Source organism: Rhizophagus irregularis, chromosome 1 (genome assembly GCF_026210795.1).
Source record: "Rhizophagus irregularis chromosome 1, complete sequence".
Classification (NCBI taxonomy): Eukaryota; Fungi; Glomeromycota; class Glomeromycetes; order Glomerales; family Glomeraceae; genus Rhizophagus; species Rhizophagus irregularis.
The window spans coordinates 6,835,764-6,907,852 of NC_089429.1; the positions used below are offsets into that span (position 1 = coordinate 6,835,764).

General features: G+C 26.6%; 7 protein-coding genes across 7 annotated transcripts, besides 2 other annotated features; 3 read left to right on the plus strand and 4 right to left on the minus strand.

The window, feature by feature from the left end:
• Positions 1–8,147: 8,147 nt before the first annotated feature.
• On the plus strand, positions 8,148–9,707 carry OCT59_001396 (uncharacterized protein; the record flags this gene model as incomplete). The annotated part of the gene is made up of 1 exon (XM_025325255.1): positions 8,148–9,707. The coding sequence occupies one exon, from the start codon at positions 8,148–8,150 to the stop codon at positions 9,705–9,707; it is 1,560 nt and encodes a 519-aa protein (XP_025182122.1).
• Positions 9,708–14,988: 5,281 nt separating this feature from the next.
• OCT59_001397 (uncharacterized protein) lies at positions 14,989–15,720 on the minus strand (the record flags this gene model as incomplete). Its single annotated transcript, XM_066139537.1, has 4 exons — positions 14,989–15,042; positions 15,113–15,165; positions 15,260–15,279; positions 15,614–15,720. 4 exons carry the CDS (start codon positions 15,718–15,720, stop codon positions 14,989–14,991), a joined length of 234 nt encoding a protein of 77 aa, XP_065988935.1.
• A 422-nt stretch (positions 15,721–16,142) lies between these two features.
• OCT59_001398 (uncharacterized protein) lies at positions 16,143–16,685 on the minus strand (the record flags this gene model as incomplete). The annotated part of the gene is made up of 4 exons (XM_066139538.1): positions 16,143–16,241; positions 16,331–16,343; positions 16,487–16,544; positions 16,613–16,685. The coding sequence occupies 4 exons, from the start codon at positions 16,683–16,685 to the stop codon at positions 16,143–16,145; spliced, it is 243 nt and encodes an 80-aa protein (XP_065988936.1).
• Positions 16,686–17,126: 441 nt separating this feature from the next.
• OCT59_001399 (uncharacterized protein) lies at positions 17,127–17,470 on the minus strand (the record flags this gene model as incomplete). Its single annotated transcript, XM_066139539.1, has 3 exons — positions 17,127–17,135; positions 17,199–17,255; positions 17,327–17,470. The coding sequence occupies 3 exons, from the start codon at positions 17,468–17,470 to the stop codon at positions 17,127–17,129; spliced, it is 210 nt and encodes a 69-aa protein (XP_065988937.1).
• Positions 17,471–19,208: 1,738 nt separating this feature from the next.
• Positions 19,209–19,286: a sequence feature (Short protein (OCT59_001400, UZO00146.1) was converted to a misc_feature.).
• A 1,851-nt stretch (positions 19,287–21,137) lies between these two features.
• Positions 21,138–21,140: a sequence feature (Short protein (OCT59_001400, UZO00146.1) was converted to a misc_feature.).
• A 1,140-nt stretch (positions 21,141–22,280) lies between these two features.
• On the minus strand, positions 22,281–23,014 carry OCT59_001401 (uncharacterized protein; the record flags this gene model as incomplete). The annotated part of the gene is made up of 3 exons (XM_066139540.1): positions 22,281–22,520; positions 22,598–22,672; positions 22,793–23,014. The coding sequence occupies 3 exons, from the start codon at positions 23,012–23,014 to the stop codon at positions 22,281–22,283; spliced, it is 537 nt and encodes a 178-aa protein (XP_065988938.1).
• A 6,232-nt stretch (positions 23,015–29,246) lies between these two features.
• Positions 29,247–32,134, plus strand: OCT59_001402 (uncharacterized protein). Its single transcript, XM_066139541.1, has 3 exons — positions 29,247–29,506; positions 29,617–30,068; positions 30,172–32,134. Exon 2 carries the CDS (start codon positions 29,677–29,679, stop codon positions 29,917–29,919), a length of 243 nt encoding a protein of 80 aa, XP_065988939.1. The 5' UTR covers positions 29,247–29,506; positions 29,617–29,676; the 3' UTR covers positions 29,920–30,068; positions 30,172–32,134.
• Positions 32,135–66,460: 34,326 nt separating this feature from the next.
• OCT59_001403 (uncharacterized protein) lies at positions 66,461–67,342 on the plus strand (the record flags this gene model as incomplete). The annotated part of the gene is made up of 1 exon (XM_025315773.2): positions 66,461–67,342. One exon carries the CDS (start codon positions 66,461–66,463, stop codon positions 67,340–67,342), a length of 882 nt encoding a protein of 293 aa, XP_025182116.2.
• Positions 67,343–72,089: the final 4,747 nt, after the last annotated feature.

Here is a 72,089-nt window from a genome sequence, read left to right on the forward strand (position 1 = left end):
GTTGGTAATTCGTCTTCTTACATTAATAATAATGCAGTAATATTTAAACGATGATTAACTATCCCTGTAAAAATAGTTGATCTATTTTCTATTTTTTATATTCCATCTTTTTTCGTAAAAGGCATGTCAATGGATATCCATGAAAGGCTCATTTTTACGGAGTGTAACGGATAAAATATTTTATAGAGTATAACGTATATAATATTCATCAAGAATTGTGTTTTGAAGTTGATGCCGATTACAATATTTGTGGCTAAATTTTCCTTGTGGCTTACTGCATTTATGATCAAGAATTTGCGTAGTAACTTTGAATTATTTACGCGAATCAGCATTCAAGATGCCGATTACAATATTTGTGGCTAAATTTTCTTTGTGGCATAATGTATTATGATGATCAAGAATTGCATTTTTAAGTTAACACATTAAGATGCCGATTAAAATTTCCTTGTGGCTTACTGCATTATGATGATCAAGAATTCCTTTTTTAAGTTAGCATTACATAAAGATGCCGATTAAATATTTGTGGCTAAATTTTCCTTGTGGCTTACTGCATTTATGATCAAGAATTTGCGTAGTAACTTTTGAATTACTGACACGATCGAATCAGCATCAAGAATCCTGAAATGTTATGGATACTTCATATTATTTAGGGATAATATTTATTTAGGGATAATATTATTAATTAATTCATTTTTAATGTAATTTTGATTAAATTTATTCGCTAGTGTAAGTCAATACTCAGATTAATAATCATGATTATTCATGAAAATAGGATGATACACTTGATATCTGATATTAAATTTATAAACAGAACAATATTGATGATAAAATTAATACCGTTTGTTTGTTCTAAATCTCGTTTTATTATTCCATTTTCTATTAAACTATTTAAAATATATATACGCAAAATAATGATAATAACTGTGCATAACAGATAAACTTTCTTATTATAGAGCCAGTATGGTACGCATGGTGGTACGGTACGCTACTATATTTTGGAAATTTTATCAGCTATACCGATAATAATACAGTACAAGTTATATGTATAACAAGTATGGTATGGTATGGAATTTGTTTCGAATTATATGAAGAATTGAAGAATTCAATTAATTTACGAGCACGTATGAAATGTGTGACAATTTTAGATGATGATATGGATATCATGGGACAATTACTAGGTAGTAGGTACCTTAATTAATCAGAAAATTGCGTGCAAATTTGTGCGCAATTTTCAATATTGTTTAATTATTTATATACATGAAATTGCACTAATTAATCTATTTTTTTTTTTTTGATTTTTGCGTAGAAAACATCATGAAATTTATGTTAAAAAATTATTTTCTTACAGAAGTTGTTTTTTTAAGTAGTTGACTTATAGGCAAATTTTTGCATTTGTAAAATTAACAAAATTTATAAAGTTTCAGAACGTTAAATGTGTCGCATTTATCATCTATGTATTCTAGAATTTTGAAATTTACATATATTATGTATTACATTCCGCTCTACAACATTTACTAAGCTTACAAAAAAGGTTTAGAAGGCAGATTTTAACTTTACATATAGATAATAATTACCGATACTCAATTTATCTAAAAAAACTTGCGTACAAATTTATACGCAATTTTCAACATTGTTCATTCATTTATTTACATGAAATTACACTATTTAACCTAATTTTTTTTTTGATTCTTGCATAAAAAACATCATGAAATTTATGTTAAAAATATTATTTCTTACAGAAGTTATTTTTTTTAAGTAGTTGACTTATACAAGTTTTTGCATTAGTAAAAATTGGAAAATTATATTTTATGAAAGTTAAACGCGTCGCATTCATTATCTATGTATACTAGAATCTTAATTTTTATATATATTATGTATTTTACTTCGCTCTACAACTTTTACTAAATTTTCAAAGAAGGTTTAGAAGGCTAATTTTGACTTTACATATAGATGAAATTTTGCTAATAGTTAATTATTTATTTACATGAAATTACACTAAATAACCTGCCCTTTTTTTTTTATTTTTACTTAGAAAACATTTATAATTTTATAAAAAAAAATATTACTTTTTGTTTTAAAATTACTTTTTGTTTTAAAAAAAAATTTTTATAGAAAATTTTTTATATTACTAAATTACATAAGAATTTTTTAAGATTTTTAAAAATAAAAATAAGTATGCATTTATTGTAAAGCTGTAAAAATTACATATTACATGTAAATTTATCTATTCTACAACTTTGTTTAATAGTAAAAAGCATGTTTAGAATATCAATTTTGATTTTTATATATAGTATATTATTTTAATATCAGATATATGAAATTGTGAATTTTTTTTTGACACCATATACAGATCACGCTATATAGTTAATGATATCAGGTGATCTTCATTTTAATAGTGATATTCCTTGTGATTGGTTGTTCTGCTAATTGTACTATCCTGGAAAGGAAGGAAAATTTTACTAATTTGGTTAGCTCTTATGCGCTAAGTATAGGGTACGTTTTTTATATTATTGATATTGATATTGATATTGATATTGAATTGAAATTGAATTGAAATTGAATTGATATTGATATTGATATTGATATTGATATTGAGTTGATATTGAGTTCAATATTACGAACAATGGTTGTTTATATAAAAAAAAAAAAATTGATCATGATCTGCAGCATGATCAAAATCCAAGAGCTAACCATATATTGACATCAAGGAATTATGAATTGACTGGCCAAATATCTAAGAGTTAACTATATATTAACATCAAGGAAATATTTATTATTCGTATACATTGTTCAGGAGGCTAATTTTTGTGATTATAATAGGAATTGAAGGTCAATATATATATATATATATATAAAATAGGGAAAATGTAATTGGCGACCCGGTAACCCCTGATTATGTAATAAATTTATATTTTTTATTGGCTACACAAACATGATCATCGTGTCATCTGATAAATGTTTATTTGTTTATTAGATAACGATAATTTTTTTTTCCTTTTTTTTTATTGCAGTGCTATTTCGGCTTGAAAATGACTTTTTTTAAGGCAATTTTTTTTTTGTTTTTTTTCGTTATTTTATTGTATTTAATGACTCTTTACTTTATTATTAACGCTAACTTTATTTTTTTCTTTAGATAATGGGATGGCTTCTTTTTATTTAATGTATGTCTTTCTTTATTACTTTTTATATCTTTCTGTTTTTATTACTTTTTCATTTTATTTGAAATAATACTAACCAGTCATTTCTTTGTTCCTTTTTTTATGGGTGGTGTTTTTGATTATTTTTTCTTCACTTTTTTTCGTCTTTCTATCGTTCTTTTCACTTCTTTTTTACCCTTTATTATTTTATTTCTTTCTCCTTTTTACTTCTTTTTTATTCTTCATCATCCTTTTATTTCTTTTATTTTTCATTATTATTTTCGCTTTCTTTTCTTTTCCTATCACCCTTTACACTTCCTTCTCACTTCCCGTTTGTTTACCATCATCTTTCTTACTTCTTTTTTATCTCCTATCATCCTTTTTACTTTCTTTTCACTTCATTTTTGTTCACCATCATCTTTCTCACTTCTTTTTCGTCTTCTATCATCCTTTTTTACTCCCTTCCTACTTCATTTTCGATCACCATCATCTTTCTCACTTCCTTTTCATCTCCTATCACCCTTTTACTTCCTTCTCACTTCATTCTTTCTCACTTCCTTTTCATCTCCTATCATCCTTTTTACTTCCTTCTCACTTCATTTTCGTTCACTATTATCTTTTTCACTTTCTTTTCATCTTCTAACACCCTTTTACTTCCTTCTCACTTCATTTTCGTTCACTATCATCTTTCTCACTTCCTTTTCATCTCCTATCATCCTTTTTACTTCTTTCTCACTTCATTTTCGTTCACTATCATCTTTCTCACTTTCTTTTCATCTTCTAACACCCTTTTCACTTCTTTTACATTTCCCTTTCACTTCCCTTTCATCCTTATCATCTTATTACACTTTCTTTTGTCATTATTATCCTTTTTACACTTTTTTTCATTTCTTTTCTTTTCATCCCACGTCATTTCTTTTTGTTTCCTTTTTTCTTTCATAATTATTAACGTTATATCTTCTATTTCCTTTTTTTGCTTATTTATTAGCATTTTTTTCATTTTATCATTGTAATTTTTCTTTTTTTTTTATCACTAGTATTTACCATTATTGTTAGTTTTTATTTCTCTAATCAATAAAATATAATCCACTAAATGTATAATTTTATAGTTTTAATATTGTATTTAACAAATAAAATTTTACTGTAAATAAAATATTCTTTAAAAATTAACTGATCAAAAATGAATCAGCCAATTAAAATTTTATTAAGTCATGTGATAGAGTCGCCATGGTGTAGTGTTTCGATCCGGGTAGAAACCGTTACCCGGATAAATTAAAAAAATTATCCGGTTTTTATCCGGATTATCCGCCTCGGATAAAAATCCGGATATATCCGGATAGAAACCGAAATCCGGATAGAATTAATATTAATTTTTTTTATAGATTGGGAAATTCATGGCATATATTAAATAAAATTCATGGTATAAGTTTAATTAAGTTCCATAGTAACAAATTTGATTAAATTGGTGGCGTTTATTTAATTAAATCGTAGATCTTAAATTAAGGTTAGAAACTCTAATTTCGGCCGGCACTATGAATTTTGCCCAAATTATGCTGTAGGTTTGATTTTCCGAAATTTTTTAGAAAATGTGAACTTTTTTTTTGTCCGTGATCATCAAGATTGTTGCATGCTTTTAGTGCACAAAATGGCTTAATATCAATAAGTCAAAATAATAAACCGAATTTTAGAATTGAAACTTAAGAAATGAATAATAATCACGATTGATTGACTCTAAAAATCAATTCTTATTTTGGGAATTGATTTCAATCCTTCACTGAATAAAAATTTAGAAAGAAAACTAATTTAAACATTTAAGAAAAACTTTTTTTTATTTTCATTATCCGGATTCCGGGTCAAAACCGGATATTTTTTAACCGGATATTTATCCGGGTAAAAACCGCGATTATCCGGATATCCGAAAAATAAAATTATCCGGGTTCAACCGGTTGGACCCGAATACGGATCGAAACACTACCATGGTGACAGGTCGCCAAATAATGTTACCCAAATATATATATCCGAATTAAAAATAAATATATTTGAATTTTATTAAAATATATATATATATATCCAAATTTTATTAATATATCCGAATTTTATTTTGTTAAAAAAAATACATATACCCGAATTTATTAAATTTATTTATTAAAAAAATATTATACAAATTTATTTTAAAAAAAAACATTATATAAATTTATTTATTAAAAAAAAACATTATATAAATTTATTTATTAAAAAAAAACATTATATAAATTTATTTATTAAAGAACAAAAGCATTATATATTAAAAAAAAAATTATTTATTAAAAAACATTATACGAGTTTATTTATTTAAAAAGCATTATATGATACAAATTTAGTAATTATTAAAAAACATTATATGAATTTAATTATCAAAAAAAAGTTATATGAATTTACTTATTAAAATATATATTACATAAATTGATTTATTAAAAAAAATTATATATATTACACAAATAAAAAAAAAATGTGGACATAGAATCGTCCAAATTTGATTCGTGTGAAATAAATTTTATTGAATAATTTTATTTTGAATATAAATATAAATTATAATATACGTTTTATATAAAATTTTTAAAAAGTTTACTACAGCATGGTTAGAAACTGAAAAAAATTTTTTAAAAAAAATTGTTAAATGTTTTTTATAAATTAAAAAATTCAAGCCAATTACAAGATTATTAAATCAAAATGCAAAAAAACAATAAATTAAATTTTTTTAGATGAAAAAAAAATAAAATAAATTATTTATTTATTTCAAATAAAAATTAAATTATATACTGTATTTATTACCAATATTATTGTTTCTGCAAATAAGTGTTAAAATTTATGGTATATATCCTACTCTTAGTAAGGGCCGGTCACCGGCCCTAGGGTATGACTCTAGTTTTTTTTTAAAAAAAAAAAAAAAAAATGATCATTACTAAATTTGAACCCATCACTAGTAAATTCATGATTGGCCGTCAGATTTTTTTTTATTGATCTTAGCTTTTGACATATAAAAATTTTTTACTACCTCAATTATTAATAAGTTGATTTTTTTAATAATAAAATTATATTTTTAAAAATTGCAGGCAAATTTAGGCGCAAAACATTCTAAGGGATAATATGAAATGATGGATGTATAAGTTAACCTAGTACACATTTCTTGGCCGACCAATAAAAAATGATAAAAATAAAAAAAAACTCAAAAAAAGTTTTTGTTTCAATCACTTAAATCAAATGCTATCACAATACACTAATTTTTATTGGAAACATTGCAATTTAAAGAATTTTTATTAAACATATTGAAATAAATTATATTATTATTAATAAATAAAAATTATAATTTTACGCATCTAGCTCGCAAGTGTAACATTTTTTAAAATAACTGTTTATTTATTTATAAAATATTATAAATAAAACTACTATATAAAAAGAATCCACCGCATCTTGTACCTAATAAGAACAAATTTTAAATTAAATATACCGTAATTTCGGATATAATTTAAGTTGTTTACTATAAAAGATAATTTCGGATTTCGGATTTCAGCGAGACTCGGCTTTACTGCTATCTATAATCATAATCATAATGAAAGATGCGATTTAAATATGAAAGTAATATAATTAATGCATAATAGCTACACTAAAAATAATAATAATAAAAAAGATATGTTACTAAATGACATCCAATAAATATATCAAAATTAGGCACCATATTTATGAAACACGGAGAACTGAACTAAGAGAACTATAAAAATTACAAATATATGATCCCTATTCTAAAAATTGTAAGAAATAATAATTCGTCCAAGTGTATTGTTGTGTTAATATTTCTAAAAAAAGAGGCCAGCTGCTAATTCTAGAACGCCAACATGCATTGGAATTTCCAATCCAAATATAATACTATATATATATATATATTTTAATAGCATAATTATCCATTTAGGTAAAATATTGAAAGTTCTCATGACACCTTTGTATATAGAAACTCATTGTGAGATCATACGACAGGTCTCTTTTGTATGTTTCACATGTTTATTCAAAGAAGTTTTGTAATATACTTTTAATAAAAAATTTTTAATTGGTTTCATTATTCCCATTCCATTTACAGGTTCATTATCCATAAGAAATGCATATAATATTACTTTATAATATTATTTTATAAATCAGATTGTTCTGTTTACATTCTTTTTGAAAATTCTTTATTAGCTTTTTACTACGCCCTGTATATCTAAGATCTGCAAACTTTAAAATTGCTATTATGTTCTACTTTTGGTCAATCATTTCATTTTTTTTTTATTAGATTTTATTTTAAAATTATTCGATTTATTTGTGAAAAATTATATATTATTTTGTTCTAAAAAAGAATTCTGATTCGAGAATTTAAAATACTGTCGGTATACAGTATATAGTGTATCACAAAAACATTCAAAACAATGAAATCACCAAAGGATTCCATGACGCAGTTACCCTACTTTTTATTAATTAAATGATTTTACATCATAATGCTATACATAAAAAAGTACAATTTATTAATAATTTTAAAATGTGTTGCATTTTCGGAAATGCCGACGCATATTGACGTATCGGAATTGATCATATTGATGCCGTCTTTTATTCATATGAATTTAAAAAAAAAAATAAAAAGTTAAACCAAATTAAGCATAATATTTAAAAAAGGGGGGTTAAAAATTTTTTTTAAAAAGAAATTTTGGAGACAAATTATTCATGATCCAAAAACCTTCGAATATTTTATTATAAAAAGTTCTTTGTAAATACGGAATATTAATATATATTATATTTAATGTCAATTTGCTATAATTGGCATTCTTTTATCTAAAACATGTTACACACAATTAATTGGTATGAATCGACATATCCGGAATAGTTCACTTCGAAAATAGATATATATTTACCTGATTTCAGCATGATGATAAAAAAAATTTCAATACTTCCCCTTCTCACTCCCTTCTCACTCCCTTCTCATTCTCATTTTTAAAAATTAAAAATATGTCATGTTCAAAAATACTTTCAGGAGATTTACCTGAATTAACCTATGAAATTATAAAATATTTTCGAAATGATTACTCAACTTTATATTCATGTATTTTAGTTAATAGATCATGGTGTCGTTTAGCGATTCCATTATTATGGGAAAACCCATTTTCAATTCATATCAAAAATTATAATTTTATTAAAATTTACATTCATAATTTAAATGATGATTTTAAGATAAAATTAAATGAATGTAAAATTATTAATAATAATTCATTACATTCGAATACACTGTTCAATTATCCTAGTTTTTTAAAATATTTGAATATAAACAATTTTGTTCACTCTGTTGACAAATGTTATGGAAATCAATTATATTCAGAATCTATAAAATTTAAAAAATTGATTTGTATGTCACTGTTCGGGAAATTTATTGAAAATGAAGTAAATTTACATACTCTTGAAATTGATTATTACACAACAGCTATTGTTAATGATATTATTAATGATATTGTTAATGATATTGTTGAATTTATTTTAAAAAATCCAAACTTCATTCTCAATATTAGAAATTTAAAACTTTATATTACCATTGATTACACGAAAAAATATTTTTCAATTATTGAAGATCGTGTATTACAAATAGTTAATTTGCATCAAAATCTTAAAAAAATTTTAGTATATAATAATTCATCTTTATTACAATCATTATTATATTATAATTGTTCAAATACCTTAAATACAATTATATTCTCTGAAATCGATTTTAATTTTTTAAACTATGACATATTTGAACAATTAAATGTTTTAGAATCTATTCATATCATTTATTGTTTTTTGAATAATAATTTTTTTTATCAAATTATTAATTTATCTAAACAATTTAAATTAAAATCTTTGTTTATGAAAGAGATACCACAAATTGATTCAATAGAATTATTATTACAAAGATCTGGTCATTATTTAAGAAATTTCGGGTATGAATTTGGATTTGGCTATGATAATATGTCATTAAGAGATCAATTATTTGAATTAATTACAAAATATTGTAAAAATATTAAATATCTTTATTTATGCCATGATGATGACGAGAATATTTATCCAGTAATCAATTTTATTGAAAATATGAAACATCTTGATTATCTTACTATCAAATTATTAAGTTTAGCTAGTTTAGCTATTCATTTTAATAGTGAATTTGATCATTTGAATGTTAAAATTTTATTACAAAATTTAGGACAATTTCTTCCCCCTAAATTAGAATATTTATGTTTAAATATTAGTCATGTTAAAGTAAATGATTTCGAAGTATTTCTAAAAAATTCTCAAGATACTTTTATTAATAAATTATTAATTCGCAATTATGACGGCCAAGATATCTTACCCTGTATAAAAGAATTTGTCATGAAAAAGAAAAGGGTTAAGTATCTATCTATTCAAGATTTTTTCTCGTTTGATGGGCATATTGAATACTTACAAGATAAAGTGAAGGAATTTAGGTCGTATAATATTAAAGTACAAAGTTACAATAGTTTAGTGATTGACATATATGATTATATGAGGGAAATTGATTAATTATTATTTAGTAACAAGTAAATAAGATACAAGTTACAAATAATGTGCAAAGAAAAATTCTGCTATCAAATATTGTCTTGCACAAAATATTTTTTTTAAATTAATAGATAGCAATTTATAGTATAGCGATGGTATTTGAAATATTCTATTATTATGTGTGATAAATTTTTGTTTATGTAATGATTTTATATAATAAACGTTGAGTAAAATAGAAAAAAATCATTTTAAAGACCATGAAAATTCAAGCTAATTGGTTTGTATTGCTTATGGTGTATATCTCTTCCTCAAATAATAAATTTTGTTGAAAACATTGTTTTAGAAAAATTGATATAATTAAAATCCAGAAATAATATGCGTAATAAACGTGATCGTGAATAAATTTGTGTCCCCAAAAAAAGGCAAATTGGTTAGAGATTTTGTTATTTACATCTTTTTTTTTTTATTATTATTAAAAAAATTTTCTCTCTTTTTCACAAATAAAAATGCAAAATTTTCAACCATAAAATTAATTTCTTATATTTATTATTTGTATTAAAAAACATGCATGAGTAATTGGAAAACTCAAATAACAAAATTGTTATTATTTTAAAGGAATATTTTATTCAAAGAAATATAGAATATATAGTATCCAGTTAACAATTCATTCGTAGCAGACATCGATCATTATCACACAATATAAATGCCGTTATTAAAAAATTCTACATAATAATATACGCTCAAATTTTACAAACAACTTACTAGTACTGTAGCAACTTTTTAAATTTTAATAAAAGCTGATATTAATTTCACGAAATTATTCACTAAATATGTTACTAATAAAAACCTGTATTATGAATTGGATCACTGTATTATTTTTACCACATATTATATATTTAATATAAAGAACATTTGTGCAAAGTTTTAAGTTTCGCCCATGCATATTTATCTTCGTCCATCAATTTTTGTCTGATGATTGAATGAATTATCACACACAAAGTTAGTATTAAATCACATAATTAAAATTATATGATAGTGTTTAGCTTGGATTTCCATTATATTTTTGCTACATATTATTTGTGGGAATTAAATGATCGGTAAATGATCGGCAAGGGGATCATAGTACACTTTAGAATTAATTGATTGATCTTTTCATCTCATTTATGCTAAGGTGGCTTTGTGATATGGCTTTGAAATACAGTAGATTTTACAAAAGATTGGTAGAACTAGATCAAAATTACAAAAATATATTAATATTTTATGAGGAAAATTCATTAAGATGAAGCCACCAGTCTAAGCCAGAAGGCTTTAATGATTCAAGTAATTGAACTTATTAAAAAAATACTATTATTATTTATGAATGAATTTATGTTTTAATATTATCAAATGTTTGGTTAATTATTATTATTTTAAAGAGAATAATTTTATTAATTTGACAGTAATAATCGGCGCTTAAGTGCTACTGCAGCAGTAAGCGCGTCTCCTAATCTGTGAGTTCCCAATCCGAAAGGACAAAAAAAAAATTATTTTTAAAAATAGAATGATAGATCGGCGCTCACCGTAGTACCGCAGTAATAGGAGCGCCATCTGATCCACGAGTTTCCGATCCTAAGGATGAAAAGAAAAAATTTTTTTTTTCAAAACATCATTAGTAATTAGTTATATTATCTTTTGTTTTATTTTTCAAGATACATTCGCTACTGTTGGACAACAACATTTTAGAATTGTTGCTAACATAGCATTCTCTATTTCGAAATAAATAAAAAAATTGAAAATTAGTACTTACCGTGGTACTACAACGGTAAGCACGTGAGTTCCCGATAAAAAAACCAGAAAAAAATTTTTTGAACGGAAAATCGGCACTCACCGTAGTATATACCACATTAGTAAGCGCGTGAGTTTCCGATCCTGAAGCAAATTAGCGTTTACATTTCACCAAAGTTTTTGTCGAATCTGATCCAAGGTTTCTTTAAAAAAAAAAAAATTTTTTTGTCATATTTCTGATCCCAAAAGATAAACATATCATATATAAAAAATAAAATCCAGTGCTTATCATAATATCATATCACCAAGAAAAATTAAATATAATTTCTTTTAACACCAAATCTGTCATGAATTAATAATATCCTAAAATTCCAGAAGGGGATGAGTGGCCGTGAGCGAAACGTTAGATAATGAGCTGGCTGGCTGGCAGAACGAACGTAACGTTAACGTTAACATTAATTTTATCAATTCAAAAATTTTGTTGATACAGAAATTTGGACAATTATTATGTAGTCATATTAGACCAGGCAATTTTTAAAATTATTATTATATTACTATTCATTTAATAAATATATCGTTCTAGTATATGATATTCCCAAATTTTTTTTTTTTGAATTTTAAGATTTTGAGAAATATGGATTATCATAATATACTGTACATAATATAGTAAAACCCTATATCCATTATTTCTGTAAAAATGAGCCTTTCCTGGAGCCATTCACGGAAAATGTAAATAAATTCTGTGATATAAGATTGTTAGCTCTGGAAATAGGCATCGGGGCTTTTTCGCCGAAATTTATTTTTCCGAACCCATTTCGCCGAAGCTACGGAACGTTTCGCCTAAGGGATATTTCGCCGAAATACCATTTCACAGAATTCCAATTTATCGAATGGACATTTCGCCGAAATACCATTTCACAGAATTCCAATTTATCGAATGGACATTTCGCCGAAAAATTATTTATTTCCATTTAGTTACTTTATTGTTTTTTATACTAAATACATAAAGAAATCTTTTCATTGCGCAATGAATATTTTATAAAAATGTTAATCGCTACCAAGATCGACTAGATCTATAATTTTCTGATAGCTTTATTCTTCTCATTGTCATTATTCCACTAACTGAATCATATGCCTTTGTATCTTCTAAAATAGTTTGAACTATTTTAATCAGTTTGAAACAACTCTTTCCTGCCAAAGCACATTATGATTGATTACATTGATAAATAATTTTGTGTGTATTCACTTATTTTTGTTCTTAAAAAGAATATATAATATAGCATTTAATATACGAAAAAATTTCGTTCTAAAATGGAAGTATTATCCTGATTATTACTATTTACTTTTCGATTGTAGGTTCAGAAATAATCTATATAAAAAGTCCATTAGCTATACATCTTGGAACAACTTGTCATGTCTTTATAACGTTTATTCATGATCACTTCTATCCGTAGTATTTACACAGAAAGTATTCCTTGTCACCTCTATTATGGAGCTCTACTCTATTATTAGCATGCTTAAATTCTGTTCAGTTAATTAAACTATAAAGTTGTGTAATTCTCTATTTCTATAGATTATTATATAACTAATAAAAAAAAATGTATTATATTATATACAGTTGGGTACCTAAAAATCATTGTTCCAGTTGATCTTTATAATTTCGTGTCCAAGTACGAATCGATATTTCAGTAATCCTAACTTCCGATTTATTTATATTTGTTTTTGTTTATGCCCACCTGTTCAATATCACTCCGAAAACCACAAGGGTATATGGAAATCGGATTTTACCATTAATCATTAGTCTCAGGTTATTGACGATATCTCGCTGGTGCACCATCAACTAATTAAAATAAAATTTGTGTAAAGTATCATATAAAAGTCTATTATTAGAGATTTTTTTGAAATGCCAGTTATGAATTAAATACTGGGTGTTTTAGATTAATTCATTAACTTGATATTAATTTATGTTAGATTAGGAATATGCGGGATTTTACTGACCGATATTTTTATTAGACATCCAATATTGAAATCAGTATTAGTGCATCAATTCCTATTGGTCACCGCAGTATTCCTAATGACCGAACTATAACTCAGTTATTGGATGGGGATATCGGTCTTCGACCGATATCTCTATTTCCCCATCCAATAACTATTTATTATAAATTACATATGGTTTCTCAGAAAGTAATTTATCCGCGCACACCTTAAAATAGAAGCCATTAAATTTCTGAAACTTAAAAATTCGATTTCATGCATTTATATTGTTAGTCTTTGTGCAATACTAAAAGATTAAAGAAATACACAAGAATAAAAAACAACATACATCTCACTTTTTTAAAAATACTAAAGAAAAAAATTTTTTTTTTATTGAGAAATATCTAAAAAAAAAAGCTGGAAAAGCTTGAATTATTTGTTTTTTTTTAAAGGGTGTTCTCGCAGAATTTGAAATGAAAACAATAAGAATCTATGGTTTTTTTTTTTAATTACTAACGCGTTTATTAATTATTAATTAGTAAAAACACCTAGAAGACATTTAAATTATTTTAAATTATCCTCTATAACTAATCGATCTATACTAATTTTAACTATAAACTAAATTCTAATTAAAAAGTTTAGCCTTTGTACCCATTTTTTTGTAATAGCTTTACCACTTTCTGTTACTTCCTGATCCAACGTTACTAAACTTATTCTTTTTTCTATCTTTTTTTCATTTTGTTTATTATTTACTGTTTTTTCCAATTTTTTCTTTTTCTTTTCTCCACCTTTATCGTCTATTCCTCTTTTCGTTTCTCCTTATCTCCTTTCTTCAATCCTTTAATCTTTTCTATTTCTGCTATTTCCTCACATCTTTAGATCCAAATTTGTTCTTTAATTTTCCCATAGCGGAAACTCCATAAACTCTCAATCAAACATTGGTAGTCTTTCTTCTTTGATATATCGTTATATTTATTATTATATACTCCCTCAACAATTCCCATACTCGATTACATCTCCCTAAAATCTCTGATGGCCCTTTCAAAATTTCCATAAATCTAATATTAATATCTTGAGTTCTTCTTTTTTCCCTCCTGATATTAATATATCTTCGTATTCTCGTAACGATTCATCGAATAAGAATCTATAGTTATGGACGTGTGAATTTAATAGAAATTAGTATAAGTTATAATGATCGGTAAAAAAATCTCTAACTTTTATATGACGGTTGAGTTGATGTACACCCGATATCTCGTGAATTGTAATATAAAAATACTTTCACCTAAAAATTTTAGTATATAAAATCAATCAAAATTATCATATTTTTATATTAAATGAAAAATTGTGAAACTTACCGGTTAACCAACAAAGTCATGATGATAGATCCTTGTCAATGTGATGATATGCTGCTTCCGCACCAGCTAATGATTCTTACATTTAATGTACGTATAGAAAATCTCCCTTTGACCATGTTTAAACATCAAGGACATTTGGTTCAGATCTTTCATTATCGACTCGATTAAACAATATCAACTCTTTGTTGATAAGTTATCGTGATCTTTCAAAATTATGATTCATGAGGTTCCAGATTCGTAATTTCTTCAATCTCCTCGATCAATCGCTTTGAGACATGTTAATCAATTCAAGTTTATAAAATTCGTCGAATTTTATGCAATGACAGAAAAAATAACCCAAGAAATCGATAATCGACCTTCTTTATATGACTTCCAACACAAGATGTCTTCTGTTGAAGTATATTTTTATATATTCATAACTAGGTATAAGTGCATTCAATAGTTTCCCGAAGACTAACAATGCCAAAGCTTTTGCATAATTACCTTCAAAGCGCAATATTAGACTTTTTATTTACCGCCGGCATTATTTACATTATCCAGTTTGGTATGACCTTACTTGTCTTAATTCCGTCAGTTTTCTCTAGTTCCTTGCTTTGTTGGTATTTGATATCATCCAATATTCTTTAACTACATTGCTTTAAGTGAATTAATTATATTTAGATCACATTCTGAAGGTGTTGATATTGTTGATATTAGATCAACTTTTAGAGAACCAAAGCTCGCGTATTCAATCAAACATTAAATATAAAGTTATTACACGAGGTTCTTAGAGACATCCCCTAGAGGTGCAGATGTTATTAACTAAGTTAATATGCTAAATCTTCCTGGAATTGGAACGAGGGCAATTGATTAACTACTTCATAAATAATTGATAATTGGCTCAAATATATCAGTGCATATTCTTTGAGAATTTCAATCTTTCCCGCTTCAGAAGACTTTGACATCTTTTACACATTCAGCCAAATCATATACATGTTTCTTAAAGAGTGCTATACAAATTCATTTGACATAATTTTTAAAATTCAGCTTGAAACTGATCATTGTATATTTCTCTACTGAATAAAGTGAGAGCTTGGAACGTTCTATTACTGTAATATTTTAATATTTGACGGTATTTGTTGCTGGCAACACCACCATTTTTACATTACTATTTACAATTATAACTAAATGATGTTAAACGATGGCCAAATTAAGTTCTGGTGCATATTCATTTCTTCTGTAAATTTCACCCATTGTCATTATTATATACAGATTTCACTTCAATTTCAACTTTTGTTGGTGTCCATAGAAGGATCAAAAATGTTGTCGCCAGCAGCATTACAAGATTTTGTCTAGTATTTTATATAATCCTAGAACATAAGTAAAATTAAGTTTCATATCTCAATGAAATACGTTCAATTTGCGTATTACTATTTGGTATATTTGGTTTTTTGTTGAATAAAAATTCCGTATGATGAAGAAATAGCTAAAGACATTATCATTAAAATTTTCGTTGTTAGAGGATGTTTCACTAAAGGTGACTTGAGTAAAGAGCTTTACTTGGGGAAGTCTTACTGGGGCTTCGCCACTTAAAGTTTTTTAACAGCCGGTTAGATTTCAGAGAATAATCAGATCCCGGCACGCGTTTCGGAAGTTTTAGCCGTTGGTTTACGCGTTTTTGTAGCCCTTAAAATATAATTTTTTTCATCTAAGGAAGAACGAGATTCTTACCAACACACTTTTTGTTGATCTAGTTTTTGTTCTTCGTATGAATCAGAATCTAATATCACTACGTTTGAGGCGTGGCGTCTTTAAGGATCGTTGGTTAGCTTGCTTACGCGTTTTTGTAACTTTTACCAGATTCAGATGGATCGAATATAATTTGAATCTGACATATTTGTAATTTATAAGTTTGATAATTGTCGTACATGGTTTGAAATTTTTTTTTTTTTTTGAAAGAAAAATACTGGGTAGGAACTAATGTGTAAAAAATCACTATTTGATAAAATTATAATTAGTAAATAAATAATGTAAAACGAATAAAAAAATTAACCATTATGATTGAAACAAATTCAACAACACATGTTAAATTAAAATGCATTAATATAATGGACTCACATCTTCTTCATTATTTGATTTCATCATGCCCTCGTCAAATCAATCACAATGTATTTGTGATAACGTATGTTTACTTACATCAAAAAATTCTGCTATATTTCTTTCTGGTTTTAGGAGAATCCCAATTAGGTACCTAATTAAAAAAAAATTAATAGAAAAAAAAAGATAAAATAAAATTAAATATTATTTAATCACTTACTTTCGTAAAGGGAAAAAGGAACATTTGATTCAAAAAAATTTATACATGGAGAAATCATTCAAACTAAGAAAAAATCATTAATAAGATAAATGTTAATATAGAAATCTCATCCTACAAAATTCATACTTTGAGATTTCCAGAAAAATTATTTTGGTAACATTGTTCTGTATCTTTCTTCCTTGTCTAATCATAACCAACATTTAAGTACTAAAAAAGACTCAATTTATAATGTTCTGAAATACAAGAACCAGTACTTGAGTTTTTCTTTTAAAAAAGTAAAACCTAACATAGTTGAATCCTCTGAATTCTTTGAATTCTATGGCAGAATATAATACTTTTGCGAAGTAAAATAAAATTAACGTGTTTTCTCTTGTGAATAAAATTTTTTCAAGTTCCATAGATTGATCAACGTGATCTACCAGTAATCAGGAATATCCGCGTCGGTAGTAGGATGATATTCTTGATTTTTATATATAGCATAGATAATTAGTTATAGAGATACATTGTCTTTAGGACGTGCGCTTCTAGGTATTTCTCGTTATGCTATTAGGTTTATACATGTATATAAATAAAGAAATGCGCTACTAAATTTTATTAGTTGTAACATATTTTATCATTTATATCTTAAAAAGTTTTCACGCGATATATTATTTACAAAATTATCATCATAAGTTTGGTTTCATCACACATTTATTTTAAAAAGAATTAATTAGACTTCAAAGTAGATCTCTCTCTTCTCCCTCTTTCTTTCCCTTTCTCCTTCCCTCTCTCTTTTTGCCTAATTTTATAATAATATAATTATTGACCTATTGATAAATCTATTAAATTAATTAATATGATTCAATCATCTTTAACAATTTATCCTTCCAATTTCTTCCTTTTCTACTTTTTCTATCCATTTTCCATCTGATCCTTTCCCGTCAATACATTTAATTTAAATTTCTTCGTTTTTTTTAACTAGCAATTTTACAATTATGATAAGCCAAATATAATTGGCAATAATAGCTGCGTTATTAAATCATGAAAAGAAACCTTGATGTAATACTGATAATCCGCTATACCTAGTCTCCGGAGTTACCTTTGCGTAAATAATTATCAACCCAATTTTGCTTATCAAAATTTCTAAATGTAAAATCATAAGGTAAAGATAACAGACTTTCTACTTGTATTGATGAATAGACATTTTCCTGTAGATTCACATGCACAAGTATTTTATATATTGCTCCTGTGATTTTAATGTACGTTCGAGCGTCTCACATCTCTTCCGAAATTTTTATAGACCCAGCTTTTAACAACCAAATTGAGCGGAATTATAATCTCCAAAGAACTATTATCGACCAAAGGGATACTACAAAACTCTTGAAAAACTTTGGGCTAAAGGCACGGGCAGAATTTGACACCAAACACACTTTGATCTGTAACTTCATTAACTTCGTTTCTTTCCACATCACATGATCAAGAAATAGAGAACATCCTATTATACACTACCAAATAGCCCATATACTTTTCCGTCTCTTTTGACGAGGTAAAAAAAAATACATCAAATAATCGTTATGCGCCAAACACTCTTGATATCAACTTCTTCAATAAAGAACTCTCCAACTGCTCCAGTTAACGAGTCTACTCTTCTCGAACATGAAGTTGCCCAACTTCACTTTTACAACAAACTATTGCTCCCGCTCCTACAGTACTACCACAGCTACTCCTGATATTTCTCTTACTGCGTCTATTCATGCACCTGCACAAGGTGAACTTAATATTCCTTTACAATAACCATGCAAGCATAATAGTATGAATTCTTTATCAACTATATCTTGCAATATCAGCTTATGCAAAAAATTTTTGATAGACTTGACAAACTTCAGATTTTACTACTTTAATGAGTTCGTCCACATCCGTTGATTGAATTCGTAAATTCTCCATTGTTTGAAATTGTCATAATCTGACTTGTTCAATCGAGGTTCATCTCATGACAATAAAGATTAACGCTTGGGTTTTAAGCATTGATATCATTGCAAATGCAAACAATGGGTACTATCGTTTTCTTGATCAATTGAATTGGTTTAGCGACGTGCAGACAAACGGACTTCGCCACGTGATCCAATATGTGATAAACATATATAGTCGTGTAAAACATTAGTTTTTCAGTAACAGTAACCCTTGTAGTTCAATCGTCCAACTGTCGCTAAAATGAATACCTTCCTCGCGTACAATCTAATTAACAATTATAAAAAAAAAATAGTTCGAGTTAATGCAAAATAAAAAAGATCGAACAAAATTACAACAGTACCTCTCTTTTTAATAATTCGTCCTCCAAACGCTCTACAATACGAAACTTTATGTTGCTGGGTGGTGTGAATTCCCTAAACCACTCAAATCCTGGTGGGTTAATTTCAACTTTTATAACGTTGGATCTCCATTGTGGGTAAGCTCCAAAATTACTAGTGTATTCCAAATTTTATTCTGCAGCTGGGAATATTCCGCGGTTCGGCTACACACACGATCTTTAGGTATCAGAAAAATGCCTAAAATAATTACAAGAGTAACTACTCTCGTAAGAAACAAAAGAATAGTTGATTCTAAAGTATTATTACTGGGGTCCCTGACACCTTCTCTTAGATCATGCCATCTCCTTGGTCTTCCAGTCTGTGCTGGAAATATCTCTCTCTTTACAAATCATCCTCGGAGTAATCATCGCACTCATTCCTAACTAGTTCATCCTTCTTTCGTATCTTCTATTATCTGTTTGGACAATCTCTTAAAACCAGCAGGCATACCATTGATTTCGTCCGTAAATATGTGTTCAGCCATCTGATCATTTCTCTTAAATTTGAACCATCATCTCATTCGCTAAGCCATCTTTCCGAGATTCTGGTTTACCATGAAATAAATGAAATAACCAAGATTTTGGCGATATTTTTCTGTCCACAATTGTGCTGTATTAGATGAGGCAGGTGAAGCAAGGGCTTCACCTCTTAAAGTTTTTTAACAGTCGGTTAGTTTTCGGAGAATAATCGGATTCCGGCACGTGAGGAAGTTTTGCCGTCGGTTCGTTTTTGTAGCCTTTACAGTATAATTCTCTTCATCTAAGGAAGAGTGAGATTCTCACTAATACACTTGAAGAATCTTTTGTTGATCGAATTTTTGTTCTTCGTATGAATCAGAATATAATACCACTTCGTTTGGGGCGACATTAAGGATCGTTGGTTTAGCTTGCTTACGCGTTTTGTAACTTTTACCAGATTAAGATGGAGGTTTTGCCTCGAATATAATTGAATCTGACATCTTTGTAATTTATATGTTTGATAATTGTCGTACATGGTTTGAAATTTTTTTTTTTTGTAAAGAAAAATACTGGTAGCAACTAATGTGTAAAAAATCAGTATTTAATAAAATTTATAATTAGTAAATAAATAATACAAATACGAATAAAAAAATTAACCATTTGATTGATCTACATCGACAACACATGTTAAATTAAAATGCATTAATATAATGGACTCATCGTCTTCATTATTTGATTTCATCATGCTCTCGTCAATGTATTTGTGATAACGTATGTTTACTTACATCAAAAAATTTTGCTATATTTCTTTCTGGTTTGTCCGAAACATATAATCTGAATCTGAAGTATTTAGGAGAATCCCAATTAAATTGGGTATTTAATTAAAAAAAAAAATTTAACAAAAAAGATAAAATAAAATTAAATAATATTTAATTACTTACTTTTGTAAGGAACATTTGATTCAAAAAAATTTATACATGGAGAAATCATTCAAACTAAAAAAAAAGTCATTTTTAATAAGATAATTGTTAATATAGAAATCTCATCCTACAAAATGCATACTCATATCGCCAACTTTCTTATCGTTGGAAAAGATGAATCATTTGTACAAGTACTGACCACGTTCTGCTTCCTCAAATACCTTTCCTGCATATAAACAAAAAAATATCGTCAGTATTAGACAATATCAACTTTTTGACTTAATTAACAACTCCTCGAGAGGAATATTGTCGCCTACACTTATACTAATTTTCGAACTTTATTAATATTAAAAGACATACCATAATCTAAGAAATTTCACGATCATAACTTCAGGTATTATTCAGTAAGTCCTGTCCGGCCGGTAATAGCCAATCAATGTTGGTATTTGGGCCAATTTAAACTAAAATGACTCATGGAACTGGAAGACTGGGACGTATAGATCTAATTGACCGGCCCAACGCTTGGGCTGGTTTATATTAACCATTCTTGTTGTATATCTTTTTGCTTGTGATAAAGAGGTAAAAGAAGTAAAGATAATAAATTATCAGATAAGGGAAGGCATATTAAAGTTATCAATTCGTGCGTGGGCAATACGCTGTAAAAATGCAGCTAATCAAAGATCAATATCGAAGATCGTAATTGTTGTATTTTTGGTAAAGTTTCTTATAGTTAAGGGAAAAATGTAGTGTAGTGTATATTTGTGAGTGTGTAAGTATAAGAGAATAATAATATTGTTACATACCAAATACTCTTAATCTCAACTCATCAAAAATAATTTAACGTTCCTTCCGAGCTAAGACATAAATACTACACACTCTTCTACTATACGATACTCATCAACTCCTTCCCTATCTCTTTTAGCTTCACAAAATAAAAAAGGAAACAATGCATCAAATAAAATTCTCTTTACACAGTTCGCCCTCTTTTAATGATGTCGTTTTCAATGCATTAGTCTCCGTATAAATAATTTGAATTGTGAGACACGGGCAGAAGGCTACGATTTTGACACCAAACACACTTGATCTGTAACTTCATTAGCTTCGTTTCTTTCCACAAAGAAATAGATCATATACCTTTCCATCTCTTTTGGCAAGATAAAAAAACGACATACAAATTTTTTTTTTAAAAAAAAAATACATCAAATAATAATACTCGTTATACGCCAAACACTCTTGATATCAACTTCTTCAATAATGAACTTAACATTCCTTTACTATACCAGGCATAATAGTATGAATTCTTTATGAACTATATCTTGCAATATCAGCTTATGCAAAAACTTTTTGATAGACTTGACAAACTTCAGATTTTACTTCTTTAATGAGTTCGTCCACATCCGTTGATTGAATTCGTAAATTCTCCATTGTTTAAAATTGTCATAATTCTCGATCTGACTTGTTCAATCGAGGTTCATCTCATGATAGTAAAGTAACGCTTAGGTTTTAAGCATTGATATCATTGCAAATGCAAACAATGGGTACTATCGTTTTCTTGATCAATTGAATTGGTTTAGCGACGTGCGGACAAACGGACTTCGCCACGTGATCCAATATGTGATAAACATATATAGTCGTGTAAAACATTAGTTTTTCAGTAACAGTAACCCTTGTAGAGTTTCCGCTTATTTCATCAAGTTCAATCGCCCAACTGTCGCTAAAATGAATACCTTCCTCGCGTACAATCTAATTAACAATTATAAAAAAAAAAATAGTTTGAGTTAATGCAAAATAAAAAAGATAGAACAAAATTACAACAGTACCTCTCTTTTTAATAATTCGTCTTCCCAAACAATACGAAACTTTATGTTGCTGAGTGGTGCTAAACCACTCAAATCCTGGTGGGTTAATTTCAACTTTTATAACGTTGGATCTCCATTGTGGGTAAGCTCCAAATTTACTAGTGTATTCCAAATTTTATTCTGCAGCTGGGAATATTCCGCGGTTCGGCTACACACACGATCATTAGGTATCAGAAAAATGCCTAAAATAATTACAAGAGTAACTACTCTCGTAAGAAACAAAAGAATAGTTGGTTCTAAAGTATGTATTACTGGGCCCCTGACACCTTCTCTTAGATCATGCCATTTCCTTGGTCTTCCACTCTGTGCTGGAAACATCTCTCTCTCTTTACAATCATCCTCGGAGTAATCATCGTACTCATTTCCTAACTTGTTCATCCTTCTTTCGTACCTTCTATTATTACCTCTGTTTGGACAATCTCTTAAAACCAGCAGGCATTCGTCCGTAAGATATGTGTTTATCTAATTTGTACTTGAGACTTAACTAGCGTATTTTTTTGTTGTTAAGGCCCAAATTTTTTTGTTTCGAGTACCATTAAGCTCAATCACATTATCCCTTGTATTTGTAACAATTCTGGTAGAACCAGCAATTAATAATGCAGTCATCTGATCATTTCTCTTAAATTTGAACCATCATCTCATTCGCTAAGCCATCTTTCCACATCTTTCACGAGATTTTGATTTACCACGAAATAACCAAGACTTTGGCGATATTTTTCTGTCCACAATTGTGCGGTATTAGATGAGGCAGGTGAAGCGACTGCAGAATTGCATGAGTTTCGTAATAGTAGCTTTTGATTTAGAGGATTTTGATTTTAAGTCTTGGAAGAAGTTCTAACAACTTTAACAGCTGATCCTCATTAGAATGGGTTTAAACTTGTCCGACCCTAATATGAAAGCTGTAATATAACAAGATCTTGTGGCGTTTTGGCGAGAAATCAATTTCTCCACCTCTGGAGTCGTTGGACCAGCTCTATTCAAATAAGACCAGGCCTACTATGATATCAGGAGAGTCACTTTCTTCAACTTTTATAGGAGTAATGATAGCAGCTGAGCTATCTATTCTTTATTAGGAATAATACCCGTCCGTCCTTCCCCAATACCTTTTTTATCGTTATCATCCATATTCTTTTCTTTTTTTTTTTTTTGATCGGGAGTTATAATGCCACAGGTTTATATATTATTTCCTTTTGTCCAAGTTTCGTTTTTATAATTATAATTCTGTTATTAATAAATTAGGGTAGGGGAGACCAAAAACAGAGTTTGAAAGAAGAACTTGCTATGCTTTATTTTGAAAAAAAATCAAAAAAAAAAATATTTACCAAGTTAGATTAGATATCATTTTGTGTAACGAGATTTGCCAATCGTGATGAGACACTTGACACAAGACACAAGTATCAGTAAATGCACCCTCTGGTTCGGACCCAAACTTAAACTATTTGACACTTTGGTTTTCTATTCGTTTTTGGAAGTTTTTACGAACAATAGAAAAAATTGCTATAGTAATACTTCTCCCAACATAACGTAAATATATATATTGGTCGAATTGATTGATTTGGAAGGAATATAATATTCAGAAGAAAAATTTTTTAATATACTGTAATTATAAATGATAAAGATATATTATATAGTTTTATATTAAAAAATAATGTAAAAAAAAATTTAATAAATATAACATTCAAAAAAGTTTTTTACTTCAAATCACCGGGGGTGAGTATCACCGTTGGCCAGAATTATCAAATTTTACTGGCACTCTATTTTTTTAATGCTGGTCGATCGTCATAATTTCAGTCATCGGTGATCATCACCCCCGGTGATAGTTAGAAAAATTCTTAAAAAAATATATTTACCAAAATTTTTTTCCTTATTTTTTTTCATTTGATCTGATTAGTAAAAATTTTACTTTTTTGAAAAAACTATATACAAATAAAATTACCTATTATTTTATATACAATCAATTCTTAATATAACAAACTTACTTTACAATGAAATTTTCTTAACATATGACATTTAATCAATCAAATACATCAAATATTCCTTATTATAATAAATTAGCCAATTAAATTCTTTGAATTCTTATTTTATAGCAAATTTGAGATAAAAACTGAAAATTTTGTTACATTAAAAGCTAACTATGGGGGTACATATTAAGATTGAAAATTCTATATGAAATCTCAATCTCAATCTCAATCATGTTTTTTGTGAAGACCCCCTATATTTTTTTATTATAATATTATTATTAGTAAATTAAATTAAAATATTAATTAATATTTTAGGATTTTACTAAAAATTACCAGTAATAAATATCATTATATATAAAAATATTTTTTGAATTAATTATATATAAATTTAATGAGTAAAACAAGTTTTTTTTAGATATTATAAAACTGTTATTTAAATAGTTTATAAAGAAAACAGAAAAGTTTAATTTTATAAGTAAAATAATTTTTTGTTTTAAAAAAAATTTAATCAAATTTTCAAAATTTTAGTATAACGATTAGTATTTACTCAAATTTGTTTTATATATTTATTATTTAAATTGAAATTTTTGAAAAAAAAATTTATGATGTTTTTTAATTCTGGCCAAAATTATAATTTTTGGCTAGAATTAAGTGGTATGATAATAATCACCACTGGTAATTTTTAGAAATACCCAATATTTATAATATAAAAATATTAATCATTCTATTTTGTAAATTTAATAAATTTAATTTAATTTATAAGAATAATAAAAATAGTAATATATATTAATTAATATTTTAATTTAAAAATGAAAAATATATATAATTAATATATACATTTGCTGATCAAATAAATAGTTACAAATTATTTAACAGTATTATTTTAATGTAATTAAAATAAATTATACTATATGTATATTAAAAAAACAAGAAAAATATATAATAAATAATCTTAAATTATATAATTTATTAAATTATTTAAGTAAAATAAATAATTAGTTACAGGGTTGATCACCCTTGGCTCATTGATTAGTCCGTGAGTCTCCTCGTGAAGCCTGAGTATGGTGAGGTCGCAAGTTCAATTCTGCCGATTACGGAAATTAAAAGAATTTTACTGCAGACACTACTACCAATAGTGTGAAAGTACATGTAGCTCTGGTGAACCGGCTATAATGATGTCTCCTAAAACATAAAAAAAAAAAAAAAAAAATAATTAGTTACATATAATTACAAATATCATTTAAAATTTATATATTAATAAAGAATTCTCTATATTTATAAAATAGATCATTATTTCAGATTTAAAGTAAAAATTATATATAAAATTTTTTGCAAATTTTACTATAAAAGAAAATTCAATATTATTATAAAATTAATTGAATTAAAAATAACTATTTATTATACCAAAAATGATTATAAAGTTTTTTAATATACAATTACTTTGCATAATCTTTATTAATTAAATTAAATAATTAAGTAGATATTTAAACTAAAAAAAAGTTAGCAGATACTATTTTATTCATTTAGATTTTACTAGAGATTTATTTCCTTTTATAATAATTTGTACTATTCCGTCTTTTTTAAATTTAATAAAAAAATAAAAAAATAAATCAAAAAAAATAGTATAAATTTTTTTTAAAAAAAAAAATTTGTAATTTAATGCTTATTAATAATATTATAAAAAATAATTATCATAATTATGTATTTTATGATTTTAAAAAAAATGTAAATTCTTCTGCTAAATAATAAGATCAAATTAATTTTTTTACTAGAAGAAATAAATATGATTTTTTAATTTTTTTTCTTAATATTATTTATTTAAATAAAACAAAAGTATAATTATAATTATTTTTTTTTTGTTAACACATAGTTATAAATAATTTTTTAATAATTTAAATAATTTAAAAAAATAGATTATTTTTTTTATTAAATATAATAAGGATTTTTTTTTAAAATTAATAATATATATATAAATAATTATTTAAGATTTTCTTTTATACTAAATAAAATAAAAGGCATAATTATAATTGTTTAAATCTTTTTTTTAAATTATTTACATAATTAATATTATTACCCTTTTCAAATTAGCGTATTCCTTAAAAGAATTTTGGTAATTTTTTCAATTCTTAGAGTAGTTTTATTATAAGCAAATTTAAAAATCTTGTGTAATACAAAAGTTTTTTAATAAAAAAACTACTTTAAAAATTGAGAAAATTATTCAAATTCTTTCAAAATCACTAATACTCAATTCTTTTTTACATAATAATACAATAAAATTGCCTATAATCGCAAATTTTTAGAAATAATTTTTTTTAGAAGTGATATTTAAGAAGTACACTAATTGAAAAAGATAATAAATAAATTTTTTTTTATTAATTTTACTACTTAAATTAAGTAAAATTAAAATTATTTTTTATTTATTTGAATTATTTCAATATAATTAGATCAAAAAAAGATTGAATTAATAAAATTAATAATCTATAATTGATATATAATTACTTTAATTATATAACTTATAATTATCAAAATTTCATTTTTTTATTATTAGAAAAATTTTTTGCAAATATAAAAAATAGATATTTTTTAAATTTTTTTTATTATATAAAATAAGTATATAATTTTTTGAAATAATGTATTTACTGCACCCTGCGTTACAAATTTATATATATTTGTATGTTTATCATTTGCCATTTTAAGGGAGGTGCAGTGTATAAACTAAAGATCGACATAAACAATTTACAAAAAAGGAAGGATGCGTTGTAACTTGTAACGCAGGGTGCGGTAAATAAATTCACTCTAATTTTTTTCTTATAATTTTATATGATAATCAAGATTTATTTTTGTTTAATATTAAAAAATATGTTTATTATTTAAAAAAAAAAAATTTTTTTGTTAATTTAGCCCCCTTTTTTAGTATTCACCTCAATTGGTTATATAAAATTAATTTTTTGTTAGATTTTTTAATTTTGTACTTAATTATGATTATATAAAAACTGATAAAATAAGTTAATATTAGTGAAATATAATAAATTATATTATCATTTGGATTTTAGTTTTATAAATTTAACATTTTTAATATAATAATTATTATTATAACAATAAATAAATATTATTTCAAGTTATTACCTTTATAGTTTAAATATTTTGTAAAGGACTAAACTGACTTATTAATTTATAATTTTTCTTTAAAAATAATTATTTATTAAGATTTTTACTTCAAATCACTGGGGTTATCATCACCGTTGGCCAGAATTATTAATTTTTACCAGCACTATATTTTTTTAATGCTGGTCAATCATTATAATTTCAGTTACCAGTGATCATCACTCCCGGCGATAGTTAGAAAAATTCATTTATAAATTATAAGTCATAAAAAATTAAAAAAAAAAGTCTATTATAATAAAATAAAAAAGATCAAAAATAATTTTATACCAATTTTTTTTTTATTTTAAATATAAATAAATTAAATTTATTATATATATAAAAATTAAAAATTATATACATATAATTTATATAATTACTTTAATTATATTATTAGTATATTTAGCTAAGTTATTTCTATTCATATAATAATTATTTCACTTTATAATATTTAATTTTGCAGCCTATACTTTATATATATTTTTATAAATTTATTATTATTTTTTTTTTACAATATTTGCAATATAAAAAAAAATAGTACTAATTAAATCTATAACTTGTTTAGTTTAAATTATAGTTTTCAAAAAAATATATACTATAATATTCAGTTAAGTACTATATAATTTTTTAGTAAAGTATATAAAATATTTTATTTAATAAAAAATTAGTAATATAAAGTTTTATTAGTATAATAAAATATTATAAATAATAATTGATTTATATAAGATTTTGTAAATATTATAAAATAAAAAAAAATCCAAGAAGTTAAATTGCATTCTTATTATATAATTCTTTGCTAATTATATTTATAATTAAAATATTTTACAAATTTCAAATATAATTAATACTACTTTTAGCTATATTTTGAAAAGCATTTAATGAATAAAATGAAATTAAGCAAAGTAATTAATAAGTTAATATATTATTTTATCCTTTTTTATTTTTTTATTTTACAATTAATTCTTTATATTAAAGATCAACCATACATTCCTATATTCAAAAATTAATGTTTTTTTTATTAATAGCAATAATCTATTATTGCGACATCAGAATATAATGATTAATAACAAATGTACAATTATAAAAACTCATATATTTATATAGAATCCCATTTCCTAAAACCTCTTATAAACTAATTTTTTTTTTCCTTAAATATCACCGCAATTTCAACAATAAAAATAGAGCTAATGAACCTAAAGAATGAATGTCATTTTCTTAAATCTTTAAAGGGTTGTAAAGAGTCTTTTTTGATGTTCTAGAAACATCTTTCCATAAATCAGAGATCGAAGGGATTGACTCTTGTCCTGAAAAGACATTAAAAAACACGAAAAAGCCTTATAATAGTATTTTTACACCCGCTAAACAACCAATTTAACGCGTCAACTACAAAATTACAAAATTACGAATTTACGATACAAAAATTATGCATTAGTTAAAAATACGTAAAAATAATTTTATTAGACTTTATAAATTTAAAATATAAACATACCTAATTTTAAAGAATCCTGTCCTCCAATCTTTTTGGAACAAAACAGTAGAAAAATCATGAAATTCAGTTATCAAAAAATTAGATTTTCAGATTGTACCTCATGAGACACAGTGTTCAGGGGTTGATCGATAGAGAATGCTTTTTAAGTCAGGCTCTATGCCGGAAGCGTGAAGATTTTGCTTGCTTAATCTATTATTTATGTGTATAAAAACAGAGTTTTGTTCCATTAGTTTTATATTTTATACTTTGAGGTCCCGTTATACCGTTGTCTATTTGCAAGTAAGTTAGATTTTTCAATAAATTTATTGTATTATTTACAGTTCACTTTAATAAATTCTTCGCTAGTAGTAATTGTTCTGATTTTAAATTACACTTTAAATTTATTATAGAAATTGCTTGATCAAATAGTATTACTGTTGAATTCAATATAGTAACAAATACTTTCAAGAATGACATCAAAGTATATTCATTTTTTTTATACTCAATTTTTGAACAAGTTTGCTTCAGTAGCACATTTTCAGGATCCTAAACATAAGAAGATAGAAAGAAATGCTGTGACTGGTGCTCAAACTGATGGCCAAAATTGGGCCAGTCAGTTTTTCGCTTCAGAAGAAAAAGGACAATATAAAGACGTATACGCGAAGAACCGATGGCCAAAAATTGGGCCAACTAGTTTTTCGCTTCAAAAGTAAGATGCGAAAAACTGGTGGCCAAAAATCGGCATTTGGCACAACATATTCAATATTCTAGCGCTAATGTTTAATAACGATAGATCGTTAGGATGATGGCGTAATTTTTTTCGTCCAAATTTAACGTTTAAATCATAAAAAATAACATCCAGGTATTTAAAAGGTCCCTTTTATAAAGGATAATTTATTTAATTACTTAAATAGATATATTATTTGGTTTATTAACATTATTGTTTTTTACATTTATTTAATAAGTAAATTCAATTGTTAATTAAGAACACAATCTACGAATTCCACATTAGCTACACACCTTTAACATTACTACAACACAACGCGCAGGTTTATAGATTCATAGAAAATGGTAGGATTAACACTTGTACTGCTGACCACACAAATTACGAAATTACCAAATGGCATGACAGTTATACGACGACTGGTTTAATTATTTGGTATATCCATTGGGGACCGGAATCATTGCCAAATTTAACAACCACCATCAATAACACGACCGGCGACCATAACACAGTAGAAGTTTCTATTACCCATGAGGCGTTTAATGGATGTATAGAGAGATGGATCGATAATCCACAATAAAAAGATGAGTTTCTTACGATAAGAAATGAGATTAAACACAAATCAGAAGTCACGTTCTACACTGATGGGTCATTAGCATATAGAAATGTACAATCGCAGCTCGGTCTAGATACTCAATTATCGATTAGAGCTGCGTTACTAATCAGTTAGTAAAAGCGAGTTTGTCATTATGGCCCTCTTCTACTAAAGCTGAACTAGTGGCCATCTTCTTAGCACTCCTGGCTGCTCAATGCTCAGCAACAGTTTAAAATATATATACAGATAGTTAAGCGGCAATATATTCTGTTCATTAATAATATAAAATATTCAACTACGAGGAAATGGTTGAAACGAAACAACTTTTTTGGTGCTACTCAAAATTGCATGATTATGAGAGAAAACAAATAGTTTTGAAGTTGATTAAAATTAAAGGACACAGTGGTGGTATAGAGTTAAATGAACGGGCAGATGAATTAGTGAAAGAAGCTGGAACATTTTGATAATTTATTTAATTATAGTTATTTTAATATGCGTTACTTTCCTCATTTTCAAAGATATCCGATCGAACAGAAATTTAGAAAATTTGTGAGAAAACTGTCTTTCAAACCCATGTGAATGCAGAGCACTCATTGCTGTCAGTCAATAATTAATATCAGCCGAACAACTTTATCATAGATCATATTGATTGGGGCATCACATGGACAATTTTCAAACATATTAAAGGGTTCAAATGCAACTCAATGGCGCAAAACACAAAATTTTTATTTTTATTTTATAATTTTCTCCCGACTACTTACATTATTCCCTATATTTGGCAATCAAGTTAACGTCGCAATTGGCAGAACCGGTTAATTTGGTACGCGCCGATATTTCGTCATTTGTCAACAACCTAATCGGATTGCATGTCTGTTCTGACACATTTGAAACATTTTGCCATCAAGCCATTAAACTCAATCTCTAAGGAATACACAAGAAGAACAATGGACAAACTCCGCACATCGAAGGCTAAAGTAGTCACATTTTTAGGTCATTTAGTAACGTAACTTTTTAAAAACTTAATTTGAATCACTAGATGTAACGCCATGATTAAATGGGAAAAAGACCATAGCAAAGGTAAACGTTCAATGACTAGCAATCACCAAACGCAACCACAATATAAAAAGAGGCGACAACGAAAGCGACATCATATGGATACGAATGATCCGGCTTCAGCTGACCACACTATTATCGTATTAGACAAACCTATCAACTGACGTTTTTGCGGACCGTAGAGAGAGCAAGATCATCTAGATATGAACGAAAAGTGGCCGCTTTCACTAAACTATGGACACAAATGGATTTATATGTTACCAAAAATATCCTTTATGAATGGGCCTACAATACAAATTCAGTTCTATTTATAATAGGTTGGGCGTTTGTTTTAGATACGATCCATTAAGTTTTGAGATATTTATTGTTAATTTTATTTTGGAATAGCTGGGCTATTATAGATAGATATATATTTTAGGTTAGATAAATTATTTATTTTATTTTATTTTAGGTTAATTTTTGTTCCTATATTTTAATTCTCGAATCTGTGCTTTAATTACGTTTTTGTAATTATACGAAATCTAATTAATAAATGGTCACGTGTGCATTAAAAAAAAAAAATCAGTGCGTCATCTTTTAAGAAATAAATCACGTATTCAATTAAATTAAAAATTTTTATAACAAAATGTATAACATCAAAAGAATAAAATATAAACTTAAATATGATTTTCAAGAATTTTTATTTATAATAAGTAAAAAATAAATTCTTATCCCCAGGAAAACTCAGACGTGTGATCAATTTCTAAAAAATTTTTTATAGGGGTCCGCGTCATTTTAGATCCCTCAGCGATAGATCTAATTTCTCTTTATCTGCGAGAATTGACCATCATTTCTTCTCGTCGTATTATTTTTGATACTTCTGCGAGGGATCTAATTTTGTTTTTTTCCTTCTCGCCGTATTATTTTTGATGCTTCCGCGAGGGATCTAATCTGCATCGTTTTCTTTCTCGCCGTATTATTTTTGATGCTTCCGCGAGGGATCTAATCTGCATCGTTTTCTTTCTCGCCGTATTATTTTTGATGCTTCCGCGAGGGATCTAATCTGCATCGTTTTCTTTCTCGCCGTATTATTTTTGATGCTTCCGCGAGGGATCTAATCTGCATCGTTTTCTTTCTCGCCGTATTATTTTTGATGCTTCCGCGAGGGATCTAATCTGCATCGTTTTCTTTCTCGCCGTATTATTTTTGATGCTTCCGCGAGGGATCTAATCTGCATCGTTTTCTTTCTCGCCGTATTATTTTTGATGCTTCCGTGAGGGATCTAATCTGCATCGTTTTCTTTCTCGCCGTATTATTTTTGATATTTCCGCGAGGGATCTTATTTCGCTTTATCTGTATCGTTTTCTTCTCGCCGTATAATTTTTGATGCTTCCGCGAGGGATCTAATTTCGCTTTATCTGCGAGAATTGACCATCATTTTCTTCTCGCAGTATTATTTTAGATAACTTAGCGAGAGATGTAAAGATCGATAAGTTTGGGAGTATCTTTATAATAATTTGTATTTGGTATTAACCATATCTAAGGGTATTTTTTCACATTTCCAAATTCTCTCTCATCATGGCATGTTTAAATACTGATAAAATGTTAGTCCCCATCAGGAGTTATAAACATAAACAATTGTTTCATATATTACAATACATTTGAAGAATCAACATAATCGTTAATTAGTAATTTTACCTAAAAAAGGATAAGCATAGCTAAATTAAATCAACGACTTTTCTATTAAAATTAACAATAGACACATGCATCAAAACAAAGTTCATTTTCTTTTAAAAAAAAAGTTACAAAACAATAAAATATTACTTTTGCGAACAATTATAAAAAAAAAGAATTATTTTTTTCTTTATAATAGGGCTTTTGATTTATTCGAATAATAAATTTAGAACAATTATAAATTTATAGTACTACTTTTTAAAGAACAATATCTTGCAGGTATTAATTATTATTATATTTTACAGATTTAAATTTTTAGAAAATTTGTAGTTAATTTTTAAGAAAAAGGTAAAAAATTTTAGGATTGTTTTTACTGGAACAATGCCTCCAGTTTCAAAAATCTTTTTATAGTTGTAATATACCTATAAACAATAGGTTTGATTTCAAAAGTCATTATTAAAGATTTTATAAGTTAAGAACATTAATAATTGAAGAAAAAATTTTTATTTTATATATGCAAATGAAATTTATTTATAAATATATGAGTTATCCAAATTCGAAATCAGTGGTGTTAGTAGCTAATTCCTATTATTATCGCTATACAATGTTCTGATTCCTGAAGTAGAAATGTATCAATAGCGTAACTTTTGTAAAATATGCAGGACAAATAGATATCGTATGAGTCGATATTTTTACTCAATAATGTATCAATAACGTAACTCTTTCACAATAATATATACTCCTCTGGTACACTTCGGACTAATAAAAGTACTATAAATATTACGTTTTTTGGCTAGTTGATCAAAATTTACATCTTTTTTTAAAATCTATATAATTGGATCGTTCCCATATTGAGAAGAGATGTATAGATAAAATTTTGAGAACGGATAATCAGAAATTCAATCCTTTCTCTGGAGTTTTTCATTAGGCCAACAGGGCGAGGAGGTGAAATCACTTTTGCGAGAAAGTTGGAGTTGCCTGGTGTAGTGGAAAATATTTGTCCAAGATAGGACGAGAGATTCCTCTTAAGACAAATTCAGCCGATAGATTTATTCTCATAACATGCGGTTATTTTTAAATAATATATATATATATACAGTATATACTATATATAGTGATTGTCACCAGTAAGAAAATAAAATACTTGTACAAAGTGAAATCATGTAAAAATTTGTGAAATTTCACGCGCAAAAATGAAATTAAAAATTTGTGAATAATTATGATATAGTACTATAATATATTTAGTACATTTTTTTGATGATTTTAAAACATTAATAAATTAAGAGTTTGTTTTTTAATTGTAACAATTAATAATTTTATAAACTAAGAAAGGAAGTAAAAGTAATTATGGAATTTGCTTTTATAATAAAAATTGGCAAAAATTGAAAAATTTAATTATGAATTAGAATAATAAGTCTATATATATATGAAAGACGAATCTATAGAAGAGAAATGAAATAAATACGAATTATTATTATTGATTCATGCCCCGACACTTGTCAGGGATGATAGCAAATCTTATGCATAAATATTTATTATGCATAATAAGTAATTTTGTTTGGTAAATAAGGAAAGGTGTTATAGGTGTCAAGGTGAATTGCAATAATTGCAAAACATAAATTTTCTTATTAAATCTATAATGATTTCAAGTATTTATATGCGAATAAAATTGGAAGACTTGATTCACCAAGTTTTGAACCATATAAATCATAAGATTCCCCAAGTTTTGAGCCATTTAAATCATATGATTTTGAACCATATAAATCATAAGGTTTTGAACCATATAAATCATATGATATTAAGTTTTTAACAAAATGTGTTTTATGCATGAATTTGATAAAGGTTTACAATTTTATTAAATGTTTGTAAGATTTATAAAATTTTATTAATTAGATATACTAAATGATAATTTCGCTCTGAAGATGACTTTTTTTTTGTCGTATATATACAAAAAAACTCAACTATACCGCTACATACATTACATACCATATATTCGTTGATCCCTTTCTAATTCGAAATACAAAAGATTTCCAATCAGGGTAAAAATAGCTGAAAAGTTATTTTTGGTTCATTCTAGTAAGAAATGAATAAAATTGTTTATATTTAAAGTTATTTATAAATTTTTTTTCTTTGTTTCCAATATTTTGCTTTTTTTTTATACGATGATCTAAGTATGATTGTCCTTGTATTAATTGTCATTGTGTCCAAAAACGTTAAAGATCATTTGATTCTTTGAAGTCGCGAATACCAAACATATAATCTAAATTATTTTTAGTAAAACATTAAATGCAGAGGCAATAAATAAAGGGCGTCACAAGTTTCATAATATATTTTATCTTTTCGGAGGTAGCGCATGAAACATTTATCCCGTAATTATTATTTATTACTTCTTTTTAAATGAACAGTAGGATTGATTTATTATTTGTGCATTAATTAACTGCATCATCTTTTCGAAAGAATTCTATCACGCTACCTAAATATTATGAACAATCATTTGGTTGAAGTCAGAATGTACTAGCGATAAAAATTATTTTAGTACCCTTATAATATACTATTTTTAAAAGGTCTATGATTAATATATAAAGCTCACGTAATACAGTATTACAGTATTTAAAATGTAAATACATAGAGTTTGGTATATACTGTATAACTATGCAGACGTAAAGCATGAATTCTTCTATAATATTATATCTCCGTAGGATATTGCGCCAGCAGCTTTTGCAAAAGATCCTAGAGATGCGAATTTTTATATTAATATAAAATTTGATAAGTTCTAGACTTGACGAATTTCAGATTTGGCTTCTCAATGCATCCAAATCTGACTTGTTCAATAGAAGTTCATCTCAGTTCATCTCTCATGACAATGAAGTCTAACACTTGGGTTTTTGAGCATTGATATTAATGTAGATACAAACGATGGGTACTATGATCAATTGAATTAGCTTAGCGATATTCTTATCGCTAGCAGTTATACCATCGATTTCTTCTATTAAGATATTTATTAAGTTTAATTTGTTGTGAAAAAAACACTCGAATGCACGTGATCCGGTGATCTGTAGTAATTGACGTATTTTTTGTTGCCACCTTGCCACCTTATAAAATTTTCTGACATGGTCAAAAAAGAAAGTTGATTATAGAAGTTAGTTGTACTGTACATACTGTACTGGACCAAATCAATTATCAGCCACACTAGAAAAATTTTGTCGCGTCTTTAATATTTATATAATTTTGACCAATAAAGTTAACAAATCAAATTAAATAAGACAAAATGAAAAATTTTATTTTATTAAGCATTATAGAATAATTACAGTAATGAGAAAGTTGTAAGGTACGAAATTTTCTTTTTGATATTTTGTTACTAGAAAGGTGTAAAAGTCATGGTATTTGATTAGGAAGGAGTAAGAAACATGATAAGTGAAATTTAATGTTTTTTAATATTTTATTACTAAGAAGGTATATAGATACGAAATTTTCTCCATAAATATAAAAGCTAAATTCAATAAAAATTAGATATATATAAGAGTTCCATAGTCCATACCCACCAAGTATTTTATTTGGTCTCCATTTAGTTTTCAAGTTTTCAAAAAATAGTATACTTTGACCAAAGTATCAAAATTATGCTCTAAACTTTTGTAATAGTTATCAAACCAGTAATAAATAAACTTAATAATAATAATTTTCAACTACTTTTCGTTTGAAATTTTTTTAAAAAAAAGAATCATTACTGTTAAACAATTGATGCGCCGCCACAATTTTTTTTTTAAATAGTCAAAACCAATACAGCGTGTAATACAGTATGTACAGTACAACAAACTTCTATAATAGATGCTACACGAAATGTGTGGCTGATGATAAGAATTTTGTTTTGTATTTTTTGAACCAATCATAAGAGGAAACACGTGCTAATCTGTGCTAATCTGATAAATGTTTTTCTCCACAGTTTTGTTTTATCATAAATATTTAGCAATTAGTCCTGAATCGGACCGTACTATTCTAAATCCAGAGGACAGAATTCTTTAGGATAGGGTATGTTCAATTTTAAATTTGTAAATTTAAAATATAATAAATAAAAAATTTTTATGTATTTTAATACATAATTTTCGTACCGTAATTTTGTAGTTGGCGCCTTTATTCAAGTCGAAATTGTTTGTTTAGCGGTGTGAAACCATTATTATGAGGTTTATTAATGTCTTTATGACAAGAGATATTCAAAATCATCAAAGAAACATCTTTACGATCTTTTAATTTAAAGATTTAAGAAAATGATGTATAGTATATAAAGTTTCTTGAATAATCATAAAATTATCGTAATAAAGAATTCTTAATTCTTACCATTAAATCAGGATTCAGACGATGATACAATGCCTCCAAAGTTAAGAATCCTCTGCTTCAATACCACGTCAATCAATACGGCTTAATCGAAAAGAACTAAGAAAGAACACAAGCGCTCTGTTGCCAATGTAAAATAAGGATGATGATTTATCCGATTGATTTATCCGATAAAATTGATCTCCTCGAATCACTTAAGAAAACCCAAGGTATTTTTATCTTAAAACTCTTAGGTATTTGAATAAACTCCAGAAAAAACACTAAAAGCAATAACTAATTAACGCTCATCAAAAGGTAATGATGACGATTCTGTATTAAAAGAAAAATCAAATCGGGGGTGAAAAAAAATCGAAAAAGAAAATCAAAAAAAGAAAATAATTGTGGACGATGCGTTCGCCTAAGAAAGGGACGAAGTGACGTTGACGTACTGTATGTGAAATTGTCACTTTCACCTCCAAGAACATGAAATGTGAACAAAATGAAGTGTTATTACTCCTGAGAAAACTTATAAAAGTTGAGGAGATGACTTACTTGGTTCTTAGAAGCTCAAGACTTCGTCAAACGTCTCAAGGGTCGGGTCACTTTACAGTCTAGTTTTTAAACTTTGTCGGATAAGATCCAGGACCAAAGAAAATCAAAAAATTGAAACTCCTACTTCGGCTTTTTAGAGTTCTTCCGAGAAATCGGATGATGTTATAGATAAATCTTAAAATCAAAAACTCTAAGCTCCTATCAAGAGTACAATTATTGCAGTCGCTTAACCTACTTCGCCGAATCATTCGCTTAATTGCGGACAGAAAAATATTATCAAAATCTCTCAGAAATTTTTTGGTAATCAAAATCTTGTGAAAAATATGGGGAAGATGGCTTTAGCGAGCAAGATAAAACTTAAGAGCAAGGAATGTATGTTTACATGTTAATTACTGGGTCTCCCAGAATCGGAAAGACATCAACTGTTCATCTTAGTTGTAAATACTCAAAGGCACAAAGTGGTGAGCTCTCGTGTTCGTTCAATTAGTGATAATTCTAAAGGATTCGCATGATCAATTCGTAAATCTCAAGAGCAACAAAATTCAGTATTGTCTCATATTCGTCTGTATATATCAATGCTAGTGATGCTCGAAGCGGAGTTTATCAAAGTAGCAACAAAAATACATCGATTACTATGCAAATATAGAGAAAAGAAACGCTTATATAATGGATGAAATTGGTGATATGTCTGCTGATGACAAGAGAAGTATCGCTGATTGATCAAGAAAACAAAAATTTTTATCGTTCATACCAACCATTCAGTATTTATTCCATATATTACGACTGGACGTCAACATCTTAGGAATCTTCAAGATCTAAAGGGACCCTCTAAATCCACTATTTCACGAAACAAACAAAAAGGAAAGAACTAAGAAATCAAATTCTATTCCAAGTAGTAAAAGATCGATATGAAACTTTAGCTATAAGTGTTCACCACAACCGCCATCAGGATCCTCAAGATCTAAAGGGGGGCCCTCTAAATCCACTATTTCACGAAACAAACAAAAAGAAAGAACTAAGCAATCAAATTCTATTCCAAGAAGTAAAAGATTGATATGAAACTTTAGCTATAAGTGTTCACCACAACCACCATCAGGATCCTCAAGATCTAAAGGGGCCATCTAAATCCACTATTTCACGAAACAAACAAAGGAAAAGAAAGAACTAAGAAATCAAATTCTGTTCCAAGAAGTAAAAGATCGATATGAAACTTTAGCTGTAAGTGTTCACCACAACTGCCATCAGGATCCTCAAGATCTATAGAGGTCCTCTAAATCCATTATTTCACGAAACAAACAAAAGGAAAGAAAGAACTAAGAAATCAAATTATATTCCAAGAAGTAAAAGATTGATATGAAACTTTAGCTATAAGTGTTCACCACAGCCGCCATCAGGATCCTCAAGATCTAAAGGGGCCCTCTAAATCCACTATTTCACGAAACAAACAACAGGAAAGAAAGAACTAAGCAATCAAATTCTATTCCAAGAAGTAAAAGATCGATATGAAACTTTAGCTGTAAGTGTTCACCACAACCGCCATCAGGATCCTCAAGATCTAAAGGGATCCTTTAAATCCACTATTTCACGAAACGAAAGAAAGAACTAGGCAATCAAATTCTACTCCAAGAAGTAAATGATCGATATGAAACTTTAGCTGTAAGTGTTCACCACAACCTCCACCACAACCACAATCACTACCACAACAACAACCGCAACCCCATTACCACAACCAGTACCACAAAAAAAGAAATTACCGTTACTATCTATTACTACGACCCCAACCCAACTACGTGTTTATTACCAATCATATGAATATTATCAAACACCATTATCACCACCACAATTGAATAACTGGACAATGCATCAACTGCCTTATTTATACCAACCACAACAACTATCACTACACTATGAACAATACGTACCAGCAGTAACACTTACCTTAACTATTTGTAAATTACCATCTCATATCATGTGAAGATAACCATTATCACTATCACAATTGCTACGTGATAAAGTATACTTTACTCCTGCATAGTTGTAGTAAAAGAACTTTATTGATGAAGTTAAGCTCGAGAGTGTTTCGCGCGTAACGAGAATTATTATGTGATATATTTTTTTTTTTATCTTGTGTAATTAAAAGAGATGGGAAAGGTATATGAGTTGTTGAGTAGGGATGTAATCTATTTATTTCTTGGTCATTTGATGTGGGAAGAAAAAAAGTTAACGAAGTTGTAGATCAAGTGTGTTTGGTGTGTAACGTGAATTATTATTTGATGAATTTTTTTTATTTTGTGTAGTTAAGATGGGCAGGTACATGAATCGATGAGTAGTGCATAATAGAGGAGTGTTTAGAATGTGATCTATTTATTTTGTGTGATGAAACGAAGGCTAAATTTCTTATTTATGAAGCAAGATCAAGAGTGGCGAGCAATGAGGATTATTATTTTATGTATTTTTTTTCCTTATCTTGTTTAGTTAAAAGGAAGGGAAGGTATATTGATCATTGAAGTGTTAATGAAGAATGTGTAGACAATGTAAGATTTTTCTTCAGGGAACGATCTAAAACTAAATTACTCGTATTACCTTTTTTTTGTTCTGACATGAAATAATAAAAAGTTATTGAAAATGGAAGAGTATTAATTGGCATAATTTGAGGTCGTTCATTCATATTATTGGCCGTATCAATTTCAAGCTTATGATTTTGTAAAGCATCGTTACCATTATCATTACTGTGAGAATTAATGTTTTTTGGGTTATTGAAAGAGTTTGAAAAGGAGTCGGAAAACGAGCGTTCGTTTTGATAGAGGATTTATGTACATTGAATTTAATAAATTGACCAAGATAAAATATATAAATTTATAACAATCTTTTTAAATTAATTCATTTTTATTATATTACATAAAGTATTCACCTTATGCTTCTAAATTCATAATAGAGTTTGTATCTCAATGATCTTTAAAAAGTATAATCTCTTATATTTTGAAACTATTGTTTAATGATAAGCAACAAACAATTATTTATTTTTATGCTCATTTATTTTTTTTTATGCTCAAAATGAAAATTATCAAACGTAAAATTTGTACTATCAGAGACCTAATGTTTAGGTTTTGTTTTACCATTCTCCACTATTGTTAAATAAAACCATTCTCCCACTGTAATTAGAAAATTATTAAGAAACGCCAATTTCCCGCAGCATTAGAAAAAAACCAAATAGACAAAAAGAAAACCAAAATCTCCTCATGGATCTATTTCCAGAGAGAATTGGCGATAACAAATTTCTACGAGCCTATAACAATTAGAAGTTCTTGTAATCAGAGATCCCGACAGATTTGATGTGACAAAATTCTACATAAATCAGAAATACAGTAATCTTGTCTTCATTTTCCGATCGTTTACCAGCGTTGCTCCACCAGTGATAATAACGAGTACTGATGCATGTCGGATCTGCTCCGTTTGTATATCCTTTGAAGTTAAAAAAAAAAATCAACTAAAATATTAAATATTAAGCCAATTAATGACTTGAAATAATAAGAATTTGCCGAGAATCGCATATCATGTTAAAGGGGCAACATCATCAAATACATCAAATATTCTATATTTCTTCGATATCTCAGAATAAATACCAATTATAACTTTCTATATGAGATTGTACATTTTTTCTAAATTAATTTAATAAATTAATATACAAAGACATACTTGTTATGCTACGCATGAATATTTTAGATCAATCAATTCCCTTTTTACTAATTTCTTTCCGGATTTAAATTCCGGAGGGGTTGGTTCGTATTTTACTATACTGCTTTTACGCCAAATTTTTCCATAAGAGCATTTATACTGCTCTTTTTCCTTCTTCAGCGAAAAACTGATGGCCATCGCTATTCTTTTGCTTTGAAGCGAGATTGGCCTGATTGACCTGATTTGGATTTGCCATCGGTATTTTTTCCGTAAGAGTCTTTATATCGTTATGATTGGCCATTAGTTTTTTAACTTATATTAAAGAGTTAATAATTATTAGTATTAAGGAAAAAAATGAATAATAAGAATGTGGAATAAAATTTACATACTGTAGAATCCCATATGCTTATGAAATTTTATGGCGCATTATGTTGTTCATAAAACGATCCAACATACAACAGCAGTTGCCGCTGCTTGCTGTAAGTATTAATTATGCTGCGTGATCACTTCCATCAGATTTGATTAATTATATTTAATTTTCCACATTAATCCTTTCAATACACATTGAATGCTATTGACAACATGCGGTATTTGAAAAAACATGATCCAAATTAAGAATCTTCGTAACGAAATTCTCCACGGATTGGAACATGTAAAATATCTAAGAAAGCAAATAATATTAATAAAAAAGAATAAAAAAATAATTTACAATACCAAAGAATGTTAAAAGCAAATATTGTACGTACAATGCAATAAGACTCCGAAATCACAATTTACAATTAGTGAAATCCAAAATTATTTTTCAATAAGGAACTCACGCACCATAACTAAATTCTACCACTTCGAAGCGATATTTAAAATTTTCATTGAATGGATAAAATCTTTTCAATAAATAAATTTTCATTTTAAATATATTATTTAATTATCAATTTTGATCGAATTTTGTATTCTACAAATGCCATTTGTGAAAGAGATTTAAAAGAAGTAATTTCCTAACAAAGGAAATATCCATTTACATCTATATTCTTGTTGGACCCGTAGGAACTTGCATACGAGTTTTTTTTAGTATTCCAACAGAAATACTTTAATTATTACATTTACTAAAAATTAATTTGTAAATTCTTTCTTTCGATACTTTTCTTTTGCGCTTATAATCCTAAACTTCTCCTTCGATTGAAAGCTGTACCATATCTTTAATCCAAACTGGCGTGATATGAGTGAAAAATTCACATAGTTAAAAAATAAGTATTCTTGGAAATTTATGCGAAAATAATATGAAAAGGTCTTCCGAATCATTTGGCAGAAAATGTGCTAATCACGTTGTAAGTTTTACATGTGATTCTAGATTATGGCCAAAGGAGCATGTGAAAATGTTCCCATAATATAGGTGTAGCTATGTAACACCAGATACTATTCATGAATGTAAAGCAAGATTGTTCTTCAATTCAGTAAATCAACAACGAGAACATCTATGACAAGTTGAGCTGACTATAATCGTCATTTTTCCAATGAAACTTTCGTCCAGACAACTAGAGTTATCATAAAATGATTTTTAACAATTAAAAATTATTAAAATACTAATCCATTAAATATAACATACCTTACCATACAAGCTTTTTCTTCAGTCCTCATTACACGTCAAAAGCTGGGTTTGTAAGTCCAGTCATTCCAAAAAAAGTGTTCAAGATTCTGCACCATGAAGCCAAGTATGTAAAGGTATATGGATAATATTCACAGGATTTCACTAATAATACCATCAACACTTCATATAAGAAAATTTCAGCGAATATCAGGATACTTTCATCTACTCGGGACTGCTGATCGCTAGTAATGTGTTGATATGATATCATCACAAATACAGAAAACAAGTATCTAGTTATCATCATGCGATTTCGTCCAGTTGGGGAAATAGTTTATTAAGAAACCACGATTTTACCTATTAAAATAAATATAACACAAATAAATATTAATTATTAAAATAATTACCCGTTATAAAAAAGATAAATAAAGAGTCCCTTCGATACCTGGCTGAATATATTTATTATTAATTAAGCATTGCTTTAAATGCGATGAAAAAGCTCTATATGCTGCAACATCATTCATCATCATTCATCATTTTTAAACATTAGTGATCGATAAAGAAAACTAGGTATTGAACTGATGTTGCGACAAATGGGCACCAGCTATGGCAGCAGTTCCCTAGCATGTTTGGGATCCTGAACACGTACTATTGAACCGATTTGTCCAAAAGTTTGGTATAAAATAAATATTAAAATTATCATATATTGAAAGTCGTTCTATTTAGTATTTGTTACTGTAATTGAAATTTAACAGATAGAGGTTGTGGTCACAAACTGTGAAGAAATTTCGTCACATTCTAGCAAAGGATCCTGACTTAGAGTCGTTCATCCATTATTCAGCAAAAAATTGCTTCGCGTCATTATCCTTCCGTGATAGCAGTAAAAGATAAAAAGTGACATATTTTCCTGCTGATATATACTCTCTAGTCCCTAGTTCTAAAAATGGGTATAATATTAAACTATTTTATAATGTTGCCTTTGCGAAAGTTCTACCAGACTCTTGTCCACAATCTTGTAGCTCGTTACCAAATAATCAATACCTTCCCTTTAAAATTATTTCATTGAAATTACACTGTAAGTTGACTATTAAGCAATTGATATGAACGAAATAAAATATACAGTCAACTTATAAATGCACCCTTCTTGGGACCATATACATAATTTTTGTAATAGTGCATTTAGAGAGGGTGTGCATTTGTAGAGAGTAAATAATGAGTAAATACAACTATAACAATAAGAGTTGCATTATTGAGACTTGTAAAATGGATATTCCCGAGTACTCGTTATAGTAAAGTAAGGGTACGGTGAAAAGAAGGTTGGGAATAATGAAAAAAAAAGAGCTTAAAAGGAACATTTAAAATTTATAAACAACATACTCTATGTCGGTTGTTAAAAGTGTAATTTCAAATAATGTGAAAAAAGACGACTTGGCCCTCCTTCCGGAGCTGCATATATAATAAAGGAGGGCCAAATAAAAAGGAAGAATTAAGAAAAAAATACCTGGAAACAAAAGCAAAGCGCCAAGAGAGAAATGCATAGAACATCATCGGTGAGTACAGTCACGTGAGTCGGCATAACAAAGATGCAAAAATGATTTTTGATAACAATTTTGGGGTTTGAAAAAAAAATTGAAATTCTCATTATTTGAGCTTGTGTTTCCAGGCCTAACTTCATCATACTCTAGATCCATATACCAAAGAACCGGTATACTAAGAACCAAGTATGGTCAACAAGAGTGGATTAATCGATATTCAAAAATTTCTGTTGTTTCCAGAAAAAGTATTATTTAAGATTATTATTGGTAAATTATAAAATGATAACATGCTGCTACATTTGACATACCAAAAATCCAATTTATGTATTAAGCGGATGATCAATACGTTTATTGAACTTTTGAAACAAACAATAAAAGCCTTATCAAAAATTCTTTTGTTTGTTATTTCCCGATTTGATCACCCGCAGTTCCTTGTATACATTATCACGTATTATTTGTTGATCAAAGTTCTTTTTGTTTTTTCTTTCCTAATTCGATTTGATTACCCATAATTCCTTGTACGCTATTAGTTGTTGAATAAAGTAATGATCATCCTAATATGCCGGAGCGTTGCATGTGAATCGGGACATAGGTATTTAAATTATTGATTGAAATCTTTATTTTATGGGCCCCTCAATTTTGATAAATATAAATGTGTCGGCGTATTGTTTATGGCTAATTTGATTGTACTGGAATTATGTTATATTAAAGAATATTAGAGATTGTATTTGGTACAATTCAACGATATATATAATTTTATTTGTATTGTAAGTGGTTAATGTTTCGTGAATTATTGTTCCCTTTTTTTTATCTCTATAGAACATAATCAGAATTTATCATCTTATGAATCACGTTTTTGATTGTTGGATTACTTATAAAAAGGTACCTTTTTCGTCTTCAGTTATTTTCCAAAAAAAATTTTTTTTTTTTAATAATTATCATTAACACTTAAATAAATTCATCGCTCTCATCATAAAATATATTAACAACTCTAAATTGATATTTAAATAAATTGAATAAAAGATTCCCTGTTAACATTTCTTGCTCCATTGATTTCGAAAATCACCAATCCATTTTCTAATATCACACGATTATACCAGGAGTCTATAAAACGACTCCGTTATTATTTCTATTATTGTATTCATTATAAGAATCATCTATTTATCATCTTGCCTTAACTTCTGCAGTATCCTTCTGCAGTATCTTTTTGGAAACGTATGGTTTCCTTTCACACTCCTTTAAATTCTTTTCCATTGTTTGCTAGAGAGGAAATGTCTTTAAGGATACAACACTTCTCAGTTTGCATAATAAGCAGTCGATTGAAAGATTGATTACATTCAATTTTGCCAATTACCATAATAATATCGTAAGGAAAGGAGATTAGGATGAGGGTTAGGAAGGAGAATTAGCGTGTGATTATAGTGTAAGGGAAGGATATTAGGATAAAAGAGCTCCAAATGGAAATGAAATCGAGTTTAAACATTTCCATGCAAAAACATGAATAGTCAATAGATTTAATTGACACTAGTATTAGAGGAAATGGCGCTTAAGCTTCCTTCTTGTTAGGAGTTTTGGATGAGTCAAATTCATCAAATTACCCATTAAATTGCTAGAATTTGTAGTGTATTTTAATCCTTATTTTCATAAGATGAGTAAATCGATTTTTGGTGTAGAGATGAGTTAATTGATTTTGGTGTAGAGCAGCAATTCCTTTACTCTACGAAAAAAGCATCTACTTGATATGATATCATTTCTATTGAATCTTCCTTGACAAATAAGTTCAATTTAGTTCTTGATTATCATAAAAATTATCATATAAATTATTATAATATTGACGTAACTTTGTTACGGTCGGTACCTCTAATGAAAAAAATCTGATAAATGATCATTTTTCTAGTTTTTATTCTGAAAAAATAAAAAAAATTGAGATTCAAATTTTCTTTAATAAATAATTAATAAATTGTTTTTTCTAAATATTTCAAAATTCACGTTTGATATCTTGAATAACATTTGATCACGGTAAAGCACGTGATCCCAGGTGTAAACAATAAATATGGATCCCTTGTTTGACTCAAAATGACGCGACTAAATAAATTATTCTGCGCCTTACCTGTCTTTGTTACCGAAATAAGAAATTATTTCTACATCAGATTTTTGATAAGGTCGTGATACTAGAAAATAAATCTAAATATAGAATACCTTAACCATATTAATAAACTTTTTTAAAAATACTTTCATCCGAATGGTAAAAATCATCTGAAAGAATTAAAAAATTTTTACAAAAATTACAAAAATTGGGGACTTGAAGTACAACAAAAATTTACGCCAGGACACGGGAACCGGGGACATAGCTGAAAAAGTAAAGACTTATCCTTTTTGATTATGCACATGCGTGGTCATGAGAATCATTTGAAAATAATATGCATAGTATTAACTTGTTTTAATTCAAACAATTTTTTTTTATCAATCATAACCTTATTATCGGATAAAGATACGAATTTTACCTTATGCTACAAAGAATATTTTCAATTTTCATGGGGAGTTGGAAATAATAGGGGTTTTTTCCCGTTCACAGAATCATTTTTCTGGATTATCTGACCCTCTCCTACTAATTAGTATTCATTAGTATATATCATTCATATTGATAATTTTTTTTTTACTTATTTTAAAATCTTCTCTTAAATTTTCCAGTTTAGACTTGGCGATGAATATATTTTAAGAATCCTTTCTTTTGACATGTATTTTTATCTTTGCCTTGAATATTTTATTTCTTCTAAAATAGATTTTTAAATGTTACATTTTTTTAATGTTTTGGATTTTTTAAGTGTTAATAACTAAAATATTATTCATAAAACATCAGTATAAAGTCTAAAACCGGTTTAGAATATATTAGTCTTCATAATTATATGTGAGATATGCATGTCAATTTAAATAGGGTTAGCATTAAAAGATTTTCGTTGCGCCAACACATACTGTATATATATATTGTGGACAAGTTGTACAAGTTGTAAAAAATATTTTCACACGGAATTTGAAATATGTAACATAATTTACATAAATAGTTAATTGAATAAAAAACATATCACATTTTAAGAAATTGGTTACATAACTTGATTTGAATATACTATTTTAATTTTTTTGTATATAAATGTACATATATGTATTATATATGTACATATACAAAAAAAATTAAAAATTTTCATCTTTGCTTTTTTGCTTTTGATATCGTAATTTATACGTATAGAGCCTTAACTTTTATAAATTTTTTAACCTTCATTATGCCATACATGAGTTTTAGTAATAAACTATTATTAAATTTTATTAAACCTTAAACACTAAATGACAAAACCGTTTATTATTTAATTCCAGTTAAGTCGGTAGGCCTTTCTTCCTTTTTCCCCCTTCTTTTCTTTTTGTACGCACTCGCGCAAATGTGCAGGGTGTTGGTACCTAACTTCCTAATTATTGTGATAAAATACTATTAGGAGAGAACCAATATCCATATATATAAATAGTTCAAATTTAAATTTTATTTTTAAATGATTTTTTTTTTAACTTTATTTATAAATGAAATAAAGTTATAATTGATTAAAATTTAATTGAAATACCAAAAAGGTTATTTGTAATAACCAATAAGCCATATAACGCATTTATTATACACTTCATTACAATGCTCTATCCTACATGACTACAACCCTACAATCAATATTGATTAAATTATTAGAAGTGGGGTCACAAAACTATGAAAGAAAGGAGAAACAACACAACAAACGGCAGGAAATTTACTAATATCAGACATTTTAGACAAGTAAGTCATCTTATATGAAGGTTTCATAAGAATCTAGCGTAGAGAAAGTCATTTTTTTTTAATTTACATTCGTTTAATTTTTTTTTTCTTTTTTTTAAACGTCCACTTTATCACCAACAGCTAGTCTTATCGCTTCTTTACAAGCGATCACATGATGATTCTTGGTTTAATTTTTGGACGAAACGAAGAGTCAAATTTACACCAAGTGAAGTGAAGTAATTTCAATAATCGATTGTGATGAAGCAGGTAAATATTTTAGGTTAATCAGGAATCAGGTTAATCACATTTTATATTTTATACAAATATCTACTTTTATTTTTAGAAATTAATATATTGGGAGTGTTCTGTATGTATCATATTACAGACTATTAATTCTTGGGATCATGTATTAAATCTGAGCTCACCGATAGTGGATCAGTATCGGTATAGCAGGTACTAAATAAATATCACCTTTAATTTTATCTCAAATTAATCAAGACCATTTGCAATTTTATTAAATTAAACTTCTACCACTTCCTCAGAATTTAATGGTAAAAGTGTCCTTAGAAGTTGCGTCTTCTTGAAAGAAAACTTCATACTAGGCAATGACAAAAATTTTATATCATACCAATAAAGTTTCATTTGCAACTAAACAGGTAAATATTATAATTCAAGGATGATTTGTTAATCGTACTTTATATTTACACAAGCGTATTTAAATATATTGACCTGTCTCTATCATATCCTCTAGTCAACCGTAGATTCTCACATTCATGTTGAATGATTTAATCTACAGGTACGGTAAAGCACATGCTCTCTTTCATGCTATCAGGCTAGGGATACTTGCAAAAGAGCAATCATATCAAGATATCTTGTACAACGTTTGATGATGCAAGATTGTTAGCATTATCATTCTTAGTAGCAATCGAGGCAATAAAAGTAGAAAAACTTATCTGAGCTAAGAACGACTGGAAAGGATATGGGAGATAATACGACATAACGAGTTTATATCTAAGCATCCAGCAATCCACGATAAACTTTCGTATCGAGTAAAAAAAAGGAATTCAAAACAAGTTTATATCATGTGATTTTTACATTACGTGAATTTTTTTGGAGAAACAAAAATTTGTCATTCTTCTATTTGTATTTTTACATTATTTTCATTTCATTTTATTTTATTTTTCATTAATTTTTTTTAATAAAAATTTAGCATTTGAAATCATTTTAGATAAAGGAAAAGTACCGTCAGTTTGATTAGTTTGATTATGGTCAAAAAAATTAAGAATCTTATAAGAAAATATTATTATGCTAAAATTAAGGTATTTAAGATAATTAAGAAACTTATAAGAAAATATTGTTATGTTAAAATTAAGATATATAAGATCATAAACTTCAATTAAGAATCTTATAAGAAAAATAAAACTATAGATATTTCACGTATTTCATTGTGGTAAAAATATATTTTTTTTAATTGGGATAATTATTGTTACATGTACGCCCTGCCCTATTCATCAAATTTATCAAATTTTCTAGAAATTTTTCTTGTATAATTATCCTCAGTGGCTCAGTCCCAATAAATCAGAGGAGCCTTTTATTTTAATAATCTTAATACGTAATATAACATTTTATTATAATAAAGTTATAAATGGGAGTAGATGGACTTTTTAAATAATAAAGTCTTTTATGATAAGAGGAGATCGGATAACATTATAGTAAATGAGCTTCTAAAAGTAAAAAGAATAATTCGGAGTTTACGAATCATGAATGTTTCATTAGATAAAAACATTCGTTAATCCAATTAATTAAAGATCAAATTTAAAATTAATATACGTAATATACTGTATTTACAAATATTTTAAATTAATGGCACCTACTCTCATTTTTGTTGTTTCTCCATAAATTCATTCATTCATTCAAATATTTGAAATATTTGGCTATTATGATAGTCTCCAGCTCCGGAAGATGGTTTATTAATTTTGTAGCCTTTTCTTTTAGGTATTTTATAAACTCGAAAATAAATCTGATGTTGTCGGTGATGTTATTCCCTATAAAAAAAAAATTCTTTAAAATGTACTTAAAATATACTTATGTATTTTTTAAAATATACTTAAAATATACTTATATATTTTAAAATATACCTAAAATATACTCAACATTTTAAAATATACTTAAAATATACTTAAAATTGCAATTTTAAGTATATTTAAAGTATAAAATTTTGCACTTAAATTATACTTAAATTATATTTAAATTGCAATTAAGTATATTTTAAATGTAATTTAAGTATAAAATTTTATACTTTAAATATACTTAAAATTGCAATTTTAAGTATATTATAAGTACATTTACATTTTAAGTATATTTTAAAGAAATTTTTTTTCATAGGGATTGCGAAGATGAAATATAAGGCGTTTTAAATGAGAAATGAATATAAGGCTGAGAAAACGAAATATCTAGATTTTCGTAACCGGCTCGCGTCAATTTTTGCGTCCGCATCATCTAAAATTTTATTTACCCGGTCTAAGGTAAGTGTTTTATTTATTTATTTACTTACTATTATCATTATTTTTTTTTAATAGAAGGTCTAAATAGGCCAAAAAATGTGGTATTAAATAACAAATTTTGTAAACTATAATTTGTAACATTACTAGCTAATTAATGTCAAAAATAGTATATTAGGTTACGAAATGTGAAACTACAATAATATGTAGTCAATAGTAAAGTTTTTCCAGAATGTTAAAATTCCACAGGCGCTTGAGTTCGCCACTTACCATAATCTTTGACACGTAGATTGGAGAGCTGAATTTTCTTCTTTTTCTTAATGTTTTATTTTATCTTTATACAAATTGATACATCTTTTAATGAATCTGAAAACTGATCTAAAAAAAAAAATTCCGCTGGTACTTTATGAACCAGAAATTAACCTGCAAAACAATATAAAAAACTTCAAGTCTCACATTTTTTTTATTTTCCTCTCACTTTCAACTTTTTACTTCAAATTTAATGAAATTAGTCATGAACCAGAAGCAAGTTAGTTGTACAAATTTAATTCAAACAAAGATTTTTTTTAAAATTTTATTTAGATAATTTACCTAATGGGGTGGAGAAGCGGTAGATTATAAAATGATTAAACAACTTAGAAACCAAAAATAACTCCAATAACGATAAATGGTTCTGAGTAGAGCAACAAGTTTACAAGTATAGTAAATACAACTGATAATTATTATAAAATTTAAAAGCTCCAATACGGTATCAATTGTGGAAACTAACGAAGAATGAAATGTTTGCAGCTAGATATTATATTGAAGAAATTAAGGAGAATATTAGAGAAAGAGGCAAAGAGTGAGGTAGAGGAATGGGCCATAGTTGTATTATGTATTCATATGATAAACTATCTTCGCCCATACCAGGATTATTTGCCATATCGCTTGCTTACCCATTTCTGAGCCCTTACTCAACCATCATATAATATACACATGACTTATGAGCTAGCTTTTGCCCCGTCATTAAGAATAATGCGTTCCATACTAGGCCAGAAGTTGAGTAGCACCAGAGGGGTTCGACTGTTTGAATGTTATGAGGTCGGTCATAATAAATTGGTAAATTAAGTTTTTCTAATTACATAATCTTCATCTGCACTTTCTTTCAATATTATACAACATCCTAAGCACTTATATGAATTTACAATAAATTTATTATCAACTTAATTTATTAACGCCCTAGTCAATTTTTGGTCTTTTTTTTTTCTTTAGAGCAAATTAAATAATTGTTAACAGAGAAGGTTTGCATTTGGAAGATTTTAACATTAACAATAAAGAAATTTAAAAATTTTGCTGGAAACATTAATATATGCTGGTATTTTTTAATCGATTTTCAAAATATATATTTAAAAAAAATGAACCATGTAATATGTCATTATAAACATTTGGAAAAATAGAGTATCTAAAGAAATGATGAGCTCCAAATTTTTGGTAAATTGCAGGCAAATTTTCCTGCGTTTAAGATTCAAAATAAACCATATTTACCATCTTAAAAGCATTGCGATATGATGACCTTTTTTTTGTCTCCCTTACTTTAAAATTGCACAAATGTAATATCCCTTATCTAATCTAATATCCTTTACCATAATTTTTTTTTTTTTTAAAAAAAAAATGAGTCATAGTAGTGAAACAAGTATTTTTTTTAACAAATTAATTAATTATAAATCAGCCGTATCAAAAATTTTAATCCGAAGTCTTTTTTTATTCATAAATTTTAACAAAAGCAAGGAAAAAAAAGAACCGATCTAAATTTTAATGTTACATAAATGTCTGACTAATTAATTAATTATAGCTTTTCAAAAATCGATAAACAGATTAGGCAAAAACAGCCAGTAACAAAAGCAATGGCACCATTTATTTAACAATAACAAGTAAATGATAATATAATTTTCTTTTTTTCAAAAACAACAATAAATGAAGGTTTCTTAATAATAACGCGTTTTATGACAAACCGCTTTTTTTATGTAATTGTCCCGTTTGTTCCATTTAAGCAAATTTATTTTTAGGAATACAGTAACAAAAGCAATGGTGTCATTTATTTAACAATAATTTCAAAACAACAACAATACGCGTTTGATGACAAAACTCTTTTTTTTATGTAATTGTTCCATTTGTTCCGTTTAAGCAAATTTATTTTTAGGAATTCGAAAAGAAAAATAATATCATTAATCTGTTAATAAAAATTTCTTATAAAAAAGACTGAAAATTCCTAGCGAAATAGAAAAAAATTTTATTTTATTTAAAAAAAAAGAAAAACAAAAAAAATAATCCAAAAATCAAAAATCAAACACGAACATTTATACAAAATTCACTCTCACTCCAAAATTCTAATGTGAAGAAGAAAGTATGATACTAGTATGAATAAGCTCTTAGCTCATCATAAGAAAATGGAAATAATTACAATATATAAGAAATATATGTCTCTATTCTTTTAGTATAATAGTTTTATTTTTTGTATTATCTAAATTTGAGAATTCCAACTGCAGCAGCCATAACATATGGTGGTTTTAAAATTATTTATAATGTTTAATAATGAGATAATATATGATCAACTTATAGCAATTGATGGAATTTCTACTAAATAAATCAATAGTAAAAGGGCTAGTTGAACTTTAGGCTAATATCCTGTTCTTGATTTCCACTGCATAAATTAATGGATCATAATAGATTTTCCGCAGTAAGTAAAGGTGGCAATTTCTATTCAATCTAATTCTGAATAGGGTCTGATAAAAATATTTATCCATAGTAAAACGTACATGAATGTAAGGATGCAATATCATCCCATAATTCAAGTATAATCAATAAAATTGAACCATTGCTATGATAAACTTGAGAATCAGTTTATATATGTTCCAGTTTGTATATGTTCCTGTTCCACATATTTTAAGGTGAAGTCACAGTAAGAGTGATGGTATCTAACATATTTATTCAGACAAACTTGTAAGAGTGTTTTGTAACTTACAAGGAACCAAATGTCTGAATTCAAATATGAGTGAAAATTTATACATTCGCTTATATTAGAGAAATAAGAATAAATTCCTTTACTATAGTTTTGTAATGCGCAAAATATGGTGTTTCATTTGCAGCTTCTTCTAAAGCTAAGTGTAACGATGTGCAACACAATGTATTGATGTAATAAAATTATTAAGTTTTTTTGGTTGTAATTAAAATCTTAAATGAAGTCACTAGTCTTGGCTTGAGTCTTGGTGAAAAGATTTTCTCCTCAAAAGACATGGTGTCATTAAATCAGACATTTGTTATAAAAAGTATATACCAATTATTCATATATATTTACTTTGCTTTTTTCTTAATGACTTAATTTGTAAAATCCTAATTTAACAAAATTCTGTAAATTATTACATTAAAGCCTATGAATTTACATGGCTAGTTTGTGCACATTTTTTACCAACAATTCAATTAATTTAGACAAGTGCTACTGATAGTACTATAATTACTCTAGGTTGTGGATAACAAATAGGGTGATCAATAATGTATCTAATAAGATGTCATACTAGTTAAATTTCTTGCAATATTCTTCCTAAACTTTTGCTAGTGTATAGGAGGATAGTATATTAGCTCTTAAGATAAATACTGATGCAAAAAAACTATTTATTGATGATAATTAAATGGTTTGCTTTGTTCTTTAGAGATAAAATCATGTATATTATCAAGAATATGTAGTATTCCAAATATGATTAATAAAAGAGAACAAGGTCTGTTTTCAAATCTAAATTATTTTCTTCTTGACACTTCTCTTAATAAATTTTTAATACTAGTTATAACTAGTATATATGGTTTTTTCAAAAAAATAAAATCTTATTTAGAATTAAACACTTTATTTGCTGTTTCCTTACTGTAATATCTTCTTTTAAATTTTTTATTTCCTCCATCAAATTTTTTATTTCGCAATCCTTTTCTACAGTATTTTCTCTCAAATTATTTATTTATTGACTTTTTTCTATGATATCGCCTTCAGTTGATTTTCTTGTTCATTAAAATTAAAGTACTTGACACTTCTCTTAATAAAATTTTAACACTAGTTATAACTAGTATATATGATTTTTTTTTAAAAAAATAAAATCTTATTTAGAAATTAAGATACTTTGTTAATATCTGTAAAATATTTTGATATTTTTGTGAAATTTGTAGTGTTTATTTCAATCTTATTGAATAGCCACTAAATCCATTTATTAATTTGGCTTTTAAGTAATATAATAAATATTTGCATGATACATTATTAGTGTAATGCTTATATTACATGTGTATTATTACAAATATGGGTTTGTAAAATAAAAGGGTATATGTATAGAAGTGATTTCAAGTGTTGTTAAGAAAATTTCTTGCTAAATAAAGAATGTTTCTAAATGTAAACCAAATGAAAACTTTAATAATAATGAGTAAGAGAATTTCTTTTATATTACAATATACAATAATATGTATGAAATAGTATTTGAAGGATGTTCATATTGAAAAAGTATTCATTTTTAAAATATTGTGTGAATTTATTTGATATTTACTAGTATTTTAATAGTATTTTAAGACTTGGAATTATATATTATTTATGGAATGTACGTTCCTTTTTTTTTAAAAAAAAAAAAAATCTAATCTAAAAGGGGGAGAAGGGAAAAGTCTGATCAGAAAAAAATTTCATGGTTGATTAAATACTTTCTAAATGAGGTCAAGATGAAATAATATGGCTTATGATGTTTATTTATTTGCATTTGTTGATGGCTTTGGTAATGGCTTTTGTAGTGGCTTTGTCTTCGGGCTTTGCATGATTTTGTAAAAAGAGAAAATTAATAAGGGCTATTATGTACACAGTGAAATTCAATAAACCGGATCTATCGGTTCCACTAAAAATATCCGGTTTATCGGGATTTCTGGTATAGCGAAAAATTTTGACATATTGAAAAAAAATTTTCATGTTAATAAAACTAATATACACTATATTTTAATTTTTTCATCTTAGTTTAAGTCATAGAGATAGAGGTCATGAAAATGAATATAGAATATTTTAATTAAATATATAAATAATATATAACTCCAGCCAGAATTAAGATTTTTATAATTCAGGCCAAAATTAAGTTTTACCGCATCACGTTACTTAAATTTTATTGGTTCATGATCACTTGATCCGGTTTATCGAATCATTTTTACCATAGCTGGTTAGAAAATTGATCCGTTATAGCGAATATCGAGCTTTTACTAGTAAACTCCGGTATGTCGAAACTATTTTAATATAATCGAAGATCCGGCTTATCGAATTTCATTGTGTAATATCTATTTGTTATAAGTCTTAACCCTCACCCCAGATAATATATAAAATCTATGTTACACTATATATATTAAGAACTTTAAAAAAATAAAAATAAATAATTTAAATATATTTTATTATTAATATTTTAGGGTGGGTAAAGTAACAAATATATGATAAATAAAATAATACGCAACTTGGAATTAGAGGAAATTAGGATTAGAGGATATTAGGATTAGAGGATATTAGGAAAGGATAAATCTTTTCATTAAAAAAAAAAAATAATAAATTTTTTCACGTATCTCACATATCTCTAACATAAATCGAATTTTAATAATTATTTTAAAGATATAATAACGACTTTTGTATATCGATATGTATAATATAAGTTGTGTATTTAAAAGATTTTTTCGCGCGAAATATAAAATATATGTCATTGATTTTTAGGGAAAAGAGAATTTAAGACGAATTTGGAGAGTATATTTTATGTTCTAAAGATTTAATATGAGTATATATAACTTATTATGCAAGTTTAATTATTTAATTGATCATTTGGAAAACAAAGATCGAGAATCACAGTAATAATGTAGCGTTGCTATGTACACTATGTACACCACATAATGAACACCACATTGAGCTCTATTTTATTATTTAAGACGGTTAGTCGGCTCAAAATCGGTTTCTACTCTAAACTTATTACCTGAACATTTATATAATAAAAAATATTCTTTCGTTCGTAAATATTTATATGATTCGCCTGACCACGAGAAATGAATAATTTTATTTACTTGGTCTTATTATTCATTGTAGATATATTAAACAAGATCGTTTTCTAATAATATGAAATTTTTTGATGAACTTCCAAAATTAGGAAGAATTTTATTATTTCATAAATAGATTACTGTCCATAATCTATGAAGCGAAGAGAAATAACTTAATTAGCTCGTGATCAGTTATCAGTCACGTTCACATAATATGAGTTGGCGAATCTTTCGGGAAGTTTCATCTCAAACGAAATAATTCCAAATATATGTTATAAGACTGTAGGAGTGAATCAATGAAATTCTTTCAATTCATATTATTTCATTCGAAACTTAGAACCAATCACGTATGGATATTAAAGTATCAATGCTGCTTTTGAACAGTTGTCCAATCGTACGTTCATCTAAATGGATGATCTCTATAATGAGATCACAATTATAATTTTTTTATTTAAGAAAGTCAATAATATTCTTATCTCATTAAGTTATGGTAATCGAATCTCTTAAGATTATTGTTAATTGTTTCATTGTTCTTATTACAATTTGGCGCCTTTGATGAGTGTATGGATAAGGTTTATATAAACTTTATTGAAACAAGATATTTCTTTCATAAAGTTATAAATTGAGGTTTCCAGAATATTTGCTTTATATTCATTCAGTTGTGCTTCAAAAGACAAAAACACTTAATATTTAGATTATGTTATCAATAATATCCGCTCTCATTAATTAAATACATTATTATTATCTGATATTCATGATCTATCAGATAAAAATAACAAAAATTATTTAATTGTTCATATATTTTATTATTTATAATGTTGAATTAAAAAAATTTTTTAAATAAAATGATTTAAGGCGTGCGAGAAGCACTTCTTTTATAAGTAATACAGTAATAACACTATTATTACTATTATTAGTCATATTATTCGTAAGTTTAAGACTCAAAACATAACAAGAAGGATATCTTCAAAGTATCGCTGGAAAAACTTTATTGAAATTAAAGTTATTTCATTGCAAACCAGATCATATATATGTGCAGTACGTGGCTAAACTGGTGAAAGTTCAGGAAAAAAAGTTCGGTATATCTGTAACTATGTCACGTGAATCAGTATAATAATCAAATTTACTAATTTATCAATGACTCCAGCGATAAAATTATGGTATCATCAATAAAAAAATCGTGCGGACGGTGACATGCTACAGTTACGTACATATATGATGGTAATGGTAGCAGGCCATAATTTATAGGAGTAAATCCATCTCGACTTCTTTTTAATAATAACTGAATGGAAAATTTATACGGTATATATAATTCTCTTAAATGAGTAAATTTATTATTATCTGCCATCTTGAATTAACTGAAACAATATTTAAATCGAATCAATATTCTAGTAATTTATAAGGACGGACTTTTTATAGGAATTCTTATACAATAAACTAAAAAAATCTAATGTTGCAAATTATTTTCAATTGTTTAAATCATTATCTGACCAAGTATTAGAATCTAAAATAAGAGTTGGATTTGCAAAAAAATCTATTTTAATAAATATTCCCAAACTTCATCCCTTTTAATAAGTTGAACTAACTTAAATATTTTCTCTGGAGATTTGGCAATTAAATATGTAAAATTGTTGGGTCGTAATAAATAATTTGATTGAAAAATGAAAACTTGTTTAAATAAAAAATACACATATGTATCTATTTTGATCCGATCATCGATCCAACCTAAAAGGCGGCTAAAGGGCAAGAAAAAAATTAAATTAATTGCCGATCGATGATGGAAATGAAATGATTAATAATAATAAAACTTAACTTTTTTGAGACTGGATTCACACGGATTGGTTACGGAACATGCACATCACCTCGATAGCCAATCAAACTATTCTAACCATAACCAACACTTAACAAACACGTTTCATATTACACAATTCACGCAATTTTTTTTTTACAGATGTGCAATTTATTTATTTTTTTTTAATTTTTTTTTATTAACGATTCCTTTATTAATAAAATATATGACAAATCTTAATTTATTTTTGATGCGTTTTATATATTCTGTATCACATACAATTCCATAAATTGAAAATATTTTCAAGGTTCTTTGTCTCGATGTTACAAAATTATTCTTTTTTGATAAATACAAAATCAAGATTTTTTTTTTTTTAACAGATAAAGCAAGGTTTTAAATTTTAATTATTTCATTCAATTATTTTTTTCGCATGTAGTAAATCAGGACCCAGAAATATATATAAAAGGATCAGGTTTGAGTTTGCGTATTTTGAACTAAAACATTCATGAAAATCTTTCTTTTTTTATATAATTTTTGATAATTCCAGTCAGAATTTTATTTCCTATTATAGTAACCGACTGACATTATCATAATTCCGGCCCTGAAAAAATGCGTGCAGCTCATAGTAAAAAAATTTTTTCATCACCTGACCACTATATATTTCTGGGTCCTAGTAAATCATAAATATATTAACAATCTATATTTAGAGTTGACAATGATTGTTAACAAATAATAAATTCGGTTAAGAATCTGAGCGCTAATACTTTTACATGAACTGCAAAATTCTTAAGATATGTAATCATAAGCATTGGTATATACAAGTTATACAAGTTTTGTCAATTTTGCCAATCTCTCATGCTTAGAAATAAGCATGTCTCACGTTTTAAGTTCAAGATGATTTTACGAATACTTTTCATTTTACGTTAATTATCATTTGCAGATAAAACAAACAACATGGTTAATTTATTTATAGCACAAATAAAATGATCGTGGAGGATGTACATGTTTTCTGACAAACAAACAATCGGTATTAGGCTGTTGTTTATATTAATTAAATTAATTGATATGATCAACAAAATGTCTTTACTTTTATTTTTATTTTTATTAATGGGTTCCAGTTAGAAACCTAACATGGATGCGATTATAAGTAGAAAATTACATATAAGTCAAAATTGACAAAAATACTAACTAAACTACACGTGAAAATAATCTACTCAAACTGGTGGGCAATTAACAGGAAGAAGGTATAATGTGAGATACTAAAATTAGACCCCACGACACAAAAACCCAGATAACGCCACTGCTTCCCATACTCTCGCTTAGGTAAACCTAAGTTTTGGTAAGTTGAAGCCCGTACCCCGCAGATTATCAAACTGAACCGCCAGCTCCTGGTTGGAAAAATCCCCCCACACTGGTCGATAAAAATAAATTCTCCAAGTGACTATATTACCAGAGTTAATAAACTACCTAAGAGTAAACTAAAGGGGAACTTTTTAGTGTCGTGCAATCCCCGAAAGGACACCCACCTCATTTCGAACGATCCCTCCAATCTAAACTAAACCGCAGAAAAAAACCCATAATAGTCCAAACATGTGCCACCTTGACCTCACCTGACCAAAAACTGATCACCAAGATCTGCACCCCCTTAAATTACACCCAACTCTCTCAAAAGAAAAGATCTACAAACCACCTGATGTCGATCAATTTTGGGATACCCCCCTACCCCCCAGAAAAACTCCAAAAAGCAGAAGGCAAAAAAGAAAGATGAGAAAAATTCACCAAAAAAATAAGAAAAATTCATAACCCTAGGAAAACCAACCCAAAGGAGTAAAAACCTAGGTAAAGAGGGAAATTTCACCAAACTATCACCAGGAACAACACCTTATTATTAAGAAAGCGAACTTTCACCACTGAGCGAAATGGAAATTTCTTCCTTCCAGCTTGGAATCTTCAACCTTATAACCAAAGTCGTTCAAAACATATGAACAAGTGCCGCTGGACCCAATAGAGACAAGTAGCGGAAACCAAGTTGGTGTTTTAACCAGGTATTTAGGGCAACTTCTTTAAATACGAGTATTTTAAAATGAGTGAAATATTATTTCCATTAAGAAAAGTGAGAGAAAGGAGAGAGAGTTTTTCACAAAATGTCTTTACTTTAAAACAATAAAAAGATATTATTGGGCGTTTTTTATAAAACTAGTAACGATTTTGTTGATCATTTGTTGATCATTTATTTTTAAATTTATTATAAATTTTATCACGAGATTTTCTATGGAAATCATTTCTCAATTTGTTATTAAAACACCTGCTGAATTGCCTTGAAATTGAAAATCATTTCCCTTTTTATAAAAAAATTTCCTTTTTGGTAAAAAACTCTCAGATTAATCTTATATAACTTTATGTCAATGTCAATGACAATGACAATGAAAAAAACTTCTAATGCCAACTTTTCGCAAAAACTCTTCCTGTGCCACTAAAATTCCCTGTTAAATTGTTGCATCATTCAATATTTGCATAATTTCATTTTTTTGTTGATCATTAACCCTATAAAAAGTATTATACTTAAAATATATTTAAAATATATTTAAAATATACTTAATTTAAAAATTGCAAAATACTTAAAATATATATTTAATATATCTAAAATATACTTAAAATTATCTTAAAACATATGTCTAATATATTTAATTTTTGCCCATATACTTAAAATATATTTAAATTATATTTAAATTAAAATTTAAGTATATTATAAGACTATTATAAGTATATTTTTTATGTATTTAAAATATACTTAAAATATATTATAAAATATATTATAAGTATATTTTAAGTATGTAAAAAATATATCTATAATATACTTAAATTTTGATTTAAGTATAATTTAAGTATATTTTAAGTATTTTGGCAAAAATTAAATATATTAAATATATTTTAAATATATTTTGTAATTTTAAATACATTTTAAGTATATTATAAGTATTTCGCAATTTTTAAATTAAATATATTTTAAGTATAATTTAAATATATTTTAAAAAGTTTTTAATTATATTTTAAATATAAATACTTTTTATAGGGTAAAATTTCATAAAATATTGCAAAAAAATAAAAAAAATTGTAGAAAAAATGTTTCAGCATTTTTTCATATAATTATTATTAAAAAAAACGCCTAAACGGCATTTTTTCATATTATTTAATGGAAAAATGCCGTTTTGGCATTTTTTTTCACTTCTTTTATGAAAAAAATCGCCAAAATGGCGTTTTTTCATATTATTTAATGGAAAAATGCCGTTTTGGCATTTTTTTTCATTTCTTTTATGAAAAAAATCGCCAAAGCGGCATTTTTTCATATTATCTTATGGAAAAATGCAGTTTTGGCATTTTCTTTCACTTCTTTTATGAAAAAAATCGCCAAAACGGCATTTTTTTCATATTATTTAATGAAAAAATGCTGTTTTGGCATTTTCTTTCACTTCTTTTATGAAAAAAATCGCCAAAACGGCGTTTTTTCATATTATTTAATGGAAAAATGCCGAAACGGCATTTTTTTTCACTTCTTTTATGAAAAAAATCGCCAAAACGGCATTTTTTCATTTTATTTAATGGAAAAATGCCGAAACGGCATTTTTTTCACTTCTTTTATGAAAAAAATCGCCAAAGCGGCTTTTTTCATATTATCTTATGGAAAAATGCCGAAACGGCATTTTTTTTCATTTCTTTTATAAAAAAATCGCCAAAGCGGCAATTTTTTCATATTATCTTATGGAAAAATGCCGTTTTAGCATTTTTTTTTACTTCTTTTATGAAAAAAATCGCCAAAATGGCGTTTTTTCATATTATTTTATGTAAAAATGCCAAAACGGGATTTTTTTTCACTTCTTTTATGAAAAAAATTGCCAAAGCGGCTTTTTTCATATTATCTTATGGAAAAATGCCGTTTTGGCATTTTTTTTCACTTCTTTTATGAAAAAAATCGCCAAAACGACATTTTTTTTCACTTCTTTTATGAAAAAAATCGCCAAAACGGCATTTTTTTCATATTATTTAATGAAAAAATGCCAAAACGGCATTTTTTTTACTTCTTTTATGAAAAAAATCGCCAAATCGGCTTTTTTCATATTATCTTATGGAAAAATGCCAAAACGGCATTTTTTCCACTTCTTTTATGAAAAAATCTCCAAAACGGCATTTTTTCATATTATTTGATGGAAAAATGCCGAAACGGCATTTTTTAGCATTTTATTAAATAAAAAAAAAACGTTGCAAAAACGTTTTTTAATATACAATTAATTTAAAAAGAACGTTTCTCAACGTTTTTTCTTTTTTTTTATAAATCAGGTTACCCGGTCACCTGAAATGACCCGAATATTTTCAGGTCAAAACGGGTTACCTGAAATGACCCGAATACTTTCAGGTCAAACGGGTCAGGTCAGGTCAGAGCAGGTTACCCGACCTGACCCGACCTGATAAAAATTTTTGGTTCAGGTCAGACAAATTACCTGACCCGACCCGACCCGTGCGGAGCTCTAGTCAGGTCAGGTCAGGTCAGGTTATATCAGATTATCTGTTTGACCTGACCTGACCTGAAACCTAAAAAATTTCAGGTTAACCCAAATGATTTTTATTAAATTATTGAAAAAAAATGTTGCGCAATGTTTTTTTCTAATATAATGTTATATAAAAAATGTTTTCACAACGTTTTTCAATAAAATATAAAAAAAAAATGTTGCAAAACATTTTTTCCTAATATAATGTTATAGAAAAAACGTTTTCGCAATGTTTTTCAATAAAATATCAAAAAAAAAGTTGCGAAACATTTTTTCCTAATATAATGTTATAGAAAAAACGTTTTCGCAACGTTTTTCAATAAAATATCAAGAAAAACGTTGCAAAACATTTTTTCCTAATATAATCTTATAGAAAAATCGATTTCGCAATAAAATATCAAGAAAAATGTTGCAAACATTTTTTCCTAATATAATGATATAGAAATAACGTTTTCACAACGTTTTCCAATAAAATATCAAGAAAAATGTTGCGAAACATTTTTTCTATAACATTATATTAGGAAAAAACATTTCGCAACATTTTTCTTAATATTTTATTGGAAAACGTTGTGAAAACGTTTTTTTCTATATCATTATATTAGGAAAAAATATTTTGCAACGTTTTTCAATAAAATATCAAAAAAAAAACATTGCAAAATGTTTTTTTCTATAGAAAAAATGTCTTCGCAATATTTTTCAATAAAACAAGAGTTCTGTTTAAAGGGGAGTTAGGACTATAAAATATAAAGTATATGAAATATGATTTATTTTGAACTTGTTCATTTCAATAAAATCATGACATTCGAAAAAATCTATGTTACAACCTAATAGCTTAATTCTAATTAGCTAATTTAGTATTAGGTTTTAATTTAAAAAATTAAGCAGTATCAAGGAGAATTCTCGCAAATTTTTCTTAATACTGCTTAAATTATAATTTAGCTAATTTAGTATTAGGTTTTAACCTAAAAAATTAGGCAGTATTAAGGGAAATTCTCATGAATTTTTCTTAATACTGCTTAATTCTAATTTAGCTAATTTAGTATTAGGTTTAATTTAAAAAATTAAGCAGTATCAAGACAAATACTCGCGAATTTTTCTTAATACTGCTTAATTCTAATTTAGCTAATTTAGTATTAGGTTTTAATTTAAAAAATTAAGCAGTATCAAGAGAAATTCTCGCGAATTTTTCTTAATACTGCTTAATTCTAATTTAGCTAATTTAGTATTAGGTTTTAATTTAAAAAATTAAGCAGTATCAAGGGAAATTCTCACGAATTTTTCTTAATACTGCTTAATTCTAATTTAGCTAATTTAGTATTAGTTTTAATTTAAAAATAATTTTAAAAACGTTTTTTTCTAATATAATCTTATAGAAAAAATGTTTTTGCAACATTTTTCAATAAAATATCAAAAAAAAAGTTGCAAAACATTTTTTTCTAATATAATCTTATAGAAAAAATGTTTTCGCAACATTTTTCAATAAAATATCAAAAAAAAAGTTGCGAAATGTTTTTTTCTAATATAATCTTATAGAAAAATCATTTTCCCAATGTTTTTTTTAATATATCATTATAAAATAATAGTATTGTTAGTTTCAGGTCAACAGGTCATTCAGATTTTACTGATGTTACAACCTGAACTGATGCCAAATCGAAATTGCTAAACCTGACCTGATAAATTCAGGTCAACCTGTCAGGTTACCTGAATTTGGACAACCTGTTCAGAACTCTAATTTTTAACCACAGAAACGTCAAGTCTGACATTTTTTAACTAAAAAAATTCAGTTTTTGATTTTTTAATTACAAAAACGTCAAGTCTGACGTTTTTAATTAATAAAATCATTTTTTTTTGATTATTAATTACAAAAACACCAAGTCTTATGTTTTTAACCAAAAAAATCAATTTTTTTGATTTTTAATCAAATCTAACATAAAAATGATTTTTTAATCATAAAAACGTCAAGTCTGACGTTTTTAATAAAAAAAAATCAATTTTTTTTATATTTAATTATAAAAACGTTTGATGACCCGACCCAAAATTTTCGAGTCAATCTGACAGTATAATGATTATAACTCACTAACAATTACCAAGTTACTCTAGTTTTAGGGTAAATTTAATTTTTTTAATCTGTTTCCATACAAAAATTCTAAATGGCCATTTAGAATTTTTGTATCACATTAAGTACTATAAAATAGGAATTTGTACGTCAAATTCAAAATTTTACATATTCTTCCTCTCTTTCCCTATTTTTTTTTTTTTAAGTCATATCACAAGTCATGTCAGTAATGTCTTTGCCAATATTGCCAATTGAATGTTTCGATAACATACTCTCTTTTCTTGATAATAAATCTTTATACAAATGTTTATTTGTTAATAGATATTACTGTAAAGTTACTATTCCAATTATTTGGAGAAACCCTTTATCAAGCAATTTTCAATTTCTATTAGCCGTTCATTAATAAAAACATTACTTGCATGTCTTAATGAGGATGAAATTTCTTTATTAATCCCTTGTGCGATAAAATTTAATATTAAACCTCCTTTATTTGAATATGAAAGATTCATAAAAAAATTAAATCATGATTGTTGTGTGGAACACATCGAACAATTTATCAAATCCTTACCTGAATTATTAAGTGGAAATGATTATTCTAATTGCAGAGAAAAGTTGATTTATTCTATATATAATATGATAATTCAAAAAAGCTCATTCTTAGAGGAGTTTGAAGTAAATGTAGCCCAGAAAGGTTATGTTGACTTACCAAAATCTTCCATTTTTACAAATTATGAACCTGGATTTAAAATTTAAGTACTTTAACTATATTTAATTTAGATTTAATAAGTAATGATACAAAACGTAAGAATACCACCAAATTTTTAAATATGATTTCTACATTTTGTTAATATGGAACTATGGATTAAATCTCTCAATGGCATATATGTGAAGCAATATATGGATATTATCAAATTTCAACCTTTAAGAAGATTATTTATATATATCAATAATAGTGAAAAAATTTCATTTAACTTGGGATTGGAATTTCGATCTGAAACTTTGAAAGAACTAATACTTGATAGTGTTGATTTTAAATATATTAATTTATCATTTATATCAAAATTAAAATGTTTAGAACTACTTGAATTTTTATACTGTAAAGGTTTCAATCGTTGTAAGATTCAATCTGGGAGTAAATTACATCTTAAAGAATTCAAACTTTGGTATTGTACTAGTACTGGGGCTTCCATAGAAGAAATTATTAGTTATCTTTGTAATGAATCATTATTAAAGCTAGCTTTGAGTTATATCACTCCAAAAGCTGCTGAAACAGTAAAAGAATCTTGCCCAAATATTAGTTCTTTATGCATACAAATATGTTCTGATTCAGTAATTCCATTTATCTGTGAATTACGTTCATTAAAAGTTCTAAACATTGGACCTGATTATGGAATTGATATGAGTTCATTGGTTAAAAGCTTAGGCAATCATTTAACATCTGTTGAATATTTATTTTTTGATTTTAATGTTGATTTACTAAGTTTTATTTATTTTACTAATTACTGTAAGGCTAATTTAAAAAAATGGATTATTACCCTAGATAATAATTCTTTATGCAAGGAATATTTGATTTATGTATATAATTTTCAAAAGGTTCATAATTCTTTAAAAGAATTTGGAATTAATAAGTATAGATATAATTGGACTAATGAAGAACTTGAAATTGTTGATATGTTAAAGAATCAAGGAATTAATATTGTTAAATCTGGTGAATTAGATTTATTTCATTAATATTAGATATGTTAAAAATAGTATATTATAAACATTAACTGTATATACGTGACATTTGACGTATGCAGTATATATATATATATAATGTAACTTTTTTTTCATTAAATGTTATTATATTTGAATACTTTTTATATAGAAAAGCGACTGAAAGAATAAAACATTTTGCATTTTGCCCATATTGTGTAATTTTTTAAAATATTACATTTAAAAATGTAAGAAATTTAAGTGAGATTCTTTAAATCAGTTAATACAGTATCGCTTCTTGTTTAATGACAATCATAAAAAAATTTTTTTTTTTAATTTTTTTAATCTTATTAAAGATTTTGCTTAATAAACTTATTACCGTTGGCCACTGCATATAGTACCCAGGGTCTTATTCAAGAACTCGATATTTTAAAATTGAATAGTACCTGCAAGGAACCGGATACTTTATTTGGATATAAATTATATGAAAAGTGATAAATTATTAGAGATTATACCCCAGGTATTATTCAAGAACTAGGTAGCATGGGTGGTGAATAATACCCGGGTCTGATACTACATGCAGTGGCCAACGGTATTATTTTTATTTATAAAGTTAGTTTTCTTATTAACGACTAAAAAATTATATTTTAGCCGGATTATTTAATGGTAATCGGGAAAATGTGAAAATTTAAATTAATTTATTTTTCCATAATTTAAATTTAAGATCGAAATTCAATTCAAATATATACAGTATTAATTTAATGGCAGACGATCTTGTAAAACTTGATAATATTAAAGATCTTATTTTTGGATCGTGGAAAAATTACAAGATTTTTTAATAATTCACATCAAGCTTCTACAATTCTATTCCAAGATTTAAAAAATATGAAAATTAAGATTGAAGGATTACAAACATGGTATAAAACTAGATAGGGCTCGTCATATACAACAACAGACTCAATTTTACGTAGTTATGTGTTTGACTGGGTAGGATTGTTTAATAGATATTATGATTATTATTTATATAATCACAAACTAACTTGATTATTAATAGATATTATTAGAATATAATAATATTATTTCAAATTCTAAAGTTCATTATTTGATGCAGGATGAGAATAAATTGCCGTCAAATTCGTTCAATTTGAGCTTTAGGAATGCATTAATATTCTTGAAGCAAAATCAGCTGTTCTAGCTGATTGTTTGTTCAAATGATTAAATTGGAAGTTGCCATATTTCAACTTCAAAACTTTACAAGTATGAAGCAATTCAAGTTTTTAACCTTTTTATGTTATTGTCTTCATCCTTACTATAAAAGTAAAATATTTAAGTTTGATTATCATTTTTAAAAATTTATTAATATTAATGTTTTTAGCTTTAGGTGTTATTGATGATGGATTCTACAACTCTTTGGCAGAATTTAGGTTATCCTGAAGAATAATGAAATCTTCTCAGTCAATTTAGGTGGTTTGATCAAAAATTAAAAACCTTATGATTTGCCTTATGAAATGGGTATAGATACACTTGATCTTTGGTGGAGTTCTATAAGAAATAAAAAATGAGGACTATTTGGTATGACTCCTTCACAAGTTAGATTGTGAACGAAATTTTTCCATACCTAAATGGATGATTGGAGATAAACGTACAAGTCCTGATGTTAAAAAACTTGAAGGTATGTCAAAATTCATTCTTATTTATTTGGCAAATATTAAGAATGAATCATTATATTAAAAATAAAAGAAATTGCAAGTATTTCTACTGTTGGTGAAAATAATCTCTTTAAATGATGAAGAGAAATAGAAATGCAAACACAACACATACTAATTCGGTATTAGAAGATATCATTGATCTTGATTTGATAATGCAGAAGCTGTAAATCCAGAAAATAATGATACTGATAAAAGAAAATATGGATTTTTAATCCTATTGTTTTAGTTAATCAATTTTTAGAAACTAGTAAAATTTAAATAATAAATCATATCTTAGAGTTGCGTCACTCATCTATAGGAGGATATTTAATGTTTACAGTGTTTGATTTGACAAATAATACTAAGAAATTGGCTTATTATTGTTTTGGAACTGTTTGTGAAAATTCTTGGTTATAACCTGTAGCATTACGGTTGATGAGTTTAACTTAATATAACAATTAAAAATATTTAGAGATAATAATAAAAAAAATTCAAAATAAAATATTTTTAAAAATTAAAACTTTTAGTTTAAAAAAAAACCAATTAAAGAAATTTTTTCGGTTTAAAAAAAAAAAGATAAATAAAATTTTAAAATTTCAGAGAAATTTTGGTTTGTAAGAGCTGGAAAAAAATATTTTAGACGATGCAATTATTGGGCGCAGCATATAACAGGGCTTTTTATTATTTTTTTTTTCATATTCTTTAAAAATTGAGAAATTTCTAACACCCCTGTCAAAAAAAAAAAATCTGGAATTGGATAAGCCACAAAATCTCATGATTTGAGCACATGATAATCATGACATTGATAGCCGACCAAATTAATTTAACTATAATAAATGTGGCACAATATATATATATGTATGTATTTCATGTTGCATAATTGAATAATTGAGAACTATGAGGCATTAAAAAGGGGTTGAATCAATTTATCTTTCCAACTCAACAGTTGTAAGAATTTTTTTATTGACTTCAGTTTACCAATAAAGTTTAACTTTTTCAAGAACTGAATAATAATGTTAAATAAAAATTATTAATGCTTAATTGAATTAATAAGAAAGATTTTTGTACTATAAATGATTCACATTACAAATTCAAGCTTCAGTTATAAAGTGTAATAATGGTCAAATTGTAATTTTAAATCTCAATTTTAGTATAAGATCTTTGGAGTATAATTCTATTGTCTCTTTAGTTAATTATTTTCAATGGTATGATTTATGAGAAATTTATTTTATTTTAAAGACAGTATATTAATTATCCAAAATATGGTTAGGTTTAGTCAATGAAAATAACTTACAAATTTATTATTGAGAAAATTGACTTGAAGCATTGTAATTAGATTGTAATTTATTTATTGAATATATATCAAGAATGCAATATAGTAATTTGTCAATCTACTCATAATAAACATAGAAAATAAAATTTCTCACTATATATATATTTATATATATATACTTTACAAGTTTGGTATAATTTAGAATTTAAAATACCCTACTAATAAAAGTTGTATTATTGATTATTAACATATTAATCGCTTGTCTTTTTCTATAATTCAACTATCTTTATACAAATTTTGACCAAATACTATGTAATGATAGGTACTTTAAAGTTAGTTAGTGTGGAATAGTCTGTTATCACAAATAATCATGTATGCTGTGCATATATTGGATAAAATTCAGGATTAGCAATGTAAATATTAAGCCTATATTTTAAGCTTTAATTAACATGTTTATTTTGTGGCTGTGATGGTAATTGGAGCTGATATCTTGCTTTAAACTTGAATTTTCATCCAGGTGTTACTTAAAAACAGATAAGCTTCATGTGTTAAAAATTAAATATAAATTGGTTAAGAATTTGTGATAAATCAAATGGTTTTTTCTTTTTCCCTTTTCCTTTTCCTTTCCCCTTTTCCTTTCCCTCTTTTTTGTTCTCTAAAAAGATATCAAATATATCAAATAATCCTATAACCAGTCAAAATATCAAACAATCTAAAATAATATCAAAGCATCCTATGAGTCAATATATTACCAGTTCTTAAAATAATATTACTATTATTAAATATGATTATCCTTAACCAAAGTTTATAATTACCATAGATTAGTATGCCTTAACAGAAGTAGAAGCATCAATGAGCTCATCAGCACGTGTAATAGCATTTAAAGTGAAACAAGTACCAGCTACAGAAGTAATAGTATCAATAAAATCATGGGTACAAACTTCAAGAAATGGAAACATTGGCAGAATCAGGCGTTGCAGTATCATGAGAGGCTGTATGGTAACAGAGCAGTAGAAAAGAATTACACATAGTAATTCCATAAATACCTTTACAATAATAACTACTAGTCATTACCAGTATCACAATTACTTGAAATTAATTAAAAACATATTTTTGCATATTTTCTGGCTTTAATTTTAATTGGATAAATGATCATTTTCCTAGTTTTTATTCTGAAAAACTCAAACACATGATCATTTTCTGAAAAAATTTTTTATAGGAGGGCTTTAACAACCACTCTTAAAATGAAAGCATTTATTATGGCTATAATTTTTATTATATAAAATTTTAGTATACTTAAATCTTGGCTCTTGAAATAACTGGCTAATTACTTTTTATTTTGATACCTATTTGGAATTTTCTTTTGAAAATAAACCAAAGAAACTTGCTGCTCATTATCAATCCCAATCTTATCATCGCAAGGTTTCATTCTAGAAAGTTACGAATATCTCTAGTTTTGAAGTACTAGTATAAGCTATATTTCAATCTTCTGATCTTTATCAAACTATCAGGAAGTAATAGAAGTTGAAGAAAAAATAATTGAAAATTTATTCAGAGAATGAAATCATATTTATTCATTTATAATATCAGGAATTTACAAAAAATGTCCTGGCATGACATGGAGAAAAATACAATACATATCATCCTTGATAGAGAGTTCAACTCTAATATGTATATCAAATCATATTGGTTACATAAATCCATATCCTATTCTTGATCACAAAGTATTCTGGATATCTTAAAGAAAAAAACTTTTTAAAAAACACTAAAATAAGAAACTTAGTTAATATATTACAAAATATAGCTTATCCATCATATCGAA

Bases quoted from the DNA above. Each gene is read 5' to 3' on its own strand.
- OCT59_001402 (XM_066139541.1), top strand. From the start codon at position 29,677: ATGACATCAAAGTATATTCATTTTTTTTATACTCAATTTTTGAACAAG.